Source organism: Pelophylax lessonae (genome assembly GCF_965119305.1).
Source record: "Pelophylax lessonae genome assembly, chromosome: 1".
NCBI lineage: Eukaryota > Metazoa > Chordata > Amphibia > Anura > Ranidae > Pelophylax > Pelophylax lessonae.
Window position 1 is genome coordinate 726,414,361 of NC_138768.1, and position 72,089 is coordinate 726,486,449.

A 72,089-nucleotide genomic window follows, 5' to 3' on the forward strand; every position below is an offset into this window, starting at 1 on the left:
ACTCTTGAAGATGGTGAATAAAGTGATAATTTTAAGTGAAGTCGGATGTAACCCAGCTGACCACTCAGCCTGATTAAAGAGAGTGTAGTGGTGACTGAATGAGAAAGGAAAAATAAAAAAGAAAAGATTATGTGAAAATGGTAAAAAGTAAGAGGATAATTTGAAGTAACCTGTAAAAGAATATTCCAACCAGAGAAGAGGTGTGACACGATGGCGCCCAAGCCCGCCGACCATCAAACGCCCAGCGTCACGAGGTGCATAGACATGTAGCCGCAGAGCGGAGGCAGACGCCATGCCACCCTGCTGGCTTCCTCTTATGCACCAGATGGAAAAGCAGCCGTCGGCGTACGGCGTCAAATGACGTCACACGTTGGCGCAGAGCGTGACGCCGATGTGCATCGGGACCGCCCACCCGATCCGCCGTGCTTGAAGGAGCATAGGGGGAAGGGGAGGGCACCCGTTACACATCGCAGCTCCCGAGGCAAGCAAAGGGGAGAGAGTCACCACCGCTAGCTTGGCCAAATTGCTAGCACTACAATTGCTGCCTTTTTATCTTGTAGACTCTGCTCCCTTTCCCAAAATCTGTGAAATGTGCTGTACCACAGTGGCAGGTTCCAAAAAGACATTTCTTTTCATGTAGGGCCATTCTGGCTCTCTACCGTCATGTGGAAGGTAGTGTTTTGGCCTCGTTGGACAGAGCAGTCGGCAGGAAGGTTCACATTACTGCTGACTCTTGGTCCAGCAGGCATGGACAGGGATGTTACATTTCCTTCACGGTGCACTGGGTAACTCCTCCTCCTCCTCTTCTTCTTCCTTCATGCCCTCTTCTGCTCATATGTCCTCCGAAGCAGCAGTTCTCCCTAAGCGTTCAAGGGGCTATGCAAGCAGTCAGGCTAAAAGATGCCATGCAGTGCTTCAGTTGGTCTGTCTAGGGGATAGGAGGCACACTGAGGCAGAGATTCTGTCAGCTCTGCAGGGCAGGTTTAGAGATGGTTTACGCCACGACAGCTTGAGCCAGGAATGGTTGTATGCAACAATGGCACAACCTTCTCTCCGCCCACTGACAGGGACACTTGACACATGTCCTGAATCTTGTGGTGCAGCATTTCTTGATCAGGTAACTGGGCTTCCAGGATCTTCTGAGGCAGACCAGAAAAGTCTGTGGCCATTTCCGGCATTCATACAATGCCAGTGCTTGCTTATCTAAAATTCAACAGAATTTCAACATGCCCACCAACCGCATCATTTGTGACATGCCCAACAGGTGGAACTCAACATTGGCAATGCTACAGCATCTGCACACACAGCAGAGGGCCATCAATGAGTACCTGTGTGAGTATGGCACAAGGACAGGCTCAGGGGAGCTTGGCTTTTTTTTGACACGCCAGTGGCTTTTGATAAAGGATGCATGCACCGTCCTGTCACCATTTGAGGAGGCCACAAGGATGGTGAGCTGGGACGATGCATGCATCAGTACACTATCTCTCTAGTCTACCTGCTGGAGCACGTGCTTTGTGGAATCATGGACAGGACACTTGAGGCAGAACGGCGGGAGGAAGAGGAGGACTTCCATTCCTCACAAGGCCCTCTTTATGCAGATATCATGTCTGCAGGGACACAAAACACACAGGAGGAAGAGGAAGAGGAGGAGGATGATTGTGGCAGCCTGGATGTAGGGAATATCATACAGAAGTCTTCAAGGGATGGTTTTCATTCCCCAGAAATGCCAGGAGTTGTACATGGTTGGGGAGAGATTGCTCCTGACAATGTCATCCTTAGTGACCCAGAGAACTCAGAAGCTCATGCCTCCTCAAACTTACGTTGCATGGGCTCCCTGATTCTGCAAAGCCTGCGAAAGGACTCAAGGATTCATGCTATCAAGGAGAGGGATAATTACTGGTTGGCAACCCTTCTTGATCCACGTTACAAGGGTAAAGTTGCAGATCTCATCCTGCCTTCGCAGAGGGAGCAGAGGATAAAAAAATCTTGAGGAGGCCTTGAAAAAAAATTTGTGTAACACCTTTCCAGACAGTGGGAGGTTAACATTCTCTGGAGGCATCAATCAGCCAAAGGAGGAGCGGTGGAAAGGGCGGCCGGCTAACCGATGCCTTTAAACAGTTCTTTAGTCCTCATCAGCACCCAGGGCTGTTAGGTTTAAGCAACCATCGGCAGCGTCTCCATCATATGATGTATGGTTATCTAGGGGCAAGAACAGACTTGGAGACTTTCCAAGTGAGCATCCACTGGGTTACTGGGTCTTGAGGATGGACCACTGGCCAAAACTTGCTCAATATGCAATGGAGCTACTGGCCTGTCCTGTTTCCAGCATGATTTCTGAACAGACATTCAGTGCTGCTGGAGGTTTTGTGACGGACAAAAGAGTGCGTCTATCCGCAGACTCTGTTGACCAGCTGACTTTTATCAAAATGAATCAGTCCTGGATCAACAGCAGCTATCAAGCCACTGATGCTGATGTAACTGATTACATTTGCTAGGGGTCTGTTATCCCTTGAAGACTGCATATGCTGCCTATTCTATTCCTCAACCTTGATTCTGCTAGCTTCCAACAATGTTTTTGGTTTTGGTCACCACCAACACCCAAGGCCTAATTTTTATGGACTTGTATGATTGGTGCATACAATTTAAATTTCTTATGTAATTTTTAACAGCATAACAGCAGGCCCTGTCCCTGTACCCTGCACCCAGCAAGAGTACCTGTGAGGGGTGACGGTGTTCAGGCACCACCAACACCAAAGGCCCAATTTTTTGCATCGGTAAGACACGTACATGCGGTTTCAAATTTGTATGCATTACTTACCAGCAGGTCCCGTTCCTGCGCTCAGCAGGAGTAACTGTGAAGTGTTACGGTGTTCAGGCACCACCAATACCAAAGGCAAAAATTTCAGTTTCAGTTCCTGCCGATACTAACTTTCCAGGTCCCCATCACTCCAGCAGGTTTGCATAGCCAACACCCAACCTTGGCCAGGTCAGATGAAAGTACAGAGCCCCCACTAGATCACTGATAAGAACACATACAACACTTTATCTTTACCAATTTCAAATTTGTATGCAATTATTACTAGCAGGGCCCATTCCTGCACCCAGCAAGAGTAACTGTGAGGGGTTTTGTTCAGGCACCACCAACACCCAAGGCCCAATTTTTATGCACCTCTATGACAAGTACATGCAATTTCAAATTTGTATGGAATTCTTACCAGCGGGTCCCGTTCCTGCGCCCAGCAAGAGTAACTGTGAGGGGTTATGGTGTTCATGCACCACCAACAGCCAAGGCCCAATTTTTCTGCACCTGTAAGACAAGTACATGCAACTTCAAATTTGTATGAAATTTTTACAAGCAGGTCCCATTCCTGCACTCAGCAAGAGTAACTGCGTGGGGTTGCGGTGTTCAGGCACCACCAACAACCAAGGCCCAATATTTCTGCACCTGTATGACAAGTACATGCGATTTAAAATTTGTATGGAATTTTTACCAGCAGGGCCCATTCCTGCACCCAGCAAGAGTAACTGAGAGGGGTTATGGTGTTCAGGCACCACCAACAACCAAGGCCCAATTTTTCTGCACCTGTAAGACAAGTACATGCGATTTCAAATTTGTATGGAATTCTTACCAGCAGGTCCCGTTCCTGCGCCCAGCAAGAGTAATTATGAGGGGTTACGGTGTTCAGGCACCACCAACACCAAAGGCAAAATTTCAGTTTCAGTTCCTGCCGATACTAACTTTCCAGGTCCCCATCACTCCAGCAGGTTTTCATAACCGACACCCAACCTCGGCTAGGTCAGTGTAACTGAGAGGGGTTACGGTGTTCAGGCACCACCAACAACCAAGGCCCAATTTTTCTGCACCTGTATGACAAGTACATGCGATTTCAAAATTGTATGGAATTTTTACCAACAGGGCCCATTCCTGCACCCAGCAAGAGTAACCGTGAGGGGTTACAGTGTTCAGGCACCACCAACAGGTGGCCCAATTTTTCTGCACCTGTATGACAAGTACATGCGATTTCAAATTTTGTATGTATATTTGTATATGACATGTATATGACATATGAAATGTCAGTATTGCTGCAGCAGGCTACATACATCGTACAGATGCGCTACTTTACAGGCACAATAAGGGGGCCCCCCAGGCATGAAATTTAAATAAATTTTTCATTTTTATAGTTTCACTTTAAGCCTCATTAAAATCAGTAAATCACTGCTCCTTTAAAAACGTTTGTTTTTTTAAAAGAAAAATTTGTATTGGTACATGTTCCCCAGGTCAGTACCCGGACCAGCATACACTTTTTTGGGCAATAACTTGCATTTAAGCTTTCAAAATGAGGACTTTTTTGACGTTCAAGTCCCATAGACTGAACCAAACAGGGGGGTGTTCGGCTCATCACTACTCCTAATGGCAGCATCCATAGAATCTATGGTTCTCTCAGATCACCATCCAATCACACTTGCCCTATGTCAGGATTCAGCAGCGGCTAGGAACCAGACACATGTAGCTACACAATGAAACTGAGACCAAACAATGTAGATAGCCTCAAAGTGAGATTTATTTACAGTGGAACATAAAAACAAGAAAACACATCAACCAGTAAATATAAATAACAAAAGCAAGCAAAAACCAACCCCAAAGACAAAAATAACTAAAGAACCTAAGAACTGACGATCTACAATTATTAACAATATAAGGGAAAAAAGTGTATATACCGCGCTAACCATAAAAAAGGAGAACTGCTAGCACTACCAACTGACACAATAAATTGGTAAAAAACAATAATAAAAAAGTGCAGCGCTAATGTGAAATAAACAAAATTAAATGTTCATATATATGGTGAAAGGGCCTTGAAAAGACTCATCCATTAAAAATTTCATAAGAAAAAAATGGAAACAGTCCCACAAAGTCCTAGTGCCAAAATGTGTAGTTGAGTTAGTCCAACAGAAACAATAACTTCAATATCCTGAGGATAAGTGTGAAGACAAAAATGATATATATAAAAAGGTCCAAGCAAATCTGTGATAATTTGAGGAAAATACGAATATCTTGGTTTTCGTTATGGTGGTAGATCAGAACGAGACTCTGTTCTCAGACCGAGGCTTGAAACTCACTCCGCCGCCATCTTGGATGGGAAGGAGGAAGTAATATTGATTTCACACATGGGAGAGGCGGTGTACACTCCTCTAATGGCACTATAAATACCAGTGATTCCTCTTTCACATTCTGGCTACATCCTTTGAGAATGTTTTATGAAACGAAACGTGTCAGCTTACATCATATTGGCCTGTTTTGATCTTTTATGCTGTTTGCTTATGGATGTCTGTAAGTACATGTCTTTTTATAAATAAAACTTATCAAAGCGTTTTTTTCATTATGTACCTCTATTTGGCTTACTTACATGGGCATTGAATGTGGAGTTCATCATTCCATATCCAACTGTACCTGTCTACACATCCCATATAAACAGCTACTCAGAGGAATCTGTCTGCTGTCTGCTGTATGGTTACACAGGTCTATTTCTGTTGGTAAGAGTATTTAGCATTTATTTTACCTTGGTGAGGGAATATCACTTATCGGGTTGATTTTCCCTTTCACGGATCTACAATCGGTTACATGTGGATGGTATTTAAAAAACTGTCTAGCCTATTTGCTATATAGTAGTATAGGCTCATACTATCTGGTAAGCATATATACAAGGTGTCTTTCCCACGGTGATGGTGTTGGGATTCTAAGGCGTAAAGATTTGTTGGAGGGTGTAACATCTCCTCTGGATAAATATTTCTGTTTGGCTATTATATCCTCACGTCATCTATCAACTCTGGTAATTGCATATGTTTTCACATATGACGGCTTGTTCTAATTATTGCACTTCATCTGGGTCAATAAATTTTTTGTGAATGGTCTCTACACTTTTACCTGGTGTTTGAGAGATTCACGCAAATATGTATGTGATACACTGTTGTTGGCGGTATCACACTATTATATTTTTTCTTTTTCTGTATACAACAACCCGGTCTGGATGAGGGATTCCTTATCTTTTGTCTCCAGAAGATTGCACATTCAAGATATAAGGCCTGAGGATACCCCTTTCAAAGTTATTCTACATCCATCTTTTGGCTCAATTGACTTGCATACTGTAGGGTATTGTAAGTCCACTCACTCTGGTAAGCGCATTTATCTACCACCATAACGAAAATCAAGATATTCGTATTTTCCTCAAATTATCACAGATTTGCTTGGACCTTTTTAATTATATATCATTTTTGTCTTCACATTTATCCTCAGGATATTGAAGTTAATTAGGCTCACCTGGGTCTATTTAACAAAGATTATTGTTTCTGTTGGACTAACTCAACTACACATTTTGGCACTAGGACTTTGTGGGACTGTTTCCATTTTTTTCTTCAGGAATTTTTTATGGATGAGTCTTTTCAAGGCCCTTTCATATATATGAACATTTAATTTTGTTTATTTCACATTAGCGCTGCACTTTTTTATTATTAACAATATAAGGGGCAAGGGTAACGCGGAAGCAAGGAAGCGGGCAAACAAGACTGGTTACTTAGGCAGAGGGGTACAGGAAAGATATGGCTAAGGATCAGGATCACAGGAACAAGGCTCTGGTAACAAGAAGGCAATTAAAATAGTGACACTCTTTGGAAAGGGAGGAGCAGCCTTAAATAGCCACCTGGCAACTCAACACAGGTGTAAGTAATCATAGCAGCCTGCTGGCTTTTGGGAGACACCTGCTGGTGGACACTGTAACTGCAGCAGTCAGCCCCAAGCAGCACAGTGCCACCAGCAGGTGAACTCAATCCTAACACCCTAACTCTTCCAGAGAACATCCCCCACACAAAAATCTGGCACCTGGACTCATCCCTAATGACTTAGGAGAACGATGGTAAAAATATACACACATCGATCTGTGAATTTTTTGCAAATAATGACACCCCTGAGGTAGCACCACTAACCCAATGGGAAGCACACAAGGGTACCGTTAGGGGGTAAGTTCCTGGCGCTGAAAGCAGCTCAGAAAAAAAGCTCAACAGGCTAGAATTTCAGATCTGCTTAGTAAAATAAAGATCTTGGAGTCAGCCCATAAACAGTCTCAGGCTTAACAGACTTATTAAGATCTTATACAGGCCAGACAATTACTCCTGGAGGAACTCGATTGCAAGGTTCACCGTAAATTTATCTTGTCCCAAAAACTTTTTTATGAATACGGTGACAAGTGCAGTAAGTTCTCAGTCTAATGTCTAATTGTTCCCACTCATGTCTTAATGTCTAATTGAACAACTATCAGTATGCTCGTCTACCCATGAGAACTGAATACTATTTGTTCTAGACTGTTAGCACTATATTTAATACTGGTATTGTGTCACTTTTTATTGTCTGGAGTGATTGTTTTTACTCACTCTCTTTTAAACATTTGGTTTAAAATAACATTTTTATATTTTACCACTTTTTACATTGCTACTTTCTCCCTTTCTTGAAGTGTATGCCTCGCTCAAAGCCCAGTGGGACTTTTTTGTACTATTGTTCCAATATTTCTTGGGGGGGGGGGGCGGCATGGCACTGCTTTAGCCTCTTTCTTCCACCTATACCTTTGTATCTATTATTCTTGGGTAGCAAATACCCTCTGTCCCCTATTCCCTTAGGTTGGATATAATTGGCTTTTTACATTTACATTGATTATGGCAGAATATCAAGGTGCAGCCTGGGATGACTTTATGACCAACCTACAAAAAGAGTTTGGCCAAAAGGAATCTGCCCAGTCTGAACTTACCTTTACCTTCTCCAACCTAACCAAATGGCTGGAGAAAAAATCTTAAATTTTTTAGCACATAAAAAAATTTGAGGAATATAAGAAGGAAGATTTGAATTTTTGGGCCTTAGGATTTGAGGTGGCATATACAGGATGCCTTGATTGGCATACAAAATGGTTGACTTAAACAAAATGCCTTTCGAGTTAATTAATCTCATTTTGTCTTTGATTTCTTTACATGTGTCACTGAGCTTGCAAAAGCTAAAAATATATATAAGCTGAGATGTTCCTACCTGCAACAATATTCCCCTATCTGACATAAGAGGAACTCTGTCTGGACAGCTGACCGATAAAAGTCCCTTGGGAAACTTCTTGATGAGCATCACCAGGAAAATTCATGATCACAGAAAATCACAATATAGATTAACCCTATGCTTACCATAATTAATTGTTAACCTTGATTGGACAAAAGATTTTAACAACAACCCATTTCTTGTACGTCAGATCTTAATGACAAACCCATTTTTATACGTCGTTTGAGTATATTTAAACTCCAACCCGCTCTAATAAAATCGGGTCACTATGATTCAGCCATCTTGAGTCTGTCTGATCTCATTATATACATAGTTATTTATATTGTCTGATTTGGTATCACTGACTAACAGGTAACAGGTATTTTGTACCTGAGGAAAAATTCCACAACAGCTTGGCGAGCCAGCCAGGAGAGGTGACGTCATCTGCGGATGGAGTGAGACACCTGGACGCTGGGGGACTGAAAAAAAACTGGCCAGGTAAGCCCATTGTCTGCTCACAATGTATTTCCCAGTCCTCTCAGTCGTCCAGGTAACTCTGTTTATTTTTGACGTAATACCCTCTTAAAGAACCTAAACCCGTAGTCGGTATATATATTGTTGCTACTAACACTTGTTGCGAAAGGTGAGGTTGGGTCAGCCCTCCCCGCTGTGGGTGTCTTGGACACGCAGAAACGTGACCCACGGTTATGGTAAAGCGGTCTCATTTTGGAGTGTCCATTTGAGGCGCAGCAAGCATTGAAACTATATGACTATTTAACCTGTCATTCCATATACGTCTAAAGTTTTCTGCCTCTATGCTCTAGTATATATACATATATATATGTATGTGGTAATAGTATGATTTCAAGTAAGAGAACCTGTCATAATTAATTGTCCAGTAATTGTTTTGGCTGTCCAAATACAAACTACAGATCCAGGTCAGGGGCCTGGGAAGTCTAAGGCAGTTTTCTATTACTGGGTAATAGTGAGATAATAGGTAGTTGGACTACCACAGATTCTGACCAGAGGGGTCAATGTCAAGGTCATTAGGACCACTGCCTTAGATTGTATGCTCTGGGGGCATAGTTTTTGGGCTACACAAATGTTCTGTAGTTGGACAGCTAATAATCCTAGTTGTAGGCGCTTTTGATACTAGATATGGCAGATTTTCTGTAAAATGTATGAATCAGATTTGGCAAGAACTAACTTGAAATCAGTTGCAGAAAAATGGAAGCAGGGGAGTATGAAGCTTAATGAGTTGGGGTGTGTTGAATTGTTTCATGAAAAAACACAGCAAATCTTGTGTTCATGGGTAGAAAGTAAGGATGATCATTGCCCTTTAAATTTCTTAAGAAACCACAGGTTTGCAGCCTATTGTGGTAAGAGAAGGATCTTTATATATATGACAGATTCCTTGCAGAATGTATGAAGAAGAATCTGTGTCTTTGGTATAAAAAGAGGAAGTAACCAAAGGGGTTCCTTCTCCGTGAGCTCGGAGAAAAAAAATGTTTCTCTATCTGATAAACGAATAGCATATGATATTTTGAGGTTATTTTCTATAAAATTATAACTAAAATGAAAAATAATATGTTGCCCGTGAAAAAAAGGTAATCTTGGTGCAAAATTTTGAAAATTGGCTGCTTGCCAAGGGGGTTCAAACGTAATTATCTTTGTTCCTATAATAGTTATAGAATTAATTTTTGGACATAAAGGGTTAACGCAATTAATGTGACCATTGAACCCTATTGGCACTGAGCCAAAAGTTTTAAATTAGATTAACTTTTTATCTGATTATAGTATTTAAGTGGTATTTTAAGGGCATCCTCTATAACCAAAGGGGAACCTCTGATCAGATTTTTGAAAATTGGGACAAAGTTTTTAGAGGATATTTGTTTGAAAGATAAAAGTACATTAATTCTTGTCATTATGGGTGTATAAAAAAGTGACCTACTACAAATTGTGTAAAGACAGGACATTAAAGCAAAGAATTGCAACCCCCCCCCCCCCCCCCAAGAAGATAGACAGTAAATAAGGGATTCAGCTAGCCTGTGTCAGCATGTCCCATCAGAAGCAGTCCAAAGGGTTACTGAATAACAGTAATAGGGGTGGGGCTGGGAGTGGCTTCCAGCTGGCTTCAAAGAAAAAGAAAAGTCATTGTACAGATGAAAAAAAAAAAACCACTAACACTAAGTTTCAGTGTTCAGTTTCAAAGGCCGTGCCCATTAGTCCAGTGTGTAGCAGTATTTACCGTCTCTGACAACCAGGCGGTCTGTCTCTTTAAATCAGGAAGAGATAGTCTGTCTGGGTGAACTGAAGGAGGGGTTACAGGTTGCTCCCGCCCTTTATCTCCCAAAGGTGGTAAAACCTTTCACTTAGTTGAATGGACACGCATCCGGGGTTCTTACACAAGAACACGGGGGCAAGCAGAGGCAACTAGCATATGTCTCTTGCCTGCTTGACCCAGTGATAAAAGGATCCTCAGCTGTGTGCGGGCCGCAGCAGCCTGCAAGGAGCTGCTGGATAAAACGGTGCAATGTGTTGAAGCCAGTTTACTTCCAGTACAGGAGCAGGCACTAGAGGGGGCGGAAAACATGTTTATTTAATACCCCTCATGACTGCTTTGAGCTGATGATGGCAGAGTCCGAATCTTTGAGCCCTGCCAAAAAGGCTCCTCTCTAAAGCCCTGATGAGACCCTTTATGTAGATGGATCATGTTTATACACAGAAGGGGTAAGCCTGTAACTGGGTATGCAGTAGTAACAGCAATGTTTAAATAAATAAATGAAAGAAATGCAGAGGCATTAAATCTAAAGTTCTAAGCACAAGCAGCTGATGGTTTTGGCAAAGGCCTGTGAATTTTAAAGAGTTAACATTTACATTGTCATGATTTTGGTCATATTTTTAAAAGCTTGTAACTTTTTGACCTCTGGTAAGCCAATAAAGCATGCAGATATAATAAAGACTGTTCTTAGTCTTCCAGTGTCCCACCAACATGGCCATTTATTTAAAAAAAAAAACAAGGCACATGCAAGAGAGGACACAGAAGAAGCTGCAGGAAATGCAAGGGCCGACAGAGCAGTGAAGAAGGCTGCACTCAAACAGGTCCCTATACGGGTACTGACACTCGCAGGAAAGTAACCAACTCCGGTAAGTATGGTAATCTTGATATTATTGCAGAAAAAGCCCCCTAACAGGAACATGAGAAGTGGCAGAAGAAAAGTGCAACACAGGATGTACCTGGTTGCTGGAGGATGGAGGAGCATTTCTATCTGATCTCAGGCCCTATACATGAGAGTGGCAGCCGCAGCTCATGGACCGTGTCATAACTCAAAGTCTCTAATGACCACCTTGGTAATGCAACACTGGTTAGCACCAGGTTTTCCTGAAGTAGCTGCAAAATATACTGCTTCTTGTCTTACCTGTAAGCACCCCACGAAAGCACCGCCTAAGCCAGACTGTCCTTTCCAGGGAACTCTAATAGATTACATTGATCTCCCACAGTCTGGTCCCTATGCACATGCTTTGGTTTGTATAGACATTTTTTCAGGATGGCCTGAGGCCTGGCCAGTCTCTAGGGGTACAGTACAAACCACAGAAAAAAGCTCTTGTCCGAGGTAATATGCAGGTATGGAATTCCAGAAACTATCGAAAGTGACAGGGGTACTCACTTTACAGCAAGAGTTCTACAAGAGGTCCTATCCGCACTAAATATTGAGAAAGCCTTTCACACTCCATATCACTCACAGAGTAGCGGGAAGGTACAAAAGGTTGTATGGTAAAAAAAAAAAAAAAAAACAAGTTGAGTAAAATAATAGCAGAAACAGGTAGATTGTTTTACATTTTTTCCTTTGTCAGGAACACTCCCAAGAGAGGTGTGGGTACCTGAAGCAGGTCTCTATTTACCACAGCAACTGCAAGCCACACACTCAGATCTCACTAGATGTGTTGCAGCGCTTCAAAAGCAATCGACAAAAATGTTTAACATTGTGTTTTCATTCCTACCAGATCCAAATGAGGATACTAAAAGTTATAAAGTAAGGCTTGGTGATTGGGTAGTAATCAGGAGACACGACAGAAGGAGTCTCGACTCTCGGTTTGACAGGCTACTAAGAGTGCAATTGGTTACACCAACATCCCTCAAGGTAGAAGGGATACATGGATTCACGCCAGTCATTGCAAAAAGGTGGTACAATGATTTTCTTCTAATTTTTGATATGTATGGGAATGTTGGGTATAATGAAGGGGCAGGACGATAAAGGGACAGACAACCTAAGGCCAAATGTAATGTTAAGTTTAAATACCAGGTAGCCAGGAAGTCAGGATACTCAGGGTACTAGATATGTTCACAATTACACCCAGAGTCCCAGACTATACCTGTGCTAGTAAACCCACTTACATTAGAGGATCTAAATCAGACAGAGTTTTCAAAATCCTATAGAAACATTACCAATGCATGAAAAGACATGTTAGTTCCCCTGAAAGTTGCAGGTCTAATCAAGAATCCTACAGTGTGTATAGCGTTCTATGGAAATAAAACTGATGTGGGGAGGGTGGACTGTTCACAAGCACTGATAAACATTTCCTGCCCATAGCTGACTGTGAACAGCCCATGAAATTAAACTTGCATGCATTACAGAAATGAAACTGTTAAACACAAAATATGAGCCATATTAAATGACAATATGGACATTTCTCACCTAGGAGAAGCCCTCAGGTTTCTGTTGTTCAGACAGCAACTGGGGTATTATGCAGAAAAGTTTATACCCATTTTCACCCCAGGGTGGTCACATTCGAGGTTGGGAATCTATTATGTCTGTGGCAATAAGGCCCATAGTTGACTTTCTCAGTGTATCACAGGAACATGTACTATAGCCTCTTTACTTCCAATGGTGTCCTTGCCTTCCTAATGAACACAGTCCTTTGGAGGTTTTGCCTTATCTCCTAAAATGATAAAAGTGGTGTATTCATATTGATGTTTATGATAATCTAGTTACTTGTTGAATTAAAATAATTATGTGTTTGGTTGATAAGGTTACCAAGGCCAAGGAGACAACCTATTTCAACTCTATACGGAAATAAGAAGTGATTTATGATGCTGAGTATGCTGTAATGAGACATCTGTCACCTCAACCCCCCATGTATGAGGAAGTACTTGCTGCCTTAGAACCTTACCAAGACTCAGACACCCCCCACTGAGGTTTGTCCTCTGGGCCAGTGTCCCAAGCGTAAGGGGCTGCTCCCTTGGAGGGATCTAATAAGTGGATAGGTAGTTAGCGTGATCAGTAAATTCTCAAGGGTGGGAAGATGAGGTGGCATATACAGGATGCCTTGATTGGCATACAAAATGGTTGACTTAAACAAAATGTCTTTCGAGTTAATTAATCTCATTTTGTCTTTGATTTCTTTACATGTGTCACTGAGCTTGCAAAAGCTAAAAAGTATATATACGCTGAGATGTTACTACCCGCAACAATATTCCCCTATCTGACATAAGAGGAACTCTGTCTGGACAGCTGACCGATAAAAGTCCCTTGGGAAACTTCTCGATGAGCATCACCAGGAAAATTCCCTGATGACAGAAAATCACAATATAGATTAACCCTATGCTTACCATAATTAATTGTTACCCTTGATTGGACAAAAGATTTTAACAACAACCCATTTCTTGTACGTCAGATCTTAATGACAAACCCATTTTTATACGTCATTTGAGTATATTTAAACTCCAACCCGCTGTAATAAAATCGGGTCACTATGATTCAGCCATCTTGAGTCTCTCTGATCTCATTATATACATAGCTATTTATATTGTCTGATTTGGTATCACTGACTAACAGGTAACAGGTATTTTGTACCTGAGGAAAAATTCCACAACAGATTCAAATCTTTCCCTCTTTTGAAGAGATCAACCCAGAATTTAAAAAGGCTTGGGAAAATAATCTTAGACTATGTTCTAACAATATGATGGACCTCCTTATGGAGGAATACCAAAAGCAACTTCTGCAAATAGACAAAAACATTGATAGGATATACCAAGTATTGGCACAGTTCAAATCCCATCCACTATACCTAGAGCTAAATGAAACATTAAAAATACACTTGGGACAGTAGAAAAGAGGGATATTAAAAAAGAAGGAACATAATTTTTTATGGGATAGACACGCATATTTGGAAGGCAAAGCATATAAATGGCAGCAAGGGTTTCAACAGGGGAGGGCTGGCAGCCTTAGGCCTGAGGGGCAAGTCCAGTCAAGTGGCCCATTGAACCACCAAATTGAAGGGTCGGGGGGACACATCCTCAGCTATGAGGGTTTTTAAGCTGGGACAGTGGGACCTGTAGTCCTTCACTGGTTGGGGGAGCGGGTGTGTGACACATCCTGAGCTCTGAGGGGTTCATGTTGGGACCTGTAGTCCTTCCCTTTTGGGGGGTCGCATCCCCAAAAGTGAAGGACTACAAGTCCCAGCATGAACCCCTGAGATCTAAGGATGTGACCCCTTAGATCTCCCGGGTTTTTGCTGTGACCTGTAGTCCTTCACTTTTTTTAGGGGGGGGTGGAGGTTGACACATCCTGAGCTATAAGGGGTTAATGCTGGGACCCGTAGTCATTCACTTTTAGGGGGTCACAGCCCCCTAAAAGTGGCTAAAATAGTAGCAATGATACACCACAGTGAAATGCAGAGTTTCAAATCAGTGCAAAACACAGTATGGGGCTAACAGTGGCAAAGAAAAAGAAATGTTCCTGTGTCTGTGGTGTCACCAAAAGAAAAAAAAAAGTCCCTGTGTCAGTGGTCTCACTGAAAAAAAAAGTCCCAGTGTCAGTGGTCTCACTGAAAAAAAAAAGTCCCTGTGTCAGTGGTTTTACTGGAAAAAAAAGTCCCGGTGTCAGTGGTTTTACTGGAAGAAAAAGTCCCGGTGTCAGTGGTTTTACTGGAAAAAAAAGTCCCGGTGTCAGTGGTCTCACTGAAAAAAATAATCACTGTGTCAGTGGTCTCATTGAAAAAAAAAATTCCCCATGTCAGTGGTCTCACTGCAAAAAAAAAAAATGCCACTGTGTCTGTGATGTCAGTGTGATTGGCATCTATTGCTGGCCTACAAGCACAGAATTTCAGCCATTTTCAGACTGAATGATTATTCATCGTTCAAATGCGAATTGTCCACTAACTGATAGAATAAACTTGTTTTTTTATGAATGTTTCCATGTTCGTAGTGATCATTTGATAACCATAAAAACATATAAGGTAGAATATTTTTTTGTTTCGATTAGAACATACACGTGTTAGTTGAAATGGTAAAAGTTTATGCTTTGGATCCATCGACATTAACCGGGCCCATGGTCGAAATTGACGGTAAAGTTGGGTTCACTAACGGCATGAATGTCAAAACCATTTTCGGCTGAAATTCTGTGTGTGTATGGCCAGCATAAGTCAGTGGGATGGAGGAGGAGGAGGGGAGCTGCGCTCTGAGGTTTACATGGAACTAAAGGGCTCTAGGGTGCTTTAAGGGAGAAAGGGGGGGGGGGGCTGGAAGAATGTGCAGCTATCATTGTTTGTGTTTGAGAGGCAGTGGGGGGCAAAGTCCTCACTCTCTGTTTTAATCTTAAAAATACTGACCCTCTGTGCTGCAGCCCTTTGCATTGCACGTGTTTGCATGGCAATTGTGGTCCAGGCCCATTCATGGTCTTATGCCATTTAAGTTTTGCCATGTGAACAGCTCTAAGAGATTGCAGCTGGGTGTTTGGGGGTGGTAAAACCATGGCTCAACCACTTGCTTTTACCTCTCCCCACCTGACTGTGTGAGTGAGTCCTAAGGCCTTGTTTACACTTGTGATTGGGTGGGAGGGGGTAAAAACAGGTGGTTGAGTCATGGTTTTACTGCCCCAACCTGTCGTATTCAATGGGCAGTATAGTCTGCTGAATTCAACTTCTTTCAGCACAGCCCCTGATCAGTGTATTCTGACAGAGCAGGGTTCTGCTGTCAGAATACTATGTCCTAGCGGGGATTCCACCATCCACCCCCTTTGCCTGTCAGTGGTAATATGATCTCAGCTTGTGCATGCACAGCTCACACCATCTTTACAGTCCACTCTGTGTGCCACTGTGATGGGACTCCCGTGTGCATGCATGGGAGTGGTGTCACCGTGGCCTGGCCATTTAAGTGGCTGAGCTTATAAAGTCTGAGCACAAATGGAAGTGCTAGGGAGCTATGTTTGTATGCAAGTTTGTCATAATATACTAGTATGCAGTGCACACCAGTGCATTATAAAGTCAACATGCAACATGAATTTTGTATTATTTTTATGGGGACTTAGCTACCACTTTAAAAGGCTACATAGAATGTACTAGGCTGCAGGGCAGTTGGAAGAATTGAAAAGCGGACAGGGATGGAAAAGGTTATTTGGACTCCTGTGGAATGCCTAGATCTGACACCTGAGCCTCCATGATGGGTGTAATGCTGCTTTATGTGAGAAGATAGCAGATAGACAAGAACAGCAGAAAGGATAAATAGAAGGGGGGCAGGGGGATTGGTGTAAGAATGTTTGATTTACTGCAGGACTGTATCAGTATTTGGGAAGGAGAAGAGCTGTGTAGAGGGAGGGTAAGTGAGGTGGAGGGGTTAAATGAATGATGTAGGAGGACTGATAAGTGAATGTAACTTACCAGGAAGGAATGCAGAGTGGCCCGGGAACGACATGAAGGAGGAGATGGGTTATTAACCTGCAGTGAGGCAGGAGATTCGGTGTTCGGCTGAAGCTCCCTAGGCACGGAGGAGGAGGAAGATTCTCCTCCGCTCTGAATGCTGGAGCCTCAGCCTCGCATTCCTTCTCAAGAACATGACGTCACTGGTTGTTAGACGCCAAGCGGCAGGCAATTCTAGCAACCAGTGCAGAAGATACAGGCCAGCAGTAGAACAACCAGGTCTCGGCCAGCCGGGTCCCTCTGCAATAAAACGGAGCTGCTGCTGCTGCAGTAGTGGCCTTTTCTGGGGGCGTCAGACCGGCCCGGGGGGGGGGGGGGGGAAATTGCCACCCTGCCCCCGGTCCAGTCTGCCCCTGGGTTACAACCTAAAAAGAATATACAACATCAAAGACATGTTAAATCACAGTCTTATGCTTCTGACAACTCATCTGTTTCTTCCAATTCTTCTCGTTCCACTTCTAAACAGACCAAATGGATCAGACGGTCCAAACGACGCCATCATGGTGAATGACTTTGAAGCAACACTTCCAGAATTCATGTTGCAGAATTTCCTAACTTTTCTTCTCTTCCTCTGGGCAATCTTGGGGAAGTTCCAAAAACAGTATCTCTCCTGCGCTCAAGTGGTATGCGGGAAGTTACTGTAAATGTTCTAAATGGTCTTTGTAGCACAAAAATAGGTGGTCTTGCTGCCCCCTCAGGACCAAGGGTATCCGAAAAACACTGAAAGACAACAACAGGAGAAGGGCACACTGACCTTGTGCATTACCACTAAAAAAGTTTATTACAATCCAAATAGGTAGCATACATTATACTCACAAACATAAGATGTATATATGCATGTAGAAATTGGGAACAAATCACCTCCAGACCACTTCTATACTGCTGGATGGGGTGATGGCGTCCACAATTACCTGGCTTACGCGTTTTGAGGGCGAACCCTCTTCCTCAGAGACAAAATCGTCACTGACCCACCATCAATTCCCAGACTGTTATATAGCCGGTCTGCACCACCCACATCCCTCCACCCCACCCCACTAAGGGGCAAAGGTCAGGAATGTATGTAAACAAATTGGTAATGAATACCGGCCACAAACAGCTGCGAGTGGTGATAGTAACAGTGATACAGGGATAGTACGGGAGAAGGAGATGCATGAAGTATAATAACAATGATGACAAAGAAAAAAGAAAATGACAAAAAAACATATATAATATATGATAAAAAATGATGAATGAATAAATAATAATATTATTAATAATGGATCTGATAATGCAAAGTAGTACTGGGGACCTAAAAATTGAGGGTATATACTTCACTACCCTCATAACATCTCATATTTTCTCATATATACTCCTTTCCTTCCCCTGTGTTCATGGTGACTCCCCTCCCTTTTTAGGGCGATTTGCGTGAGCAACCTGGGGGTGCATTTTAGCATACCTATATAGTAATTTTGTGGCATCTATTTGTTTACAATATTGCCTGTATTTAATACTGCCCTATATGGGCTTCACCATGGTTAATTAAACTGTTGCCACCTATTCGTCAGCTCCTTTTGACCGTCATACTTTATGAGACATGTTTTCAGCATCATATGACTGCCTAACTCCCCCAGAATGGCCTTTCTCTAAATATCACAGCTGATTCATACTCTCGATGACACACTCCAGTGTTGTAAGTATGGTTGACCTGTTCGTATATCTCACATGTGGATAGGATGTTTTGTTTTACTATACTTTACTCACGTATGTTGTACTAGACCTTTGTATTATATTTATAGAAGAAAAAATCCTGTGCTCTTCTTTTCCCCTGATAAAGAAATTATCCAAGATTTTGAAACATGTTGGGATGTCTAATTGAACAACTATCAGTATGCTTGTCTACCCATGAGAACTGAAAAATATTTGTTCTAGACTTTTAGCAGTATATTTCATACTGGTATTGTGTCACTTTTTATTGTCTGGAGTGATTGTTTTTACTCACTCTCTTGGTTCACTTTGGTTTAAAATAAAATTGTAATGTTTTACATCTTTTTTACATTGCTACCTACTTACTTCCTTGAAGTGCATGCCTCGCTCTAACCCCAGTGGGACTTTTTTGTGCTATTGTTCTAATATTTCTTTGGGGGGACGGCTTGACACTGCTTTAGCCTCTTTCTTCCATCTATACCTTTGTATGCAAGGTCAAGAATGTGGGATTTTGTATCATTTACTTTGTAGTATGAGATTCTTCCAAACTCTTTGAGTACAGAATGGATAATGGGTAAAGAGGAAGTTGGGATAGTAACCATAAGGATGACATCGTCTGCAAAAAGACCAATTATTTGCATGGAGTTGACAATATTAAAATCTGAAATATTTGGGTTTGATCTAATATGTTCTGCTAAGGGTTCCATTATGGGATTGAAGATCAGGGGGGACATTGGGCAGCCCTGTCTAGTGCCATTCATTATAAAAAAAGGGCCAAGAAAGCATTTCTTCAATGTAGACTTGGGCCTTAGGGTTAGTATATAATGCTATGATGACTGAAGAGATTCTGCCCACAAAACCAAATTTGTTCAGTACTGCACGCAGGTAGGCCCAATTGACCCTGTCGAACTCCTTCTTTGCATCTAACGAGAGGAGCAGAGAAGGCATGCACGTTCGTTCAGAGAAATTGATAATATTAACTAGATGCCTCATAGCATCGGAGGACTACCTCCCTTTTATGAATCCTGCTTGATCTCTGTGTATGAGGAAGGGGAGGTATTTCATTAAATGGGTTGCTAGATGTTTGGCTTGTAATTTGATGTCGCTGTTTAGTAGGGAAATCAGTCTAAAGTTTTGTGGCGACATGGGATCTTTCCCTGGCTTGGGTGGTGTGATTATGATTGCTTTTAACATTTCATTTGGGAAGGCTGAGGAAGAGGCTGCGTTGTAAATAATTGGCATAGTTGGGGTGTTAGTGTGTCATGAAATTGTTTATGGAATTCCCCAGTGAGCCAGTCGGGACCTGGAGATTTGCTGTTAGGTAAGGAATTATTAGCCTTAGTGATTTCTTCTATCTTGAACGGTGAGTTTAGTTCCTGTAGTTGTTCTAAGGAAAGAGAGGGAAGGTTAAGGTTCTTTAAGAACTCATCAATAGAGGTCTGGGATGGATGAATGGTTGAAGAATCTTTTTGTATGTTATAGAGCATATCATAATAGTTGCTGAGCGCGTCAGCTATATCTTGAGCGTTAGTAAGCTTGCCCTTGGTGATAGTATGCATGATGTAGGGGATTTTATATTTGATGCAGTGGCCTTGGATGTGTAGTGTCAGTGCTTTGCCTGCTTTGTTATTGGTCGCATAGTGTTTGGCTTTAATTCTGCAAACATTTTTATCAAATGTGTCCAGCAGAAGAGCTCTGAGCACATGGCATAGGACCATTATTTTGCAAAGTGTAGTTGGGTTGGGGCTGGTCATGTTTAAGGAGTTTGCATTCTAGGTCTTTGGTAATCTGGTCTATACGCTGCATCTGTGCTGTCCACAAAATAGCAGAGTCTGATATTGAACCCATTTTGGTTTTACAAAATTATTTTAGATGTTTTTGCAGGTTTTCTGCATATGGGGAGGATTTAATTACAAATGTATTTGCTCTCCATAGTTTATAGGGTGGAGGTGATTTTGGGTTGGGTTTGACAATACTGACTGGTGCATGGTCAGACCATGAAATAGGTGCAATATCAGACTCGTTAATTTTCTGTTTGTAACCATTTGTCTACCAAGAAATAATCTAAGCGGGAGTAGGAATTGTGTGAAGAAGACAAAAAAGTATATCCTTGTTCAGTAATATGGTATCTCCATACATCAAATGTGCATTGTTATGAATGAATTTTAAACGTTTGGGGTCCCATCTAGGATGCAAATTTGATTTATCCATAGATGAGTCAGGAGCAATTGAAGTCTCCGCAAATAGTTGGGTAGCCCTTTTGTATCTGGGGAATTTTCCTCATTACTTTATTGAGGAAGTGAACTTGGTGGGCGTTTGGGGCGTAGAGCGAGACTAAAGTGAATAGAGCCCTTTTGATGTTGCATATCAGAATTAACCACTTGCTGATTGCCCGCCGCAGTTTTACTATGGCAGGTTGGCTCGGGTGCGCAAACCGACGTAGTACTACGTCGGTCACACTCGTGGTGCTGGGGGGCGAGCGGGGATGCCGATGCATGGGGCCAGTGGCCGCGATTGCCACTGGCCACCCACGATCGCACCCCGCTGAGAGAGAAGAACGGTCAGCTGTTGTAAACACAGCTGACCGTTCTTCTCTTTGAAATGATCACAGAGCTCCTGTGATCCATCTATATAGGATCACAGGTCTCTAAGGTAATTTCACAAGCCCCTCCCCCCACAGTTAGTAAACACTCCCCTAGGCTCACATTTAACCCTTTGATCACCCACTAGGTTAACCCCTCCCTGGCAGTGTCATTATTACAGTAACAGTGCACATTTTTAGCACTGATTACTGTAGTAATGTCACTGGTCCCCCCAAAAGTGTCAAAAAGGTCAGTTAGGGGTCCTATCTGTCGGCCACAATTTTTCAGTCCCGCTAAAAATCGCAGATCGTGAAAATAAATAAATAAAAATGGCATAAATCTTTCCCCTAGTTTGTAGACACGATAACTTTTGTGCAAACCAATCAAAATACGCTTATTGCATTTTTTTTTACCAAAAATATGTAGCAGAATACAAATTGGCCTAAAAGGATGAAAAATTTTGATTTTTACATTTTTTTTTGGGGAGGGGGGGGGGATGTTATATAGCAGAATGTGAAAAATATTGTTTTTTTTAGAATTGTTGCTCTTTTTTTGTTTATAGCGCAAAAAAAAGAAGATCGCAGAGGTGGTCAAATACCACCAAAAAAAAGCTCTATTTGTGGGAAAAAAAGAACATCAATTTTATTTTGGTATAGTGTCGTACGACCGTGCAATTTTTTGTTAAAGTAGCACAGTGCCGAATCACAAAAAATGGCCTGGTCATTAAGGGGGCAAATCCTTCTGGCCCAGAACTGGTTAAATATTTGTCTGAAGGATCTGAGATGGATTCATGAAATAAATTAATTCCACGCTAGGATATGTGCAACAAGGCTGCAGCCTACCTCACATATCCCAGCATATGGGATATGAAAATGGAAAGAATGTAAGAAAGAGGGATAGACATGTATATGAAAACATGTCAAGTACACAAATCAATAAAATAATAAACGTTCCAGGATGGAACCAGATTTGTGGCTGTGTAGACTGGGGAGCTTGATACCTGCTTGTGTAATCCCTGTGATGGGAGCCCCCAGTGACCTGGCATATTGAGGGAGGAAAGGAGACATACCATTTTTCCGGTTATCTGTTGGTGTCTGTGACCCCTGCCGGGATTTTATCCTCTGGTGAGTGCATACCTGAGAGGGGGAGCACGAGTGGATTCACCTTTGCAGTTCACCACCAGAGACTTTTTGCACTGGTTTTGCACTTATCACTTTAAGATCCTATATGAACCTATGCATTTTTGGATTACTATATTTATTTATATTGTATTGCAGTCTTTTGCACTTTTTTTGCACTGAGAGCGATTTTTACCTCATTGGATTCATATGACACAGTGTGTAATATATTTATATGATAATTTGCCTATTTTAATTTTTTGCAACTGTTTTTTTTTTGCACTGAGCACTTTGTGTATCATTGGATTCATATGATACAGTGTACGATTATTATTGTATTACGTATGTTATATATTACTTAGGTTTTTATGTTTCCATGGGTTTAAGGAAATAGCACCTTTATTATTTTATTGATTTATATACTTGAAATGTTTCTACATAAGATGACAAAAATCCTCCCGGGAGACCCATCATAGCGGGTATTGAGAGCCTCACGAGCAACCTTGGCTGCTACATTGATTACCACCTGCAGGATTTGGTTCAGAATCTCCCCCCTTACGTCAAAGATTCTGGCCATATGTTGGATATATTATCCAACTACACTTGGCGGGAAGGATATTGATGGCTCTTATTGGATGTGACATCATTGTATACTTCAATCAAACATGGGTTCGGCCTACTAGCCATACAAAACTTCATATGTAGGGAACAACACTTTTATCACAAACAGGCCCAGTTTCTGTATGATGGTATTCAATATGCCCTCGCAATTATTTTCCCTTCATGGGGAAACATTACAGACACAGGGTACTGCCATGGGGGCCAGGTTTGCAACTAGTTATGCAAATCGTTTCATGGGCTATTGGGAACTACAATACATCTGGTCCCATAACCCTTTGGTGCGAACCTGGTCTTGTATGGCAGGTACAACAAAGATGTCCTAATAATATGGGATGGTACTGACGCTGAACTGATTTTTTTTTAATCACTGTCAGAATAATCCATATGGCATCAGCTTTACTCATGTCTTGGATAGTAATTCTCTAATCTTTTTAGATCTTGAGTTGAGATCAGAGGAGAAGATGGGTCCATTCTATCCAGGACGCATTTTAAACCCAGCGCGGGTCATTTCTATCTTCAGATAAAAAAAATGTATCTTTTGGACAATTCTGTTGACTTATGGTGTGAATACACAATTAGAATATCGCCCGATCATTCGACCACCGACTTTTGAAAAAGTATTTGTCGGTCGAAAACGTTGCCAACATACACGGCCCGAATATCGCCCGACCGGTGCCCGCCGACTATTGAAACAGTGTTCGTCGGTCGAAAACGTTGCCAACATCAACGATCCAAAAAAAAAACGTTACAGACCAATTAATTAGATACGTAATCCTCACGTTTCACATACATGGCATATGTCTATTTGACATTCCATGCTATATCTTGGCTGAGAGGACTTCTTTAGCTTTTTTCATTCGTGTTTACGAAACTTCTTGACATTGTACAATGCTTCCGGGTCAACAAACATTTCCGGAAAAATATTTTCGGACATGCGTGATGAGGTTAAACTGAACGACCTCAACATCAACGTATAGAATATCGTTCTTTCGCAAACGAGACGACAGAATTTTTCGGGTCTTTCAAACGGTATTTTTCGTTCACTATATCGATATCGCTCATTGATGGCTGGACATTAACAAGTAGAATATCGGCCGATCGCTCGCTGAACGGAAATTTTCGTCCGATATTCTTATCCTGTATTCCGCCCATTAGGCGCATCTGCACTTTAAAATGTGAGTATATGGAACAGAGTAGCACCTTGAAAAAGAAATTTAGGGACAAGGGTTACTCAGATATCCATATAGAAGAGACCTAAAACAAATATTTACTCTTATATGAGAGCCCGAGTATTTGCAATAACACTCACGCGGATCTTTCACAAACTCTGGGACATCCTAAAGAAAGATCCAATTTTGGGTAGTCAGATCACTGATAAGCCCTGTTTTATTTATAGAAAACCCCCGTGACTTGAGGAGCATAGTTGCTCCCAGCAGAGTACAGATTCCCAAATATTCCCACAATAGCCAACTGGACAAATGGTCTTCATTTTTTGACCAAAGGAAATTTTAAGTGCGCAGTCAGAAATTGTGGGACTTGCGGCTTTATGTGGCATCAAATACAGGAGATTCTAGGAATGGACGGCAAAATACATTGTATAAAACATTTCATTAACTGTGGGACCTCATTTTTTATATATGGAATTCTATGCCCTTGTTGCCTGTTATATGTCTGTCGGACATCACGCCTGCTGTGGGTTTGCATCAGCAAACACAAACGCACCATTATTCACGGGAGAGAGAAATATTCTGTTCCCTGACATTTTAAAGAAAAACACAATGAGGATCCCACAGGTTGAGAATTGAGGCCATTTATCATGTACCTGGTGGAGATTGGGCTGTAGAAGGGGCTTCTCTTGCACCTCCTGTCCAACACCCCTGGTAGAGATGACAGGTGGTGTGGGGCACAGAGTGGCACGGGGGCCGGTATAGCAGGTGGCACCAGCTGAGCCTTGATAGGTAACCAATGGCTGTGGTGCACCGGACAGACACCTGGAACTGCAACTCCGTGAATATGGATGAGAAGGCAGGAGCGTAGCCGGAACATAAGCCAAGGGGTTGTCAACAGCCGGGCAGTGCGGGTACAGGAACGTAAGACGGAAGTGGTGTCAGGATACAAGCCGAAGTCAGTACACAGTCGGGCAGCGAGGTACAAAGGCATGAGACAGGAGCAGGGTCAAAACACTAGCCAAGGTCACATGTAGGCAGGCAGGAATCCAGAGGAGAGCCGAGGACAAGCTGAGTCAAACAAGCAGGTCTGGGCACAGGTGAACAGGAACAAGCTGAAAGACCACTCAGCAATGTTCTTCTGTTATTGCTCAGCTTAAATAGGCCATTTGGATCCAATGCGCGGACACGCACCTTTCTTCTTGTGCACACACTATTGTGCACATGCATGCCTGCTAGTGCCTGTTTTGGTCTAGCTGAACTTCTCTTACATTGTCCCCCCCCCCCCAATGGGACCCTCCAGATGCCCATTTGTAAAATCTTTTCAGGATGAGCCTGGAAAAATGCTTGTGTCAGTCTTTTGGCATGAAAATTGGTTTCTAGCTCCCATGAATTTTCTTCTGGACCATAGCCTTTCCATTTAATCAAGTACTGGATAGTACTCCTTCTTTTCTTACAATCCACAATTGACTCAACTTCATGTTCCTCATTGCCATCGCCTATTGTAGATAGTGGTTAATCTGACTCACGACCCCCACTCAAGGAATGGGTCCAGTGTGGGGTCAATTAAAAAATAAAGCAGGTTAGTGCCATTGTCCCATATGACCCTTTCTGGCACAACATGGGCTAAGAACCTCTAGGTCTGCCCCTGCATAGCTGACAGAACCTCTGCTCCAGTGTGGCTTCTGTCTCCTGGGCATACTAGTTGCAACACTGTATGACATTTTTTGCTTGAATCATTAAATAGTTACTGATTGCCGGTGGTTCAGAGGATGGCACACCCAAAAAGGGCATTGAGGAAGATGAGATTGAGGCAACTGCACTTTCACCATTACCAACTGTAAGGATGAGGGGCAGCACAACCAATGTTGTGCCCCATTCTGCATCCTTCCTGGATACCTGTTAGTTTACCCAGTGGGCAGTAAAACGGAAAATTTATATCAATACTTACCGTAATTTTCCTTTCCTGATAGAACTCCATGGCAGCACACGTATGGGTAGGCTCCGCCTCCTCTCCTACCCTATAGGACCCCACTCCCATAAATTTTTGCTCCAAGCCAGGAGCCGTGTTCCATATATAGACTACTCCAGCAGATGGGAGGGAACTCCTGCTGCCATGGAGTTCTATCAGGAAAGGAAAATTACGGTAAGTATTGATATAAATTTTCCGTTTTCCTGACAGACTCCATGGCAGCACACGTATGGGAAATAACTAGCCATACACACCCGGGTGGGCAACTGCTGGTCAAACAGAAATAGGTTTAATTTGCACCGTCAACAGACAAAATCTTTAAACCAAAATCAACTGAGGATAAAGAAGCAGGTTCAACACAATAGTGTGACATGAAAGTGTTAATTGAGGACCATGAGGCCGCTCTGCAAATGACATCTGGTGCAACATGAAGGGAAGCCGCCCAAGACGTAGAAATCCCTCTGGTGGAATGAGCCGTCACCACTTCCGGAGGAGCCAGTCCCTTGGCTCTATATGCCCACTGGATGGTCTGAACTATCCAGCTAGAAATTGTTCTGGAAGAAGCCCTCTTGCCTCTGTTCTTTCCATAAAAGAGAACAAATAGATAGTCTGACTTGCGAAAGGAAGCTGTGAACTTCAAGTATGTTTGAAGGACTTCGCCCACATCCAACGGATGGGTACTCTGGTCATCTTGAGACTTGAATGTAGGTAAAACAATCTCTTGGTTGACATGAAAAACTGAATTTACCTTCGGATTGGACCCTAGCATAGGGACCAGGACAACCCGATCAGGAAAAAATGTCAGAAAAGGTTCTTTGCAACCTAGGTCACTAATTTCAGAGACACGTTTAGCCGATGTGATGGCTACTAAAAAGGCCGTCTTCATAGACAGATTCTTAAGGAAGAAGGAATCTCCATGTTCCAAAACTGTTGTTGAGAGAAACTCAAGGACTAGTGGAAGGTCCCATTTGGGGAACCTGGGTTTCCTGGGAGGTCTCATTCTTGACGCACCTCTGAAAAACTGCCGGACCAGAGGATGTTTTGCCCATGAGGTCCCCGTGAAGGCAGAGATTGCTGAGATCTGTACTCTAAGAGAGCCAACAGCCAGAGATAGGTCTAAGCCTGTCTGGAGGAACCCCAGAATGTGATGGATCTTAGGATTAGTGATGAAATCGGACTCATTAGACATGTAATCCTCAAACTTAGACCAGATCCTCTCGTAGACTTTGTTGGTGCCCGGTCTCCTGGCACTCATCATTGTGGACATTGCCGCACTTGGACAGCCAAGAGCTTTTAGTCTTTCCCTCTCAAGGACCATGTCATGAGATGTAACTGCGCTGGGCATGGATGCAGCACTGGACCCTGAGATAGAAGGTCCGACCTGAATGGCAGGGGAACAGGATCCCGAAAGCTCAGTTGGAGCAGCAGAGGAAACCAGGGCCTCCTTGGCCAAAACGGAAGAATTGCTATGATTTCTACCCTCTCTCTCCTGAGTCTCTGCAGGAACTTGAATATCACTGGGACCGGGGGAAAAGCATATGCTTTGTGGAACTTCCAGTGGTCCGTCAGAGCATCTACCCCGTAGGCTTGGGGATAACGCCATCTCGAGTAGAATTTCGTCAGTTTGGCATTGTTTGGAGAGGCAAACAGGTCTACTTCTGGAAGAATCCCCAGAGAGATGACCCACTTGAAGGTTTCTGGATGAAGAGACCATTCGTTGTTGTCTAGATTGGTTCTTGACAGAAAATCTGCCTGAACGTTCTGGACTCCTGGAAGATAAGCAGCTGATAGATTGGCAAGATTCCGTTGGGCCCATGCCATGATCGGTTTCACTTCTTCCAGAAGGGAGGAACTGCGGGTGCCCCCTTGCCTCTTGATATATGCGACTGCCGTCGTATTGTCTAGCCGTAGAAGGACCGAGGACCCTTTCACCAAGTGACGGAAAGCCATGATGGCACGAAAAGCTGCCCGAAGCTCCAGGACATTTGAGACCAACCCGAGGGTGGGAAAGTCCCACCTGCCCTGGGCCACCTCTGACAGGCAGTGCGCACCCCAGCCCGTCTGGCTGGCATCCGATGTCACAACGATCCAAGGAACGGGAACGATCGAATGACAATTCAGGAGATTTTCCCGTTGTAGCCACCAAGACAGACTCGCCCTCATAGAGGATGTTATCCGTACAGGAGTGTCTGGATTCCCAGAGCTCCATTGGCGGAGGAAACCGATTTGAAAGGGCCTCATCCTCCACTGTGCCCACTTGACCATGGGGGCCGTGGAGACCATGGTCCCTATTATTTTCAGACACTGTGATGCCCGAAGATAAGGAGTTGACATTGCCGGTTGTATTCTGCTGCGGATCACCGGAATCTTCTCCACTGGAAGAGAGATGGTGCCTCTGGAGGTGTTGAAGAGTGCCCCCAGGAAGATCAAGGATTTTGACGGATCCAGATGGCTTTTCTCCAGATTCAAGAGCCACCCGAATTCTTGAAGGGTGGAGATTACCTGAGATCTGTGTTGCAGAATCTGTGCTTGGTCTTGAGAAAGAAGAAGCAGATCGTCTAAGTAGTGAAACAGTCGGATCCCTTTCGATCTGATCAGAGCTACAATAGCCAGTAAGACCTTTGAAAAGACTCGAGGTGAGGTGGTAAGCCCGAAAGGGAGACAGGTAAACTGGAGATGCACTTGACCCACGGCAAAGCGAAGAAACTTTTGTAGTTCTGCTGCCACTGGGACATGGAAATAGGCATCTTTTAGATCTATGGAGATCATCCAATCTTCTGGTTGCACCACTTGGCGGATAGTGAAGAGTGTCTCCATCCTGAACCTCTCTTTCTTTATGAAAGAGTTCAGATGAGTCAGGTCTATGACCGGTCTCCAAGAACCGTTTTTCTTTAGCACCATGAATAGAGGTGAATAAAGGCCTTGAAACCTTTCTTCGGCCGGAACTGGGATGACAGCACCTTGAGAGATCAGGGAATCTACGTATGACAGAAGAATTGACTTCTTTTCTTCCACGCGAGGTAGAGCCGTAGGGATGAACCGCAGAATTGGAGTTTCTTCGAAAGACCAAACGTGACCATGAGACACAGTCTTGACGGTCCACTGGTCCGTAATCAAGGCTGCCCAAACGTGCGCAAACTGACGTAGACGAGCGCCTACTCGCAACGCTTGAGCAGGCCTGATATCAAAAAGACTTTGTGGTCTCCCGACCACTAGAAGGTGTTCCCTTGTTGAACTTCTTACCTGTAGGTTGAGATCTTTTCCAATTCTTTCTGAACTCACGTCCAGGCCTGTAAGATCGAGCTTCTCTGGATCGATCCGAACTTGGTTTGTGCTGAAATCTTCTGCGGTCAAACAAACGGCGATCCTGAGGGAGGAAACCTGAATTGCCACCAGTGGCACGGGTAATGGCACTGTCCAGCTTGTTGCCAAAAAGGGACGCACCCTCAAACGGAATCCTGCACCAGGCTTGTTTGGAAGCAGGATCGGCCAGCCAGGGACGTAACCATAAAGCACGTTTGGCCGTGACAGAAGAGAGCATGACCCGCGCCACCAGGCGAATGATATCAATGGAAGCCTCTCCCAAAAAGGCCGTTGCTAACCTTAGTTCATACACAGCCGAGCTTCTGGCTGCTTCTTCTGAGACACCTTTCAGTGTGGTCTCCACGTTATCTACCCAAGCCTCCATAGCTTTGGATGTGGCTGCAAGGGCTAGGGCTGGCTTGCAGGTCATACCAGCTAACAGATAGATCTTTTTGAGATCCGTATCAATTCGTCTATCCAGACCATCTTTAAATGAGACGGAATCTTCCAAAGGTAGGGTAACGTGTTTGACTAGCCTCATCAAGGCTGCGTCTATTGTAGGTGCAGAATCAAGATGCTTCACCTTGTCGGTCTTAAAAGGATATAACCTGGAAAATTTGGACGATAAGGAATTCTTTCTTTCAACTCCATGCCATTCGTCTGTAATGATTTCCCCCAGCTCATTCAGAAAAGGGAAATGATCCCGTTCTTTCTTGAGATGTTTAAAGTATTTCTTCTGTTTTGCTGGGGAGTCTGCTGGCTCTTCCCATTTTAACGCCTCTTTTACCGCTCTTACTAGCGGAGAGATCATGGCAAAATCAAAACCTGAACTTTGGTCTTCTAGGTCATCCTCACTTTCAGAGGAATCCGAGAAGCGACTCGGCTGGGAAGTGCCTGGCTCTACGTCTTCCCTCTGAGGGAGAACTGGAGTATCGGTTGTATGCCCAGACAGCCGGTTGGAATCCCAATCCCTTAAGGATTCTTGCACGATCCGTCTGACCAGGGTTTCCACTGGTGGATCTGGGACTTGTTTTTCCTTGATTGCCCGAGAATAGCAGGCATCACACAAGGATCTATCCTCAGGGACTACAGCCCTACAACCCCAGCAAGATTTGTGTGCGGGGCGGTCAGCATGTCGGGAAGACCGGCTTGGACACGGCTCCTGGCTTGGAGCAAAAATTTATGGGAGTGGGGTCCTATAGGGTAGGAGAGGAGGCGGAGCCTACCCATACGTGTGCTGCCATGGAGTCTGTCAGGAAAAGATATTTACTATCCTTACCCAAACTGCTGGACTACATGTCTGTGGTCAGATGGACCTGCCTTCTGACAGGGTGGTCCAGAAACTTGGAAATATTACCTTCCACATGGTGGTAGAGGGCAGGCATTGCATTGCTGGTAAAAAAATGATTGCCAGAAACCTGATACTGAGGCACAGCACAAGCCACAAATTCAAGAAAGGAGGCTATATCCACCAGCTACAAAGCTACAAAGGCAGGAACTAAAAAGCCAGACATTTGGCCAAGCTGACATTGGGCCACTGAGCATAGATGTGGCTGGAAAAATAGTTATTCTTCCGTTCAGCAGCTAGGGCAGAGAAACCTGACAGCTGTTTAATACAGTAACCTACTGGAAGAGCCATTAGGTAAACCTCTGACACCTCTTGAAAAACTTTTATTCTTATTGCCAAAGGTACTAAACTGCACCACAACAATATCTGGTGCACTGGTTCAGTAAATGCTAAAGGCAAATGAAGAGAGAAAATAAATACCCCTCAAAAATAAATAAAAAAAAAGGCGGTGGGGGGGGGGGGGTGGGTCCGCAGGGATGTGGACATGAAACAAGAAAGTAGTCTTAAAAAGAATAGTTGGGTCTTATGGAAGCACAGTGAATGCAGATGGGCTGAATATAGTGCTGTATATAGCGCTGTATAGCTGTAGTAGCACGCTACATTGCAAACTCTCCCTGCTGCCGAGACAAGTCTTTTATAGTATGTGGGCTACAACTTTTTTGAAAACCCTCATTGGCTGACTTCTGGTCAGATGCAAGACCTTTGCTAAGCATTATGAGACATTTGGCAGAACAAGTTCAAATTTAATCCAAATAATTAAACAGTCGAAGTTCCCTCTGAACTTAGATTCGGACCAAACTCTAAAGTCATCCCAATGGAGCATCTTCATTCCCAAGGCATTTATTTCAAGTGTTAATTAGAATTAAGTTACAATCCAAGTATAAAAAATCTTTTAACATCATGTAGATGTACAAATGAGAAGGTTGCAAACTCAGACGTCAATGCTTTCCTTTTTTTCCTGGGATTTCCCCAAAGGATTCTCCATAGTAAATCTAGATTCACAATCAAAGAGAACTTATATTAAACTACTGCTTCAATTTATGATGGAATTATGAATATTTTCTAGCATAATATAAAAAATGTCTTCTCCAATTTTCCTATTATACAATTGATGTCTCAAAACATTATTTAGCATCATTGTTGTATTCCCTCTGTCACAGCATGTTCTTTATCATAGTTATGGATGGAGAATGTTTGCATTGGCTCTTTCCTCCACTCTCCTGGGAAGTCAGTCTATTATTGTTTCAGTATGGAATATGCTCAATATGCAAACTGATCTGAAGCAATTAAATAGTGGAGAATAACAGCCTAGGTTTGGTGAAATCCCTCTAAAACAGTAACACAAACCCTTACACATTTGAAAGCACAATTGAAACTAAATGTAGAAGTGGTGATTTAAATGGAAGGTAAGTAAAACATGCAATTGTAAATGTAAATTAAGTATTTAAAGTGGTTCAAAAGCCTAAAAATGTTTTACATTAATGCATTACATGCAATAAACGCTTGTCGACAGCCCGCCACAGATTTATGCGGCAGGCTTGCTCGACTGCACAAACTGACGTAGGGGTAAGTCGGCTCGCGGGAGCGGTCCTGGGGGTAAGCGAGCCGCCGGAGGCACGCACCCATCCCCACAAGGCAGCAGCGATGCTGATGCACAGGACGGGTGGCACTGATTGCTGCCGGGCACCCGAGATCGCTCCCTGCTGAGAGAGAAGGACGGTCAGCTGTTGTAAACACAGCCAACTGTTGTTCTCTTTGAAATGATCACAGAGCGCCTGCGATCCTTCTATATAGAAACACATGTCTGTGTGATCATTTCACAAGTCCCCCCCCACAGTTAGAAAACACTCCCCTAGACTCACATTTAACCCTTTGATCACCCCTAGGTTAACCCCTTCCCTGCTAGTGTCATTATTACAGTAGCAGTGCATATTTTTAGCACTGATTACTGTAGTAATGTCACTGGTCCCCCCAAAAGTGTCAAAAATGTCAGTTAGGGGTCCGATTTGTCTGCCGCAATGTCGCAGCCCACTAAAAATCGCAGATCGCCACCATTACTAGTAGAAAAAAATACATAAATAAAAATGACATAAATCTTTCCCCTAGCTTGTAGATAACGTTTGTGCAAACCAATCAAAATATGCTTATTGCAATTTTTTTTAACAGAAATATGTAGCAGAATACAAAATTGGCCTAAAAGGATGAAAAATTTTGATTTTTAAATAATTTTTTGATTTGGAGAATGTTATATAGCAGAATGTGAAAAATATTGTTTTTTTTTTTTCAGAATTGTTGCTCTTTTTGTTTGTTTATAGCGCAAAAAATAAAAATCACACAAGTGATCAAATACCACCAAATGAAAGCTCTATTTGGGGAGAGAAACAACATCAATTTTTTTTGGATACAGCATCGCATGGCTGCGCAATTGTCCGTTAAATTAACGCAGTGCCGAATTGCAAACAATGGCCTGGTCATTAAGGGGGCAAATCCTTCCGGTCCAGAACTGGTTAAAGTGGTTCTAATGGCAGAAGGTTTTTTTTTTATTCTATGCATTAAGATAAAAAAAAACCCAGCCCCCTAATGCTTACCTGAGCCCTGTTTTGATCTAGCAATGTTGCATGAGAATCTTATCTTTGGCTGAGACAGCAGCAGGGGCAATGTCAATCAAAGTCAGTGAGCCAAAAAGGAGAAAGAGGGGACGGAGCAAGCTGCGGCTCCATGTCTGAATGGACACACAGAGCAGCAGCTTGGCTGGGGTGTCCCCAGGGAGGGGCCAGAGTGCCAAGGAGGGACCCGAGAAGTGGAGGATCTGGGTAGCTCTGTACAAAACCAACTGCACAGAGCAGGTAAGTATAATACGTTTGTCTCCCTGTTCTCACAAGGTTTGCTGAGAGCAGCGGGAGCCATTGGCTCCCGTTGCTTTAAGTCAAATCCTGTGATGAGGAAGTGGAGAGCGGTGCCAAACCCAGCTGTCTGTGTCAATGGACACAGGCAGCGTGGATTGGGATCAAGCATGCAGCTGTGACAAGAGATAAAATGGCTTCCTATGGTGGCACACCAAGAAGAAGAGAAGCCAGGAACACTGGCGGGGGACATGAGAAGAAGAGGGTCAGGGCCACTCTGTGCAACTCCATTGCACAGAGCAGGTAAGTATAAACCTCTTTGTTATTTAAGAAAATAGCATATAAGACTTTACAATAACTTAAGGTCCAACATCAATATAAACTCTTGAGTCCCAGAAAGTCATAGAAAGACCTTTGCTGTAATGTGGCACAGCAGACTCTCTGCAGTAATAAATATGAATTAGTGTTGCACCTTAACCCTGATAAAGTCATCTGGGTAGCTCTGTACAAAACCAACTGCACAGAGCAGGTAAGTATAACAGGTTTGTTATTTTTCTAAACAAAAAAAACAAGACTTTAAAGTGGAGTTCCACTGGCTTTTGTGTTTGTTAAAAGTCAGCAGCTACAAAAAGTGTAGCTGCTGACTTTTATTAAACATATAGTCATCTGTCCCATGGTCCAGCGATGCGGCCGGCGGGAGCCTCGGCTCTCTTTTTTCCCAGTGGCACCGGAATCTCTAGTGTGGGCACCCGGCTGTGACAGCTTGCAGCTTCACAGCCCGGTGTGCACTGCGCATGCACGAGTCACTCTGCACATCCTGACTGCCCAGGCAATCTTCTGGGACCTGTGACGTCTCCCAGAAGATAGGAGGGAGGGAGGGAGTGGGAGAGGAGAACTCCCACCTGGGCCGCCTAGGCAGCCCAAGTGGAAGTGGGAGCGAGTATCTGTCAAAACTAGGTACCAAACCCCCCCCCCCCCCCAAAAAAATGACATGCCAAATGTGGCATGTCAGGGGGTCAAGGCCACTTAAAGCGGAAGTTCCACTTTTGAGTGGAACTCCACTTTAATGTCACTTTAAGGTATAAACTGTTTAGGTTAAAGTCTTGCACCCTTACCCCCTCCCCAATATTTACTTGAGCCCAATCCCAATCCATCACTGTGCACAAGAGCAGTGGATCTCTCTTCTTCTCCCTGTTCTCACAAGCTTTGCTGAGAGCAGCGGAAGCCATTGGTTCCCGCTGCTGTCAGTCAAATCCAGTGATGAGGAAGTGGAGGGCAGTGCCAAGCACAGCTGACTGTGTCAATGGACACAGGCAGTGTGGATTGGGATCAAGCATGCAGCTGTGACAAGATATAAAATGGCTTCCTATAGTGGCACACCAACAAGAAGAGAAGCCAGGAACACTGGCAGGGGACCTGAGAAGAGGAGGGTTAGGGCCACTCTGTGCAACTACATTGCACAGAGCAGGTAAGTATAAACCTCCTTGTTATTTAAGAAAATAACATATAAGACTTTACAATAACTTTAAGATCCAGATGGGAGAGGGTGGTCTTCTCCAAGGAAGATTTTGCACCTTATCTACAATATGTGCTCTTTTGGCACAGATTCATTGATGACTTGTTCCTGGCATGGACTGGTACAGAGGATATACTGGATGAATTTCTAGCCAGGCTTAATGAGAATGAGTGGAACCTACGGTTCACCTATTCTCATAGCAAGTCTCATATCCCTTTTCGGGATCTTATGATTTTGAAATCCTCTGATGGATATCTTCTTACTGACTTATATCGCAAACCGTCAGCCGGTAATACTCTCCATGCAACCAGCTCACATCGGAAACCTCTCATTCATAGCATTCCCTATGCGCAGTTTTTGCGCTTGCGCCGTAACTGTTCCCGCGCTGAGGACTACTATGTCCAGGCAGATCTTCTGCGTGAACTCCTCCTACAGAGAGGCTACACACGCACTAATTTGAGAAAAGCTTTTAACAAAGCCCATGAAAGGGACAGACGCTCTCTGTTATACCCTTCTCCAAAACCTTTTCCACCCCACACTGTTAAACTGATTACCAAATTCTCGGCCCATCATCAGACACTTCGGACAGTTATCTCACGCCACTGGCATATGCTTACAGAACACCAAGTTTTACAGAAATATGTGAGGGATACCCCTGAGCTTGTGTTTCGCAGAGCTATCGTTTGATACATAGTCACTACGACATTGGTGGACTATGGGCGTCCGTGGCACCTTCCCGTGTGGTGGGTGTCCCCGCTGCCCATGAATGCTGGCGGCACCACTTACCGTCTACCTGGTGGAGACCTTTGTTCACCACGTGTCCATACCACTTGTGACACAAGAGGAGTCATTTATCTTATGATTTGTGACTGTAATGCCTACTATGTAGGCAAGACAAGACGAGAATTACGCCAGTGGATCAGGGGAACACCTTTACTGTTCAAATAGTGGCAAACTAACGGCCGTAGGAAGACACATTGGACTACACCACAGATTCAAACCAGAGCTGGTAAAGTTTTTTGCTCTTGATGTTATTCCAGAGGATCCCAGGGGCGGAAACTGGGATAAAAATCTGCTACAGTGTGAAACTCGCTAAATTGAGAGGCTCAATGTAGTGATTCCCCCTGGCATCAATGAGGTTAACAGTTACAAACCCTTTTTGTGAATATATATTCCCCTTCCCCATTCCTTTCCCCTTCTTCTTCCTCTTTTTCTTTTTCTTTGTCTCCCCCTCCCTTCCCCTCCTCTTGTCCCATGTTGTCCTTTCTAACATCCTTCTATATGATGGAGCATTTGATATGTGTTTTTATGGCTATATATATTTTTTAGTATAGCACAATATTGTGTTGCTTTTTGATACCCTATTTTCTTAATTTTGTGATTGTCATTATATATGTTGAAAGAAAGGGGTGCGCTGATTGAGTGAAAGGCTGCAACCAGATGATATATGGTGTAAATGTTAAAAGGTGATGGTGCGCTTTTCTAAATTGGTGAGAAAATCATATATTAAACAATATATAAAAAAAAAAAAATTATATAGGATGAAAACCCAAATATCACAGTGTAGAGTGAATAAAGTGTTAAATCAATCAATGAAGTCTTAAAAAACTTTCAACGTGACTCCAACAAATAAACCACTAAAATGAAAGTCCATTAAATAATGTGGTCCAAAGTTGTGGGAATGGTGAAAAAGAATCCAAATATAAATCAAAGTGATGATAAGGTGTTCCCTCCACCTGGTGAAATGCCTCCTTACCCGGCGGAAAGAAGGTAAGTGCCTGATAATAATGATTCACATGTGGATAAAACAAGTGTCCTAATTCCACCTGCACACGTGCACGGTCACCCGGGTGATAAGTATATACAAGCCTCTTACCAGATGTAAGAGACAATCAAGCCTCTAAATATCTTGGGCATGAGGATGCTTCCTTAACACAATGGATGGATAGGATCGTTCCCACTTTCTTCCTTCTGTATAAGCCACCGTATGTCTCCTATTCCTTAGGGTGAGTAGAGTGTACTCCCCACGATGTTCCAATGCACATGAAAGAACAGATGGGGCTAATAGTGCATTACCTTTGTAAACAATTTATTGTATATAGACTTGCACTTACAGTTTAGTAGAACGGTTACGGGCAGATTATCAAAAAATTACAGGCTGAGGATCTCTGGGTGCATCGGGTCCGGCTGCAGCACGGACCGCCGATGACGCAATGACGGCACGCCTCCCTCCAGACGCGTTTCCTCCAATAGGGCTTCGACTTGAGATGGGAGATAGGCGCGCGCCGTCATTTCCGCCAATTTATGCAGGTTAGTGTTATCTTCCTCTTCCGGTGTCTGCAGAGAAGGTCCCGAGCGCCGGAAGTGTCTCTTTTTTTTCACAGATAGTGTTTAAACTATAAGAGTCACTTATATTGTCACTTTTACAGTGTTCTTCAAGAGATAATTGTAATTTACGTGATATTTAGCGCTCGGACTTCTATTATACTGCATCCATTAACTTCTTAAAAAGGAATTTGACACCGGAGAAGGATATTAACTACTTCCTGTTTACAAATCGTTTAAACCCTCTACATAACTTACAAATCAATGAATTTATATAAGAATTTAACCTCCTAGTATACATAACTCAAACTGGTCACAAATATTCAGTGAATTATATTACAGTCCAAATACCAGTGTATTGGAATGGAAATAAATGTATATTACTGAATAGTGTGCCTAAAAAAATAAAACCTTTATTAAAATGTATGCTAAAAATTTAAAATATTAAAATTTAATAAAATTTCATTAAAATCATTTTATTTAATTAATTTCTTAAAATCATATAATTTGAGATTAATGTAGGGGTGGGTGTGAATATTTCAGGGCTTCGGGAAATTATTATTAGCTATTGTTGATGTGGGCATTAATATCCCATTCTATGTTATGTCCTCTGGGTTGGAAACATTTTAATTCAAAAATCCAAAAAGTTTCCCTTTTCAAAATCGTCCTTTTTAGATTGCTCCCCCTCCAATGTGGGGTGTATTTTTCTATAACAGTGATTTTCATTTTTTTAGGATTTTTGCGGTGGCATTGGGCATAATGTTTTGAAACACTATGTCCTGGAAAGGCTTTATAAATGTTGGTCAAATGTTCTCCTATCCTGATGCTGGCTGTACGAATGGTTCTTCCTACATACTGTTTGTTACATTCACACTGTAACAAATAGATGACTCCTTTAGTGTGACAAGATATAAAGTCTTTAATCGGATATTCTTTACCAGTCTCACAGGATGAAAATTTCTTTGTTCTGACCGTATTGGCTTCTTTGCATATCCTGCATTTGCCACATGGGTAAAATCCATTCATGTCTGGAAAGATTTTTGTTATTATTGGTTTCTCCACAGGATTTTGGGCTACTAAGTTTTTAATGTTTGCCGCTTTTTTGAAGATGATTTTCGGTTTTTGGGGTATCACGGGTCCTAGGACCTTATCATTCTGTAGTACCCCCCAATATTTTCGAAATACATGATTGAGCCATTTATAACCTGAAGAAAACTTCGTAACAAAAGCGAATTCATGGTGAAACCGAGTTTCTTCTGGTTTTATTTTCTTGACTGGTTCTGTCAATGCAGTTTGTTCAATGAGGCTCATTTTCTGAATTTCCTCATCCATCTCCTGTGGATTGTACCCTTTTTCCACGAATCTTTCTTTTAGTATCAGTGCTTGTTCCTGAAAGTCTGTTTTTTCTGTGCAATTCCTTCTTATTCTTCTGAATTGCCCTTTAGGGACTGCCTTGAGCCATGTAGGATGGTGGCAACTATCTAGGGCAATGAAGCCATTCTTGTCAGTCGGTTTGAAATAAGAACGGGTGGCAAACTTGTTACCTTTTCTAAAAATGGTCAGATCTAAAAAGTTGATGGAACTTTTACTATATTGATAAGAGAAAAAAAAAAAAAAAAAAGAATAAAGGTCCCATCAACACACAGGGCATATTTAATTTGAGTGGCATCGAATTAACGAAGTCCGAAGAACACACTTTGAGTAAAGGACTCAAATATGCCCCAAAACAAACCATGAATAAGTTTGAAACTTTTGTGGACATCCACAAATTCGTGAGGAAATTAAATGTCAAGAGACATTTCCTCTCGAAAGCAGGGGAGAGAAATTACGTCTCATATCAACCAACTTCTTCAATACCTTCGGGATTAAGAAATGCTTCACTATTCAACCCTCCAGGTTTACACAGTCAACAAGTGACTATTTTTCGGGACCTGGTGATCAAAGAATTAGAGGCAAAAGAAGTGGAAAAGAAATCACAACATGATTTAAATAAAGGCGTAAAAGAATTGTGTGAAAATAAAGAGCTGATAGTAAGACCTGCAGATAAGGGGGGAGGTATTGTCCTGTTACACAAGAAAGATTACATAAGAGAAATGGACAACCTTTTATCTGACAAACAAACTTATGAGGTACTGAAGAAAGATCCCACCGTGAAGTTTAAGAAGAAACTTGAAAAACTCGTTGAGGAAGGTCATAATAAAGGCATCTTGAATAAAAAGGAGAAAGAATTCCTGGTCCCTTTGTGCCCAAGAATTCCCACCATATACTATCTCCCTAAAATTCATAAAAGCCTTACCCAACCCCCGGGGAGACCTATAGTAAGTGGGATCGATTCAGTAACTTCAAGAATCGGCAAATATGTGGACTTTTTTCTTCAGCCACTTGTACAAGAAACTCCCGCTTACCTGAAGGATACATCCCAGTGTATCAAAGAAATCACAGAATTAGAAATAACAGGAGATGTACTGCTAGTTACAGCAGATGTAACATCTCTTTACACTGTGATTCCACATGAAATAGGTTACGAAGCGGTGAGGACATTTTTAGATGCAAATCATGAAATTCCTTTTAAACAAAAAATTTTTATTCTTGACCTACTTGTCTTCGGGATGGAACACAATTATTTTTACTATAATCATGAGTTTTATCTACAAAAAACGGGTGTTGCAATGGGGGCCAAGTTTGCTCCAAGCTTGGCTAACTTGTTTATGGCCTTATGGGAAGATCGCAATATTTTTTCAGAAAAAGTGAAGGAACTAGTGATATGGAGAAGATATATCGACGACACATTGTTAGTGTGGCGGGGGGATGAAGAATCTCTCATAAAGTTCATGAAGAACCTCAACTGTAACAGCTGGGGAATTCAATTCTCTTATCAATATAGTAAAAGTTCCATCAACTTTTTAGATCTGACCATTTTTAGAAAAGGTAACAAGTTTGCCACCCGTTCTTATTTCAAACCGACTGACAAGAATGGCTTCATTGCCCTAGATAGTTGCCACCATCCTACATGGCTCAAGGCAGTCCCTAAAGGGCAATTCAGAAGAATAAGAAGGAATTGCACAGAAAAAACAGACTTTCAGGAACAAGCACTGATACTAAAAGAAAGATTCGTGGAAAAAGGGTACAATCCACAGGAGATGGATGAGGAAATTCAGAAAATGAGCCTCATTGAACAAACTGCATTGACAGAACCAGTCAAGAAAATAAAACCAGAAGAAACTCGGTTTCACCATGAATTCGCTTTTGTTACGAAGTTTTCTTCAGGTTATAAATGGCTCAATCATGTATTTCGAAAATATTGGGGGGTACTACAGAATGATAAGGTCCTAGGACCCGTGATACCCCAAAAACCGAAAATCATCTTCAAAAAAGCGGCAAACATTAAAAACTTAGTAGCCCAAAATCCTGTGGAGAAACCAATAATAACAAAAATCTTTCCAGACATGAATGGATTTTACCCATGTGGCAAATGCAGGATATGCAAAGAAGCCAATACGGTCAGAACAAAGAAATTTTCATCCTGTGAGACTGGTAAAGAATATCCGATTAAAGACTTTATATCTTGTCACACTAAAGGAGTCATCTATTTGTTACAGTGTGAATGTAACAAACAGTATGTAGGAAGAACCATTCGTACAGCAAGCATCAGGATAGGAGAACATTTGACCAACATTTATAAAGCCTTTCCAGGACATAGTGTTTCAAAACATTATGCCCAATGCCACCGCAAAAATCCTAAAAAAATGAAAATCACTGTTATAGAAAAATACACCCCACATTGGAGGGGGAGCAATCTAAAAAGGACGATTTCGAAAAGGGAAACTTTTTGGATTTTTGAATTAAAATGTTTCCAACCCAGAGGACATAACATAGAATGGGATATTAATGCCCACATCAACAATAGCTAATAATAATTTCCCGAAGCCCTGAAATATTCACACCCACCCCTACATTAATCTCAAATTATATGATTTTAAGAAATTAATTAAATAAAATGATTTTAATGAAATTTTATTAAATTTTAATATTTTAAATTTTTAGCATACATTTTAATAAAGGTTTTATTTTTTTAGGCACACTATTCAGTAATATACATTTATTTCCATTCCAATACACTGGTATTTGGACTGTAATATAATTCACTGAATATTTGTGACCAGTTTGAGTTATGTATACTAGGAGGTTAAATTCTTATATAAATTCATTGATTTGTAAGTTATGTAGAGGGTTTAAACGATTTGTAAACAGGAAGTAGTTAATATCCTTCTCCGGTGTCAAATTCCTTTTTAAGAAGTTAATGGATGCAGTATAATAGAAGTCCGAGCGCTAAATATCACGTAAATTACAATTATCTCTTGAAGAACACTGTAAAAGTGACAATATAAGTGACTCTTATAGTTTAAACACTATCTGTGAAAAAAAAGAGACACTTCCGGCGCTCGGGACCTTCTCTGCAGACACCGGAAGAGGAAGATAACACTAACCTGCATAAATTGGCGGAAATGACGGCGCGCGCCTATCTCCCATCTCAAGTCGAAGCCCTATTGGAGGAAACGCGTCAGGAGGGAGGCGTGCCGTCATTGCGTCATCGGCGGTCCGTGCTGCAGCCGGACCCGATGCACCCAGAGATCCTCAGCCTGTAATTTTTTGATAATCTGCCCGTAACCGTTCTACTAAACTGTAAGTGCAAGTCTATATACAATAAATTGTTTACAAAGGTAATGCACTATTAGCCCCATCTGTTCTTTCATGTGCATTGGAACATCGTGGGGAGTACACTCTACTCACCCTAAGGAATAGGAGACATACGGTGGCTTATACAGAAGGAAGAAAGTGGGAACGATCCTATCCATCCATTGTGTTAAGGAAGCATCCTCATGCCCAAGATATTTAGAGGCTTGATTGTCTCTTACATCTGGTAAGAGGCTTGTATATACTTATCACCCGGGTGACCGTGCACGTGTGCAGGTGGAATTAGGACACTTGTTTTATCCACATGTGAATCATTATTATCAGGCACTTACCTTCTTTCCGCCGGGTAAGGAGGCATTTCACCAGGTGGAGGGAACACCTTATCATCACTTTGATTTATATTTGGATTCTTTTTCACCATTCCCACAACTTTGGACCACATTATTTAATGGACTTTCATTTTAGTGGTTTATTTGTTGGAGTCACGTTGAAAGTTTTTTAAGACTTCATTGATTGATTTAACACTTTATTCACTCTACACTGTGATATTTGGGTTTTCATCCTATATAATTTTTTTTTTTTATATATTGTTTAATATATGATTTTCTCACCAATTTAGAAAAGCGCACCATCACCTTTTAACAATTGTCATTATATATGCCTCGCTGCTACATCCGCATATGTATTAAACAATGTTCATATTGTAATATTATACATTATTTGTATATTAAACGGGCATGTTTATAGTTCTGATTTAATCATCATTTTGTTGTTCATTTTTGTGCCTTTTCCTATGCAGGGCCATCGTGGATCCTCCCTGGGGGGCATGGGTATTCCTCTTCCAGCGGACATGTGACTCTTAGGTTGACGGCGTCACTTAGATGCCTGGTCATTCTCGCAGTGTTTTGCTACACAGCGATACTGCGCATGCGCGATCATTCGTGCATGCGCGTCCTCTGTGGTATCACATGGCTATTTTTCCTTGGTGGTTTGCCTCCCTTTTTCCCTTCCTCCTTCCTCTTCCCTGTCTTTCTCATTTTCCTCCCCTTCTTCCTCCCTTTTCCTTCTTTCTTTCCCTCCCCCCCCCTTTCTCCCTTCCTTATCCTTTACTTTCCCCACCCCCCCCCAGCCACGTGGTCCTCAGAGTGGGATCCCCCTTGTTTTCACCCTACATTTATGTATTGTTATGGATGTTTTTTGTCTGTTTTTACTTTTTCCCCTCCTTTTTCCTGGGGTGGTCTCTTCCTTCCCCTACCCTGGGGTGGTTCCTTGGTGATACCTGTTTATCAATAGTATTCTTTAATATGTATTCTCTAATTGGCTTAATACAGTGTCTCCCATGTCTGCCGGTGAGAGGCATTTTGGTGGTCAGGCCCTCTGTCTGTGATCCACTGTGGTCTTGAGCATTAGGTAAGGCAACTCCTCCCATATCTCCATGTACTTACTTTGTTATATTATATTGTTTGGATACTAAACTCATTGTTTGTTATAACTAGAATAAGCATAGTGTGTACAATATCCTCCTGAAGAAGTGGTTTCCACCACGAAACATGTCGAGGTACACACTCCTGAAAGTTTGTTGTCCCTTTCCCCATTTGCCCCCCCCCCATTCCCCCCCCCCATTTCCCCATTATACAACATCAATATAAACTCTCAAGTTCCAGGTCTCATAGAAAGACCTTTGCTGTAATGTGGCACAGCAGACTCTCTGCAGTAATAAATATGAATTAGTGTTGCCCCTTACCCCTGATAAAGTCATGTGGGCGTGATGTAACTTGTAGGCCATCCCAGACTGGAAGTGATGTGTTGGAGATCTTTTTATGCTGAGTATATGATACCAAAGATGTTTTTACTGCTTTTTTTAAAGTAAGAGTTACTCCTTTAATAAAATTATTTTTACTGACAATCCTACACTATTGGAGGTCACTTTGTTTTTACCCTAACATATGGATAAGCGCATGTGAAGTAGTCATAAGGGGACCAACACCAGAGGATATCCAAATCCACTGAAAAGGACTACAAGGTGGTGAACATCGATGGAGGAAGATTTCTATATGTAATCAAATGTGTGATTGATTATTTATTTAGGTGAGAATACTGGAAGAACTGAGGTGTCACGATCGGGTGGAAGTACACCAATTGTTTATTTGTTGTCCCACTGAAGCTGCCTGCACTGAAGAAAGAAAAACTAGACACCTTATTTATCATTTGACATGGACGATTATTGCACTTTTTAGCACATGTGCACTTTACTTTAAGTCCCGGTTCACACTAGGGCGACCTGTGAGGCGACCTGGTCGCCTCACAGGTCGCCGCAGGTCGCCTCCCATAGGGAAGCTGCGGACCCGTTCTAATAGGAGCGACACAAGTCGCTCCGACCTAGAAAAAGGGTCCGGAGCTTCTTTGGGGCGACCAGGAGGCGACCGCCATAGACTTTAATGTTATGAAGTCCGTGGCGGCCGCTCCGAGGTCGCGGTGCGAAGTAGCGTCGCCCCTATGTGAACGGGGCCTTATTGAACTGTTCTAATGCACTGATGTGAATTGATTTAATTTGATGATTTGATATATTTTCATCACGGATCCTTTGAGGTTATTTGTTTTACAGTATTTGTTTATTTTTTCTGGTATGCGCAACACTTATTTATATTTATTATTTCATTTCTGGTGGGAACACAGTACACTGTTTGCAGCAACCACACTTGGCAAATATACAATATATAGTATGAGTTTCTTATTATACACATCAGTTCCTAAACTGTGGATTTGTTCTACATAGAGGTAGCACAGAGGTATTATTTCTTATTTACTGTTTATTAGACTCTCTGCAGTAGTCACCCCTATCTTCCATTCCTATGTCACATTTGGAGCACTTCAATCAGCAAAGTTCACTCTGCCTGCTGATTGGAGAATTATACAGTAACTGGAACTCAGCAGGGGGTGTGTTTGACTACTGCAGAGAGAACATTGCTTCCGCAGAGAAAGCAGAGGTCCCATGCAGCATGCTGTCTAGGGGTTTAAGAGCTCATATTAATGTTGGAGCTTAAAGCATTTGTAAAGGTTTTCATTTTAAAATTACAAACGTGTTATACTTACCTGCTCCATGGTTTTGCCCATATTGGCCCCAATCCTCATCTTCTTGGATTGGCTGCTGACGTACCCAGCTCCTCCTCTTTTTTGTGTCTCCCCATGGCAAGCTGCTTACTATAGGGGCACACTTGCAGGCTCGAGCTCAGGCTGGGCTGTGTTCATCTATTGAAACACACAGTCTAGCACAGCCCCACCCCCATACTCCCTGCCCACAGGATTTGATGGACAGCAGCAGGAGATAATTTCTGTTGCCTCTGTGCCCCCCCATAGCAAGTTGCTTACTATAGGGGCACACTTGCAGGCTCGAGCTCAAGCTGGGCTGTATTCATCTATTGAAACACACAGTGCAGCGCAGCCCACTCCCATACACCCTGCCCACAGAATTTGATGGACAGCAGCAGTAGATGATTTCTGTTGCCTCTGTGAGCAGAGAGAGAGCAGAGAGCTGATGTAGATGGGCACAGTGCTGAAACGAGATTGGGCTTAGGTAAGTATACAGGGGTGTGAGAGGGAAATACAAACTTTACCTTGCAGAAAATGCATTAACATAAACAAAGTCCAGGCTTTAGAACCACTTTAAATATCTTACCCAGGTTAGACATTTTTAAATGTATTTTTAATTAATACTCATTTTAGATCATTTATTTTACATGTAACTTCTGTTGGTCTGTAAAGAAAATGAGCCTGTCTGCTCATTTAGGTATATAGCAGCAATAATTATTGATGTTTCTGCATAATTTAAAGAATCTCTATTCAAACAGCTAACTTCGTTCCATCTCAGTCGTATGCTGGTTTAATATGTGCTGTAAATATTAATTTTGTGTTGCAAGCTGAGCGTTAAAAGAACAATTCAGCAATAATCTTCAAGTGCTATTTTATGATGCTTTAAAAGTATATATATTTTTAACACCCTGTGTAATATAGTAATAACAAACTCTGATAAATCTAATTACAATCTTTCATTTTAATTGTTATTCATCATTTTAGATTAATTTGAAAACTCATGGAGGAATTTACAGCTCAGAAAAATTAGGATTCTGTTAGGATTCTATAATAAAAAAAAAAAATCCCGCTGACTTCCCCCAAAAGCCAAACTTTACTATCTATTACTTGATTGTCTCATATTGACTCAAGACATATCCTGCTGCTTTGCAGTTTTCTGTCGGTGCAGAAGCCATATGCTAGAACTGTCGGAAGCAGAGCAACAGTAGAATAGATGAGTGAGTTACCTAATCTGTCACATCAAACCTCAAGGAGTAAAAATCGTGATGGGAGGAAAGCAAATAATTGCTTGCAAGCAAATCCCACACACTGTTAGTAATTGCTGTTGCAGATTTCATATATACTAAATATTTTGAATAGGGATATAGTTCATTGTATACTAAATATGCCATTGTGGTTCAATATCAAAAATATGAATTGCTGTTACAGAAAAAAAATAAAAACTATGTTGGGTTTGTAGTATGTCACCTCCTTAAACTGTCACAGAGGTTCCATTAGCTTCCACCCAAAATAAAATGTATATACCTGCTTTTTATAATAGGTTCTACAAATAATAGAATTTGAAATGCATCTCTGGTTTAAAACAATGCAGTGGGTTCTACATATTTTAAAGGAAATGTATTTTCCCATGCATGGCAAATAAACAGTCTTTTTATTAATGTTCCACTTACCCAGAGCACATACTCAACTTACTTTTACTCACCCATTGCTCTGTTCAACCACCGGGAGCGAGGAAAGGAAGCTCTTTGTAAGCTCCAGGATACTTCGGGGTGCGGAGGGGGGGGGGGGGTTGGTGTCAGGACAAGTCTAATCTGGAGAGCACACTGAGTTCCCAGCATTGCTAGAAAACTGACCACAATGTGTTCTCCTGTCTAGTGTGGTCAGTCTTTAACCACTTTAAGACTGGAAGGATTTACCCCCTTCCTGACCAGGCCCTATTTTGTGATTCGACACTGTGTTACTTTAACAGACAATTGCGCGGTCCTGTGATGCTGTACTTAAATAAAATTGATGTCCTCTTTTTCCCACAAATAGAGCTTTCTTTTGATGGTATTTGATCACCTGTGCAAATTTTTATTTTTTGCGCTATAAACAAAAAAACGAGCGACAATATTGAAAAAAAAAAAAACAATATTTGGGATTTTTTTTACCAAAAATATTTTTTAGAATACATATTAACCTAAATTGATTAAGAAATTCAATTTTTTTTCCTTTTTTTATTTTTAATTGGGTGTGTTTTATAGCAGAAAGTAAAAAATATTGTTTTTTTCTTTTCAAAATTGTCACCAAAACTATGTAGCAGAATACATATTGGCCTAAACTGATGAAGAAGTTAGATTTTTAAAAAATTTTTGTATTGGTTATGTTTTATAGCGAAAAGTAAAAATTATTTTTTTTTGTTGATCAAATACCGCCAACAGAAAGCTCTATTTGTGGGAAAAAAGGACATCAATTTTATTTGGGTACAGCGTGGCATGACCGCTCAATTGTCAGTTAAAATAACGCAGTGCCGTATCGCAAAAAATGGCCTGGTCATTAGGGGATAAAACCTTCCGGGGCTGAAGTGGTTAAAAAAAGACTTGTCAAATATTTTGGTGTTTTTATTTCTAGGTGATGTAGTTTTTTCTGATTGAATAGGGATACTATGGTAATATCTTGGGCCCTTAAATATTAAAGGGGGATTCAAGATTCCAAAAAGCTCCTAACCTGCAGGCCCCCACAACCACTGTCCAGAGTTGTAGGGAGGAGGCCCTTGTCCCTCCCTCCTCCAAGGGCACTCCCCAATTTTGAGGGCCTGTAGCTTGGTATGGTGCATCTGTCCCTGTGACAGGCATAGCCTCAGGCCCTGGCCACCTTCACCATCTTGTGACAGATGGCTGGTCAAGCTTATACCAGTGTCACTGATAAGCAACAATGACGCTCTCAGCCTCACCATGCACAATGATTTTCCAGCTCATGGTACCACAATCTAAGTGCCAGCTGACTGAGAGAAATCTTTGCTGGGTATAGTTAACTGCACCATTTATACCCCAAATCAATTGCTGCCACCAGATATTTTTATCATAAAATATCAAATGTTTACACTAAGAATTAGCAATAATAATTATGACTTAACCACTTTCATACTGCTGAACGTCATATGATGTCCTGGGCTTTCAGTGGAGATATCTGAATAATGCCTGTAGCTACAGGCATCATTCAGATATCTTATTTTCTGCAGGCAATTCCCTGCAAAAACAATCATAGCAGCAGTTCAGCCATCCCCTCCCACTGACCCTCCCACCTCCCCTTCCGCCACCCTCCAGTGCGATGGCAGAAGTTTACCATAGAACGCTATGATCTCTATAAATCGGAGGCCGGGCGCTATGGTATGGCATCACGCCTGGCTCTGGCAGTTGTAAACACTAGAAAACCTGAGATCGTATTTTTGTTTTTAAATTGCTGGCTTTCCAGCCTAGAGGAGAGATGGGTCTTATAGATCCCAGATCTCTCCATAGAGAGGACCTGACATGCCCTATTCCTATTACAAGGGATGTTTACATTCCTTGTAATAGGGATAAAAGTGATCAAAAAAAATTTTAAAGGGAAATTGTAAAAATGAAAAGAATTTAAAAAATAAACAATAAAAAAAATGAAAGCACCCCTGTACTCTCGTACTCGCACACAGAAGCGAATGCATACATAGGTTGCTTCCTGCATATGTAAACAACGTTCAAACCACACATGTAAGGTATTACCGTTAATGTAAGAGCGAGAGCAATAATTCTAGCACAAGACCCCCCTCTGTAACTCTAAACTGGTAACCTGTAAAAATGTTAAAGCGTAGCCTACAGAGATTTTTAAGTACCAAAGTTTGGCGCCATTTTAAAGCATGACATATTAGGTATCTATTTACTCGACGTAACATCATCTTTCACATTATACAAAAAAATTGGGCTAACTTTTTTTTTTTTAATCATACATTTGTTTTTCAAAAAAAATTGTGTTTGAAAAATTGCTGCACAAATACCAGCAATCAACTAATGACATAAAAAATTGCAATGATCTCCATTTTATTCCCTAGGGTCTATGCTAAAAAAATGTATATATTGTTTGGGAGTTCTGAGTGTTTTTCTAGCAAAAAGAAAATAATTTTTAGATGTAGATGAGGAATTCCGGCATTCGCCCAGTATGGAAGCGGTTAAGATAAACATCTGTACCATACACTGCCACCACAGACAGGTATATCCAGAGATTTACCATATAGTAGCATTCTTCAAAGAGACAGGGATGCTTTAAGTTCTGCATTAGTGCACTAGAGACGGCATTAATGATTTTGGAAATGTTGTTAAATAAAAAGTAATTTGAAAACTGTGCAAACAAAATATTTAGAGAAAAAAGGCATTACAAAAGAAAAAAAAAAAGTTGATAATGCAACAGAGAAATAAAAAAGGTTTAAGAAAGAAAATTAACAAGGTCCAGTTCTAAGGGTTTGGCGAATACCAATCAATGAGCAAGATGGATCAGTGGTTCACATAAGTCTTTGATGATAAAAAGAGAGCTCCAGACTGTTGATACAGCCCCTCTTTTCTGTTTCTTCAGGAGGGTGTGAACTGAAATGATCTGACCAATGAGAAGGTCTAAGGAGTGGCCAATGGGATGTCCCTGTGTTTATTACCATCTAGCAGCCACATCCTAAAATACAGTTTTATACAGATATCACTATCCTTAAATACTTACAGGTTGCATTCTGGTAACCTGTATATTATTGTCCAGCATAGAATTTCAGTCCCAGAGATGCTAAACATGATATTCCTCAGATAGGTTTGTCACCCTGGAGGTGGGAGATAGCTATCTCACCTTTTGTATGCAATAGCCTAGTCATGTGTGATCTTGATCAGTTTAGTATTTTCTTCCACATTCAAATATATAATCCATAGAGAAATAACTTTATCATGTCTGATTTTATGAATTATGTGTAGATGTCAAGATGCCTGTGGTTGATGCCCTGGTTCAGCTACACACCTGGGACTACGTAGGTCCTGCCATCTGTCCTGACAGACCAGCTGACAGCTATCCAGTTCCTCTGCATTGCAAACCACTTCCAGTGGATCTACCTAAATGGCACCCGTGCTTCTTTGAGTTTAGCACTCCCTGTAACCACCTTCAGGGGTGCTTGGCACTTAGGGAAGCCCTCTCATCAAATCGGCCTCAGACCAGGTACTTGACACTAGATTTTGAAACTGTGAATTGGAGAAGGGGTCTTTTTCTGGTCAAATAGGTTACCTGTCAGCAGAGATCAGGCCTAAATGCTTTTACAATATCTATTACCCCTGGGTAAGACATGTTTTTGCACGCCATGTACTCCTAATGGTTTAAATTACCCTGCAGAAAATGCTTGACAAAACTAAAATAATGTTTATAGTTTTATGATGGGTCAATTAGAATTCCTTCAGTTGAAAATGATAACCTTCTAGATGTTTTTTGTTAGCAGGCATGGGGATAATAAACAAACCCTGACATACTGCAACATTCTGTCCTATTAAGACATCAATTAGATATTCACAGCTTTCGCTTAGCCCTGTTTGATAGTTATCCACTAAGAGTTCTTTTGATAGTTATACACTAAAAGTTCTTTTGAAGTGGCCAGGCCCTTAGCAATCTGTTTACTCATGCTAAATGACTATGAAAATGCACTCTTGGGATTACAGCTAGTTCTGAAAGGGAGGCCACAGCTGTTCTGTCTCTTTTTTTAAAAAATGTCATGGCTGACCAATGAATCCTGGACAGCATGGCTGCCTTGGCCCTCTCACACAGTCCCCCCTTTTCTGGCCAGCCAGGCTGTATGCTTGGGTTTTTTTTTTTTGTGGGAGGTAACCCCTTAGGCTCCGTTCACATTATAGCGTATGGATCACGGGCAGAACCGCCACGGTTCCGCCCGCGATCCAGAGATTATTGCAAATCGCGGGACGCCTGTGCGTTGCCCGTTGATTTGCAATAGACCCCCAAACGCTGAGCGATGTTGCCGCGATTTCCGCCTGCCGAATCGCGGTAACATCGCGCAAAAAAAATTGCAGGACGCAATACAATCCAAAGAAGCTCTTGTACTTTTTTGGTCGTAATGCGTCCCGCGATTTTTTTTGCGCGATGTTACCGCGATTCGGCAGGCGGAAATCGCGGCAACATCGCTCAGCGTTTGGGGGTCTATTGCAAATCAACGGGCAACGCACAGGCGTCCCGCGATTTGCAATAATCTCCGGATCGCGGGCGGAACCGCGGCGGTTCTGCCCGTGATCCATACGCTATAATGTGAACGGAGCCTTAAAAACCATACCAGACTCAGAGGGTCTGGTATGTATTTTGGGGGGATTCTATTCATTAGTTAAAATTGTTGTTGTAAGATGTGCTACAGCAAAAGTTAAATTGTCAGCAAAAAAAAAAAAACTCATTGCTGGCTTCTTTATGGATCTGACATGTCTTTTGGGGATCTTTGGGATCTGTGCACAGTTTTTTTCTTTTAATAGAGGGGCATGTCATTTGCCGGTCTTTAACATTCTCTTTTCCTCTGTAAATGTCAGTGCTTTAAACAAAAATAAAAATCACTTCTTCCATTGAAATTGAATTTTTTTAAAAATGTTTTGCATTGCCACATGTTTTCCAGGGCAGTGACCATAATCCTCTTGCAACTTTTGACATTCCCTTGCCTATTAGCTCATAGAATTGGCATTTTTATTTTGAGAGATTTGGCTACTATAAGAGTTCGGATTCAACATATGAACATCTTTGAGGTTCGCCAAACCTTGCTCGCACTGAACCCAGGGCAGTTTGGCTTATCGCTACCTTTCACTTCATAATGGAGGATGAACTTGTTGGTGGTTGTTTTCTGATTGGGCCAAGCCAGTGCAGACAGTGCAAATGTGGTACTTACCCATGCATATTGTAATAATTTTCTTGAATTTTGTAGTTTCCGAACTATTGTTTGCTTGAACCACACTGACACCAGCTGTGTCTGCAGTCTAAAAAGCCATAAACAATTAAACAATCCAAGGATGCATATCTATTTATTAGTGTGAAATGATTTCCACCTATTAGACTGATTTAACATTCAACTTTCAACATCCTACTGGTCATATAGTAGATAGTTAGAAATTATGCTGTAGTATTGGATAGAGTAGGGAAGACTTCATGTGAGTTTTTCTTTTTTCCGTGACCTTATTGGGATGTTTTCCTCACTCTCTGTCCCTGCGAGATCTATACAAGATATAAGGGTACAATAATCAATGGGGCAGGAAAGCTTGAACAGCAATAAAAACATTGTCAGTTGCAGCTCTTTTTACTCTATTAAAACTGTTTTTACTTTCTTCCATATGCATGTTAGAGACTTTCCACAGCAGATTTTCCTGACAAAAAGTGAGAGGAAATCTCCACAACAGAAATAAAAGAGATACAGAAATAAAAACCTAGCATACAAAAAAGCCAGCACTCCACAAATGTTCTTCCTGAATGACAGTTTACTGAAATCCTATAACAGTGACAGAGATTAATACATACAGTTATGTGGGGCTTTGTACTGTTTACAAACAGTATACTAATCACCAGAATCAGAAACAAGTGTGATCAGCCAAGCTGCCCATTCCGTGGGTCAAAACCAGTGTTATGGTAACACATAAAATGTGTACACACAAGGTTTGTATTCATGGGACTGTAGACAACAAATGGAGCACAAAATAGGAAACAAAAACAAAATGGTGGAGGTAAAATGGCCACTGCCTCTTTATTATTGGTATACAATTTAATACATAACAAGCCAATAATAAATAAAGCTGTTATAATAAATCATAACAAGCTCACCCATAACAGACCAGTGAAGAAAACAACCCAGCCACTACGGCTCGGGTTGCCAGAAATCAAACCATTTTTATTAACTGTTCCACTTAGTGTCAGATTTGTCCACTGCAATGTCCCAGTCCTAATAAAAATCGCTGATCGCCGTCATTACTAATAAAAAAATTAAAAAATAAAAAGTCCAAAAATCTATCCCGTAGTTTGTAAACGCTATAACTTTTGTGCAAACCAATTAATATACGCTTTTTGGGATTTTTTTTTTTACCAAAAATATGTAGCAGAATAGAAATTGGCCTAAACTGATAAAAAATTGGATTTTTTTTTTTTATTTTTTATTGGGAATGTTTTATAGCAGATAGTAGAAAATATTGATGTTTTTTCAAAATTGACGCTCTTTTTTTGTTTATAGCGCAAAAACGAAAAATAGCAGAGGTGATTAAATACCACCAAAAGAAAGCTCTATTTGTGGTAAAAAAAAGGACATCAATTCTATTTGGTTACAGTGTTGCACGACCACGCAATTATCAGTTAAACGCAGTGCCGAATCACAAAAAGTGGCCTGGTCATTAAGGGGGTAAAACCTTCTGGGGCTGAAGTGGTTAAGGCATGTTATGACTCTTTAACAATCAGCTATTCACTGATTGTTAAGGATGTCAGTGGGTGCCCGCTCCTCAAAGCGGAGTTTCAGCCACCTGTGGTAAAAATAATAGTCAGCCGCTACAAAAAGTGTAGCTGCTGACTTTTAATAAAACAGCCATTCACCTGTCCCAGGATCAATCGGTAAACTCACTCCAGGCGATCTCACCTGCTGTCTTCGATCCCCGACACAGGCATCTTTACAATAGGCATACGACTGTGACAGCTTGCGGCTTCACAGCCAGGTGCCCACTGCACGTGCACAAATCATGCTGCACATCGTGAATGGTGAATGCAGTCTTCCCAGAAGACTTCAGGGGGAGGGAGGAAGGAAAATTTCTGTTGCGGCGCTCAGAACAGGAGTGGGAAGCGGGGGTACCTATCAAAATCAAGTAACCGCCCCCCCCCCTCCTCCAAAAAAAAGTGCCAATTGTGCAGGAGGAGCGGGAGATGATTCCTTAAAGCGGAACTTCCCTTTCCCCAGCAAAAACGTACCCTGGATGTATTTTTTGTGTATTTTGTTGTGGTTCCCATTGAGTTCAATAGAAGGTGCATCTTTGGTGTCTTTTAAAAAATGCACCACAGATGCAGCATGCAGGACTTTTCAAACCACAGTGCAAATGCAGTACAGCGATGTGAAAAGTCTAATTTTAAAGGGAAATAGTTTTGATGCACTTTTGTCCCACTGGAAAGGAGCGTTTCAGTGCGGCAAAAGCGCATCAGCGTCAAAGGGTACTAAAGCTGGGTACACATGCATAACAATTTTGCTGGTGTAGCGTGAATTCCGATCTATTTGTAGCCCTCCTGATTTGACAGAAGCTGATCATTACATTTGCACAGTTGCCAACATTTAAAAAAAATTTCCAGGGACACTTTGCAGCACAGCTATCAATTGCCACACCCACTTCCCTGACACTCCACCCACTCTGCATAATTAATCTTGCCTACTTATCAGATTATAGAGTCTACTCAATATAGAGAGAATTACAGAAAATTAACCACTTTACCACCGGAGGATTTTGCTGTCTTACGTTCAGGCCCCTTTTTGTGATTCGGCACTGTGCGACTTTACCTGACAATTGCGCAGTCATGAAATGCCGTACCCAAACAAAATTTACATACTTTTTTTCCCACAAACAGAGCTTTCTTTTGGTGGTATTTGATCACCTGTGCGATTTTTACTTTTTGCGCTATAAACAAAAAAAGAGTGACAATTTTGAAAAAATAACAATATTTTTCACATTTTTTTATATGAAATTCACCCCCCAACAAAAATGTAAAAATCTAAATTTTTTATCATTTTAGGCCAATTTGTTTTCTGCCACATATTTTTGGTAAAAAAAAAATCGCAATAAGCGTATTTTAACGAGTAATGACGGCGATCTGCGATTTTTTTTGCGGGACTGCGATATTGCGGCGTACAAATCGGACCCTTGACTGACATTTTTGACACTTTTGGGGGTACCAGTGACATAACTACAGTAATCAGTGCTATACATATGCAGTGTTACTGTGAAAATGACACTGTCTACGTCGCTGGACGGGAACGAGCCACTTTGCCGCATTACAGTCAACGTGACTGGTCGGCAAGTGGTTAAAAAGGGAATTTCAAACTTAAGGCCACAGTAGCAGAGTTGGAATAATTCTCCCCTTCAGCTGCACTACTTCTGTGTAACATTTATGGACAGCCCGATTGACAGGCGCTTCCAGGGACAATATAAATTATCTGGGACAGGCTCCTATTTGCAGGGACTGTCCCAGGTGTGACAGGAAGTCAGGTAAATCTGTGGATGTAGTCACAGACAGGAGATACATTTCCACCTGGTTTAGAAAATTCACCAATTACTATAGGGTGTCGGCTGCAAAGGTAGCCAGAACTGTCTAAGGATGGTGAACAGACTTCAGCTGTTCAGAATGAGGAAATTAAGGCCTCTATAATTGGTCAAGAGGAAGTCTATTGATTGCTGCCTCCTGACGCTGTGCGAAGCTGGGGAGAGGAGGACAGTCAGATGTGTGCCTCCCGACGCTGTGTGAGCATGGGAGAAGACCTCCTGGAGCGATGTGTGCTGAGGAGGGTAAAAAGTGTGAAGACTACTCAAGGTGAGGTCTTGGACTATTTCTATGTGGAAAGAAATAAATGCACTGTTTGCTATGTGAAGAGACAAGCAAAGGAATGGTTGCTATGTGAAGAGACAAACAAAGGAATGTGTTCTATGTGAAGAGAAAAGGGACTTGTTCAATGGACATTTGTTGTGTGAAGAGAAAAAACATGGACTATTGAGTGTCTGCTGTAGGATCAGCAAAGTTTGCCCAACAGTAGGTTGGAGACAGACTTCCGTAGGTAGGTTCCTGTATGTGAGAGGTAGCCACCCACAGTGGCAAGGATTTATTTTGTGTTTTATTTTGGATGTTTTTGACGCTTGCACCTGTGTGAAGAAAATTGCATGAATAAACCAAACTGTTGTTTGCAACCACTTCTCGGCTGTCTCCTTGTGTAACGAATCCCCCCAAGGGGTCATCCACGCCCGCCACCGAGCTAATCAACCCCACACAGGAAAAAAGGGACAGTTGGCAAGTATGCATTTGCTTCTGTTGAACGGTCCTACTGGAAAACTTCCTTCATTCAGTGGCTGCAAGCCAATTGACTAGAGCGCAGATCTGTGTATTCTGACAGCAGAGTCCTACTGTTGGAATAAAAAAGCACAACCCTACCTCACTTGAGTGGTTGCAAGAATCTGTTATTGGTTTATTTTTTTTTTTTTTTTCAGCTCACAGGTTGAAAGAAAAAAAAAACTAACTGTGTTTTCAGGCTGAATAATAATGTAACATATATTGTTGATTATACCATCTTAATAGCAAAAAGTAATATATGTCCGTTCATAGACAGTTGGTCTGAATTTCAGGAACCCAAAATCGAAAAAAAAATGTCCTAACATATATTTGGACACCCAAACCTAAATGATTATCAAACATTTATGAACTGAATTATGCGATTTTGTTAATACTTGAATTGCTCCAGGATAGCTGTGATGTAATCATAGATCAGAGCACTTCATAACCCCAAAGTTCAGGCACCTTCACTTCAACACTGCCAGCAAGCTGGAGGAGCCTGGCTAGCAATACCTGTCCTTCTGCAAGGATAATCCTTCCCAATGATGTTAGTGACTGTCAGCCAAGCTGAGCAATAGAGATTCTGTAAAACAAAACCTCTATCAGATCCCTTAGACAATGCACCAACAGTTTTCTGTACAGTAGCTTTGATTAGGCAAGCTTAAATTATTCAAGTTAAATCAAAGCAGGTTTTTATGGGGAAATTTAACACAAAAAGAACAGATGTTAATGTTATCCTAATAATTAGAAAGGGAAGATAAAATTCTAATTACAATTATTATTATAGCAGAAAGTTCATATGGAAGTGCCAGCAATTTGAAGTTCTTCCTAATAGCTTGCTCATTCATGAAAGAAAATATTTTAATAGTATCAATTAAAAGTAGGCATAGATCAAATACACTGGCCTATTTATAAATAGATACTTTTTAAAAACTTTTTTTATGTTTCTACAAATATAAGATACTTTTGATTTTAGAAATTTTAAAAACACATTTGATTCTATAACTGGTCTATTAATGAATTCATTTTTCTATGTTCTCACTAACATTTGTTACAGACATTTGTTCTGTATATATACTTATCTCCTGTGTGACAGATATCCTCACCTATAGCAAATTAAAAAAAAACAAGATTGCACTCCACAGAAGTCCCACTGGTAATTTTATTGTGCATAGCTGGTTGTAGACACAATCCCTTCCTTTAGACCACGTCCATCTGACATGTTTCTCAACTCTTAGGGCTTAGTGATCACCTGCTATGAAGAACAGATTCAAACAACATTCAAATTAGATGTTCATATATGGAATATTGTATAAAATAAAGCATCACATTTTCTTTAGCTAAAAAAAATGAACAGCCTGTTAACCAGTTGCCACCACCCTATAGCAGTTTTAGTGCTAGAGGGTGGCTGTGCTGCACAGGGTCTCACACACACACATATATATATATATATATATATATATATATATATATATATATATATATATATATATATATATATATGTGTGTGTGTGATCCTGTACTTCCAGGTATCGGGTGCGAGTGTGCACCCGCAGTGGCTCGCTCCCGCTTTGATTTTACACAGCCGGAGCCGATCAGCAAATCCAGCAGACTTGATGTTCGCCGTATTAATGTCACTGGTACCCAACAAAGTGTCAAAAGTGTCAGTTAGGGGTTTATAAACTAAAGCTAAAGAGGGAAAAAAGAGTCACAATTTTGCAGAGAAACCATTGGCTTCTAACAGCTTCTAAGCTAGTTGAAATAAACTTTAGCAATAGAACCTGGAAGCTGATTGGTTTCTCTGCAGAATTGTGACTAATTCAGCCCCCTCTAGCTTTGGTAAATAAATCCCTTAGTGTCCAATTTGTCCGCCGCAATATTGCAGTCCCGCTATAAGTGGCTGATCGCCCGCCATTACTAGTAAAAATAAATAAATAAATAAATAAAAATTCCATAAACATATTCCCATAGTTTGTAGACACTATAACTTTTGCGCAAACCAATCAATATATGCTTATTGGGATTTTTTTTAAACCAAAACTATGTAGCAGAATACATAATGGTGAAGAAATTTGATTTTTATTTTTTTATTTTTTTTATTGGTTATGTTTTATAGCAAAAATTAAAAAATATATATATATTTTTTTTCAAATAGATCGTTTTTTGTTTATAGCGCAAAAAATAAAAAACCTAAGTGATCAAATACCACCATAAGAAAGCTCTATTTATGGGGGGAAAAAAAGGACAGAAATTGTATTTGGGTACAGTGTCGCATGACAGCGCAATTGTCAGTTAAAGTAAAGTAGTGCCGTATCGCAAAAATTGCCTGGTCCTGAAGGGGGGGTAAATCTTCCAGAGCTGAAGTGGTTAAAAGATAAAGTAACACAATCCACTTTGCTGCAAAATCCACTTTTAATTCAGAGATTTCCCTCACAGTCATTTTTCTGTCATTGTATATTCTCAGTCTACAGCCACCATCATTCAACCCACTTTCTTAGCCTGAATTGGAAAATGACAGAAGTAGCAGAACACGGTGACAAGCTCATCTCCCTTCTTTTTAGTCCATTTGTCATGCTTCTTGTTAAGGCATAAACTGATTGACTCATTTTACAGCTTCTTCCGCTCAGGTTCCACCCCTGCTGTACAGTGAGTGCAAGAGGCTGATACCAGGTCAAATTCTGGAACCTACATTGCTTGCATTTAAAAAGTAATAATTTAATTAATTCAATTGATTAATACATTCATTTTATGTTTCTAAAGAATTAGATAAATGTCATTATGACAAGGTCATTTCGCCCTTTTTTATTTTTTTTATTTGTTTTTACTACATTGCTTTTATCAGGGGAGTACAGGCACCCAGGGGTGGCACAGCCTCTTTGTGGAAGACCCGTGATTACTCCCCATTCCTCTGGCAAAAGAAATCAAGAACATCCCTGCACAGTGATCAAGGGAGTGCTTATAACTGAGCACTTCTTGATTCAGCTGCAGTCAAAAAGAGAGCAGTGAACTTGAGTCATGTTTACCATTCTTGACCACTCTCCAAGCCTTGGATGAGAGCGACAAGGGGAAGAAGGTTCCTTCTTATTCCTAGTTATGTAAACCAGTACAGCAGCTGTGGAAAGCAGCTAGGGGTGTATGGAAGAATGTGGATATTGTTGCCTGTTGTTAGTTGCTGATCACATCTATTCATGAATAAGGACATTCACAGACACAGTTTGCATGTGGGTTCATAGATGCTGAGGTGATTGTGGTCTTACACCCTAAGTAAATACAACCCCATAAGGTCTACTGACCTGGTGTGCTGAAAGAAGTACAGCTCCATTGTGAATATCACATTAAGGGCAGTAAAAGGGTTAAGGAGAGCAGAAAAAGGAGGAGTTTGAGGTAGAAAATTATTAACACGCCATGAGACAAAATACATATTCATATCATATTATTGTACAACATGGTACACGGTATATGTACAGTAAACTCAGGCACAAAATCATATTTACGCTTTAACATTTAAATATAATTTCAAATGCTATTGCTAATATTTGTATTAACCCTTTAGCTTACATATCACTTGTTGATTTTACCATGAAGGTACTTTCTGATATAGAATGACAATGTTAAAGCAAGTGCCAATTGTTTATACAATCACATAGTGCTTTCACAAACTTAGGCTTCTTTCACACGGCCGTTCCGCTGCTTTAGTCCACTGCGGGACTTTTTTTTTTTTCACAGAGCGGATGACATTTGTGTCATATGCTCCGTGTGCCCGCATATCATCCCATCCATTTGCGGATGATATGCGGACATAATGTAAGTGTATGGCATTGCGGATGTCAGCGGATGACACCGCTGACATCCGATTTTCCTTCCTTTCCGTTTTTTACACGGATGAAAAAATAGGGTTCTGTTCCGTTCCAAAAAACGGAACAGAACTGAAAGGAGGAAAATCGGATGTCAGCGGATGGTATTCCGCTGACATCCGCAGTGCCATTCACTTACATTATGTCCGCAAATCATCCGCAAAAAAATAGGATGATTTGCGGACACACGGAGCGGCCGTGTGAAAGGACCCTAAAGGTTTTATATCTTCGTTAAGGATTTTTCTTAGGGGGAGTGGACGAGTGAGATATATTTTCGACAAAGAAATACATAGGCTAAAAATGTCAAAAGCATTCTTGGAAATGTCTTTGTTTTTTTCATATGCGTTGCCTTTCCAATGCTCTTTGCTGCAGTGACCAGTTACAGGTGAGGGCAGTACCCACTTGTTAGTAGTATGAAATATATTGGCCAGGCAATGCACTGACACATTTGCTGCCTTAGTACTATGGGCTGGGTGTTTAGTGTACCCCTGTGCCTTTCCATTGTTGGAGACTCACAGAAAATAGAGTTAGGTCCACAGATAATGGGGTGCCTTGCTGGGGCTCTGTGGCTTATGCATGTATTTGCAAATGTGTGCAACTAAACCCCTGTTCTTAACGCATACTGTTGGACAGGTCAATTCAGTTGGTTGTAGGCTGGTCGGTAAGTTAAGTTTGGAATTGTCTTTGTGTTTTTTATATGCTTTGCCTTTCCAATGTTCCTTGCTGCAGTGACCAGTTACAGGTCAGGGCAGTACCCACTTGTCTGCTGTGCCATGTAATTGTATGAGAAAGTATCCTCTTTGTATTGCTTCCTTTTTGTGAAATCCCTGCCAGTCTCTCTGTATTCCTATTAAAAGCTGACCATGCTAAGCAGGAGAGCATATCATGGTCAGTTCTCTAGCTGTGCTCTCCTCCAATGACCAGGCTTGTCCTGATATGCCCCCACTGCACATCCATTCACTGGAAAGCTCAGTGTGCTGCTGCTTCTCCTTCTCCGAGTTCTTATGCAGCTAAGGATAGAGAACAGACGGAACAGAGGGCATGTGAGCACTTATAAAAAAGGGGAAAAGGTATTTTACAATGTAGGTTTAAATCTATACAAAAATGTTTTGCCTTTCATTTCTTTTTTAGACTCAATGATTTGTTTTACAAGGTGATTGTTTACAATCACTTTAACCTAGGAGTATGACATTATGTCAGTATCTCTCCTAACAGGAGGGCATCTACCACAGTGTTAACTGGCTCCTGCACCTTGCAGCCAGGTCTCTCCAATTCCCTCAATACGGCACTATTAGGTAGTGTGTGTGTGTGTGTGTGTGTGTGTGGCGAAGGTATGTGGTTTTATCTCTAGTGTAAATATAATTTTGTGTTTTCAATAAAGCTTTGTATAAGTGTAACGCTCCGGCGTTTGTTTAGTGAAATGGATATGCAGCTGCAGAATTTCCACTCAGTAGTCATACAGAGATGTGTTGAATCACCATATCCAACTCTCCAGACTCATCATTGTGGCCCAGCCTGCCTCAGCATGCAAATATACAGGCACTCAGTTAAGATGTTCCTGGAGTGATAGGTTGTATACGATAGTATAGAGGTGATGTGCTGAAAGGACAGGCGTGAGTAGTGATAGCAATGATAGGCACTCAATAGTAATGTTCAGGAGTGTTAGCAGATGGTGATAGATAGTATGCGGATAGGTTAGCAATCATGTACAATTAACAGGTGGTAGGGGACAGCAGATGAAGTGTACAGGAATTGCTAACTCAGTGCAAGGATATAGATGGTAGTAGACTCAAGAGCTAGCAATCTATGTAACAGTGCAGATGATAGAAATAGTAATGCATAGATAGCAACAGTCTTTAGTATACAAGAGTAGATAGTGCAAGTTGATAGGAAAGAATCCCCTGCGGGGTACTTATCACTAGTTGGTTTTAGAGAGATGAGGGGTCCGGTAATGAGGAGAAGGATCGGTAGCGAGATACAGGATCCGTAGCGAGATACAGGAAATAGCTGGAGGCTTCGGCAGCGTCAGACAAGGCTGTGTAACAAGCGGTTTGTACGAACACCTTGTGAGTGAAAACCGGCGGTTGAAATAGCCGCTCAGAGCGGCGCCTAGTGATGACGTCACGAGATTTAAAGGGACAGGTAGCTATATGCGGAAGAATTGGGCTGGAAGGGTACCGAAGGTACCAGAATCTTACAGTACCCCCCCCCTTAAGGCTGGCTCCGGAAGGCCTATAGCACTGGTCTCTCTGGGTATTTGGAGTGGAACCTTCGTATAAGCCTGGGAGCGTAAACGTCAGAAGTATCCAACCAGGTGTCGTCTTGGGGTCCATAGTTTTTCCATCTTATGAGATATTGGAGTTTCCCTCTGTGGATACGAGAATCCAAAATCTCCTTAATCTCAAATTCTTCTCCGCCTTCAACTTGTACTGGAGGTGGAAGCGAGATGGTAGGTCTTATTCCTTGGTTGGGAACATGTGGTTTCAGTAGCGACACGTGAAAGATGTAAGGTGTATTTTAAGATCTGCCGGTAAGGTGAGTTGAACTGCAGCTCTCCCAATGAGCTTCTCAATTGGGAAAGGTCCTAGAAACAAAGGCCCAAGCTTTTTACTGGGGATCTTTAACCTTAAGTTTTTCGTAGATAGCCAAACGAGATCCCCAATAGCATATTGAGGAGAAGGTCTTCTATGGAGGTCGTAGTACCTTTTTTGTTGGCTATGGGCATGTGAGATGGTGGTGTTAAGTAAACCCAGAGAGTCTTTTATTTGGGTAAGATAGTCAGAGGCTACTGGGTTACTTGATGGCAGGATGTGTGGTGGAAGAAGTGTGGGATGAAACCCATAGTTTAGGTAGAATGGACTTTGCTTAGTAGTACTGTGGGTTGCGTTATTGTAAGCAAATTCTGCCAGAGGGAGGAGGTCCACCCAATCATCCTGTAGGTATGAGGTGTAGCAACGCAAATATTGTTCAATGCACTGGTTGACTCTTTCAGTTTGTCCATTGGTCTGAGGGTGGTAGGGAGAAGTAAGTTTTCGCTCAATTCGTAGTATATGACATAGAGCTTGCCAAAACTTGGAGATGAACTGTGAACCTCGGTCAGATAAAAGAGTCTTTGGAATTCCACGTAGCTTGAACACATGTTTCACTAGTAATTCCGCTGTTTCCTTAGATGAAGGTAGTCTGCGAATAGAAATGAAATGTGCCATCTTTGTCAGATGGTCCACTGACACTAGAATGGTAGTAATTCCTTTGGAAGGTGGTAATTCTACTATAAAGTCTAAGGACACAACTTCCCATGGAACTTTGGGTATTGGTAGACTGCAAAGTAGACCAGATGGTTTTGTAGTGTCAATTTTGGACCTTGCACAGATGTCACATGAGGAAGCAAATTTTTGTACAGACGTCTTCATATCAGGCCACCAAAATTGCCTGGTGAGCAAATTGAATGTCTTAGTCATACCCATATGTCCTGCCATAGGTACGTCATGTGATAATTCCAAGATCTTGGTACGCATACCAGGAGGTATGTAGAGTTTGTCGTTAAAGTAGAGGATGCCTTCTGCATCAGCACTTAGTTGTGGTGGTGGTGAATCCAGTCCTATACTGTGCAGAATCTCTTCCTTCAAGGAACGAACAACACCAATAATACGGTCATGGGGTATTATAGGAAGTGAAGGGATTTCGGCGCAGTTATCTTCGGTTAGCCGTGATAGCGCATCCGCTTTTTTGTTTTTGTCTGCAGGCGTGTAGGTCACTAGGAAGTTGAATCTTAGGAAGAATAATGACCAACGTACCTGCCAGTGGGAAAGAGTCTTGTTGGTCTGAAGGTATTGGAGATTCTTATGATCTGTATATATGAGTATTGGCAATCGAGTACCTTCAAGTAAATGTCGCCAATTTTCTAGTGCCAATTTTATGGCAAGCAACTCTTTTTCACCCACTGGGTAATTCACCTCTGGGCTACTTAGTGATTTAGAGAAAAAAGCAACTGGGTGGAGTGGTGAAGTATTCGTTGGTCGTTGGGAAAGAACTGCTCCTACAGCCATATTTGATGCATCTACCTCCAGGATGTATTGAAGGGATGGGTCTGGATGGCGTAGTATGGGAGCAGAAGTGAAGATTGATTTTAACAAGCGGAAAGCTTTATTTGCTTCTTCAGACCATTTGAATGGTTTCTTTACACTTGTAAGTTGTGTGAGTGGTCTCACAATAGAAGAGAAGTTCTTGATGAACTTCCTATAGAAGTTTGAAAATCCAAGGAATCGTTGTAATGCCTTACGAGTTGTTGGTACAGGCCAATCCAGTATACATGATATCTTGCTCATATCCATCTTGATACCGTTCTTAGATATGATGTATCCTAGGAATAGTACTTCTTCCTTGTGAAATAGGCATTTTTTTAATTTTACGTATAAGTTGTGTGCGAGTAATCTGGATAGCACAAGTCTTACATGTCTTACATGTTCGGACAAGGACTGAGAATAAATGAGTATATCATCCAGATATACCACAACACAAACATCAAGTAAGTCTCTGAAGATGTCATTTATGAATCGTTGAAATGCTGCGGGAGCATTACACAACCCAAAAGGCATCACTAGATATTCGAATAATCCGTATCTGGTTCTGAATGCCGTCTTCCACTCATCCCCATTACGGATTTGGATAAGGTTGTATGCCCCTTTTAGGTCCAATTTTGAAAAGTAGGTAGCTCCACGCACTTGCTCAATAAGTTCGGGAATGAGAGGTAAAGGATAGCGATCCTTTATCGTAATGGTATTTAATTGCCTATAGTCAATATTAGGCCTGAGACTTAAATCCTTATTGCGGACAAAGAAAAGTCCTGCAGCTGTGGAAGAAGTAGAGGGTCTAATAAACCCTTTCGCTAAATTTTCATCCAAGTATTCCTTGAGATGAGAAAGTTCATCCTGAGAAAGAGGATAAACATGACCGAAAGGTAGTTTACTATTAGGGAGTAGATCAATAGAACAATCGTAGTCCCTATGGGGAGGCAATACATGAGCATTTTTCTCAAGGAAGACTTCTGATAAATCCTGATAACATGGTGGTGGTGAAATTTCATCTGACACCATGGACAGGATTTTTTTATATGATTGAAGGTTACACGTGGTCTCGCAGTAGTGAGAGGGGAAGGTTAAAGTCCGTGTTTTCCAATCAATGATTGGTTGATGTATGTGTAACCAGGGAAGTCCCAAAATAATGGGAAAATGGGGTGAAGGTAATACATCAAAAGTGGTGGTCTCAGCATGAGACTCGTTAGCAGTAGCAAGGAGTGCTTGTGTCTGATTGGTAATTGGACCAGAAGATAACGGAATACCGTTAATAAAACTAACAGAGACAGGTTTAGATTTTGAAATAATAGATATTTTATTTAAAGCAACAAAACTAGTGTCAATGTAGTTCCCACAAGATCCTGTGTCGATCATAGCCTTGGTGGTGATCCTATTATGGTCCCACTGTAAGGTCAAATGAATAAAAAGATAGGGATTAGAAAAAGAAGTCGTTAATCCCCCCAGCAAGACATGTGAACACTCACCCCTTTTTTTGCGGACAAGGGGACAGACGCTTATCAAATGATCCGGGGAGGCGCAGTACATGCAGAGATTTTCAGATCTTCTCCTGGCTCGTTCAGTAGACGATAATGGTGGGCGTATGGTTCCTACCTCCATAGGAGTAGGGTCAACGGGCGAAACCCGAGAAGGATTGGATAATGGTATTCCCATTTTGTCAGCCTTTCTTTCTCGCAGTCGCCTGTCAATATTGATGCTGAGTTGTATTAAGGCATCCAAAGTGCCAGGTAAATCCGCTCGGGCGAGCTCGTCTTTAATGGCTTCTGATAACCCGAGTCTGAACTGGGTTTGCAAAGATGCATCATTCCACCCTGAATCAAGGGTCCATCTTTTGAACTCTGCTACGAAGTCTTCAACAGGTCTCCTTCCTTGTTTTAAAGCCCTCAATTGGCTGTCAGCAGTACTCTGCCTATTTGGGTCTTCATATAGGCTAGCGAGTTCTGCTAAAAATAAAGGATAGGAGTTAAGAAGAGGGTCATTTTTCTCAAAGAGAGAGTCTGCCCAAGCCCGTGGATCACCTGACAAATATGAGATAGTGGTGCAGACTTTAATTTGGTCTGTAGTGTAAGTACGAGGTTTTAGATTAAAAAGCAATTGACATGCGTTTTTAAATTCACTAAATTTTTTTTGATCACCTGTAAACACTAGAGGAGGGTTTATTTTGGGCTCACGAGGTTGAGCAGCAGTAAGCTGTGAAATACGAGCTACCTGCTGTCTCAAAGTCTGATTTTAATTTTTCACTTCGGTAAGGGAAAAGATTAGTGCATCTACCTTTTGTGTTAGTTGTAACACATGAGTGGCTAATTCTGCTGAATCCATTTTTTTTTTCCTGGTTCGTACAATCTGTAACGCTCCGGCGTTTGTTTAGTGAAATGGATATGCAGCTGCAGAATTTCCACTCAGTAGTCGTGCAGAGATGTGTTGAATCACCATATCCAACTCTCCAGACTCATCATTGTGGCCCAGCCTGCCTCAGCATGCAAATATACAGGCACTCAGTTAAGATGTTCCTGGAGTGATAGGTTGTATACGATAGTATAGAGGTGATGTGCTGAAAGGACAGGCGTGAGTAGTGATAGCAATGATAGGCACTCAATAGTAATGTTCAGGAGTGTTAGCAGATGGTGATAGATAGTATGCAGATAGGTTAGCAATCATGTACAATTAACAGGTGGTAGGGGACAGCAGATGAAGTGTACAGGAATTGCTAACTCAGTGCAAGGATATAGATGGTAGTAGACTCAAGAGCTAGCAATCTATGTAACAGTGCAGATGATAGAAATAGTAATGCATAGATAACAACAGTCTTTAGTATACAAGAGTAGATAGTGCAAGTTGATAGGAAGGAATCCCCTGCGGGGTACTTATCACTAGTTGGTTTTAGAGAGATGAGGGGTCCGGTAATGAGGAGAAGGATCGGTAGCGAGATACAGGATCCGTAGCGAGATACAGGAAATAGCTGGAGGCTTCGGCAGCGTAAGACAGGGCTGTGTAACAAGCGGTTTGTACGAACACCTTGTGAGTGAAAACCGGCGGTTGAAATAGCCGCTCAGAGCGGCGCCTAGTGATGACGTCACGAGATTTAAAGGGACAGGTAGCTATATGCGGAAGAATTGGGCTGGAAGGGTACCGAAGGTACCAGAATCTTACAATAAGATGATTGGTCCATTGTATGACGCTCTTTATGGGTTTCTTTAACCCTATCTAATTTGGATGTTTTAGGGGGTTATTTGGAACCACACTAACTATATTTAGTGAGACAGCAACAACTGGTTGATGGGAATTATCATATTGCCGTTCTGTATTTATCTAGGAGTGTTCTTAGCTGTTTTTTCTTAGATTTTTTCTTAATGCTTCCAACAAGGTCCTGCACCTTTTTGGGCAGTTCTAAAGGCCCCTTTCAGTGAGTGAAGCACATGTTACTTGCAAAATTATCAAGATTCTGCATGTGAAAGTAAGCAGAATACCTATTTCTTACACTGTTAGTTACTACGTATATTCTCCTTGCAGTGATTGAAAAAGGCAGGAGCACATGAGCCATATTATTCCAATTACTTTAATAATATGGGCCAGGGGGAAATCTGTGAGTCAAAGTGGGGACCACTAAAGCCATAGTTAAACCACCTGGCATTCTCACCTCACTTCATTGAAATAGAAGCTTTGCGTCTTTTATTATATACAAACAATATAACTTTAAATAATTATTTACATATTACCCTTTACAGACTCACATTTCAGTGTTGCGTGCTACTTCCATCTCTATTTCTAAATGCTTACAGCTACTTTTAAAAAAATCAATTTTCTCATTTTCCTGCAGGGATAATTTTTTTCCTTTAAATGAACGCATTGATAGGAAATGCAACAGCAGTCAATGGTTCTTTTATAAGCATTCTACATAAAAACAGATGTGATAGTAACAGTAAACTCTAAATTGATTGAAATCACATTTAATGGCCTGCACAAAAGCGGTAATGGCCTATAGTTAGACTTCTGGCCATTAGGTACCAAATCAGGTGATTGCTTCATTAATGAGTATGTTGTCAAGTAATACCATTTAATACACATTATACATGCCCCTATTGCTCAGCACGAGCAGATGGTTCCAAATTATACCAACAACCTCAGTTATGCATCTTTTCCCTCTACAAATTTGTGCTGTCCACAAAGTTGTGTTTTAAAAAATGTTATTTTAAAAGGCCATTTTAACTAGGCATTTTTTTTTTTTTTTTTTTTTGAGTCTACAGCTCTTGCTTAGGTGCAGCAATGAATAATCACGGCAGCCAATTCTCAGCCACAACAGCTCCTTTATAATACATTCATATATTATTATCGATGATATGCTTATCTTGGTTTGGCAAAGAAACAAATAGGACAAAGATAAGGATTTAAAAGGTCAGTAAGGAAATATTCACAGATGGTTTAGGAACTGCTTTTAATGCATTCTGAAAAAGATATTCACTAGAGTAAAGCTCTGGCCTTCTCTGCAGCTCTAACTACTATTGATAATATGCTGTCCATGTTTGGCTGTCTTACAAAATAGCCTTCCATATCAGCTCTAAGTATTTAGAATATGAATGCCATCATTGTGGATTGAAAGTGAATTCTCAGAGTCAACAGTTGGTGCACCCCAAAGCAACACATTTCAATGATGACCAGACTGTGAATGTACTTCTTCACAATCTTTATTTATTTTTTCCTAAAATGATCGAGGTATCACTATATATGCCTTTATCTCATAATATGTATATGTAGCAAGCAAGATGACGTGTTATCTCCTAATGACTAGGTAAGAAATTTAGCGGCCTTCACCAAGGACTTCTTCACACTGTATTGGTCTTTCCTGCTTAGTAACTCTCAGGCCCCACATCTCAGCTTTGTGCCAATGGCAGCAGGAGGTATTCTGGTGTAAGGGACCATTTAAGCTTTGCTGTTCTTGTGAATTGCATTACCCATGTGCAATAGTGTGCATTGTATAATGCAATACATTAGGGCAGCATTGCATTATTTACATTGTTATATACAGTGCCTTGCAAAAGTTTTCAGCCCCCTTGAACTTTGCGACCTTTTGCCACATTTCAGGTTTCAAACATAAAGATATAAAACTGTAATTTTTTGTGAAGAATCAACAACAAGTGGGACACAATAATGAAGCGGAACGAAATTTATTGGATATTTCAAACTTTTTTAACAAATAAAAAAGTGAAAAATTGGGGTGCAAAATTATTCAGCCCCCTTAAGTTAATACTTTGTAGCGCCACCTTTTGCTGCGATTACAGCTGTAAGTCGCTTGGGGTATGTCTCTATCAGTTTTGCACATCAAGAGTCTGAAATTTTTACCCATTCCTCCTTGCAAAACAGCTCGAGCTCAGTGAGGTTGGATGGAGAGCGTTTGTGAACAGCAGTTTTCAGTTCTTTCCACAGATTCTCGATTGGATTCAGGTCTGGTCTTTGACTTGGCCATTCTAACACCTGGATATGTTTATTTGTGAACCATTCCATTGTAGATTTTGCTTTATGTTTTGGATCATTGTCTTGTTGGAAAACAAATCTCCGTCCCAGTCTCAGGCCTTTTGCAGACTCCATCAGGTTTTCTTCCAGAATGGTCCTGTATTTGGCTCCATCCATCTTCCCATCAATTTTAACCATCTTCCCTGTCCCTGCTGAAGAAAAGCAGGCCCAAACCATGATGCTGCCACCACCATGTTTGGCAGTGGGGATGGTGTGTTCAGGGTGATGAGCTGTGTTGCTTTTACGCCAAACATAACGTTTTGCATTGTTGCCAAAAAGTTTGATTTTGGTTTCATCTGACCAGAGCACCTTCTTCCACATGTTTGGTGTGTCTCCCAGGTGGCTTGTGGCAAACTTTAAACAACACTTTTTATAGATATCTTTAAGAAATGGCTTTCTTCTTGCCACTCTTCCATAAAGGCCAGATTTGTGCAGTATACGACTGATCGTTGTCCTATGGACAGAGTCTCCCACCTAAGCTGTAGATCTCTGCAGTTCATCCGGAGTGATAATGGGCCTCTTGGCTGCATCTCTGATCAGTCTTCTCCTTGTATGAGCTGAAAGCTTAGAGGGACGGTCAGGTCTTCGTGGATTTGCAGTGGTCTGATACTCCTTCCATTTCAATATTATCGCTTGCACAGTGCTCCTTGGGATGTTTAAAGCTTGGGAAATCTTTTTGTATCCAAATCCGGCTTTAAACTTCTCCACAACAGTATCTCGGACCTGCCTGGTATGTTCCTTGTTCTTCATGATGCTCTCTGCGCTTTAAACTGACCTCTGAGACTATCACAGTGCAGGTGCATTTATACGGAGTCTTGATTACACACAGGTGGATTCTATTTATCATCATTAGTCATTTAGGTCAACATTGGATCATTCAGAGATCCTCACTGAACTTCTGGAGAGAGTTTGCTGCACTGAAAGTAAAGGGGCTGAATAATTTTGCACGCCCAATTTTTCAGTTTTTTATTTGTTAAAAAAGTTTGAAATATCCAATAAATTTCGTTCCGCTTCATTATTGTGTCCCACTTGTTGTTGATTCTTCACAAAAAATTACAGTTTTATATCTTTATGTTTGAAGCCTGAAATGTGGCAAAAGGTCGCAAAGTTCAAGGGGGCCGAACACTTTCACAAGGCACTGTAGTTACATAGTTAGTAAGGTGGAACAAAAACACCAGTCCATCCAGTTAAACGTGTGTGTGTGTGTTTGTGTGTGTGCGTGTGTGCCTATATCACTACTATTTTCATTATCCCTGTTCTTTGCTAAGAAACACATCTAAAAGTTTGTTCAATATATCTACACTCCTGCTGACACTACCAACTGTGAAAGGAATTTCCACATCCTTACCACTCTAACAGTAAAGAACCCTTACCCCTCTAGGATTGAACCTCTTTTCATCCAACATCATTATGTGGCTGCATGTGTTCTTTAGAGACCTAAGAATAAATAATTTTCTCCCAATGTTAGAGCCCCCATTTAAGGATTTGTATACAGTTATCATATCCCTTAGTTTATTATACATGGCTACCGGTAGGGGCTGGTCTCCTGTGTAATGCTCAATTGGTTTCCGGGAGCTGGGCAGAGTGTTTTTTGCTATTTAAGTAGGTCCGTGACACGCTATGCGATCCCCGCTGATGAAGTCCCGCCCATTCTGGATGTAACGCGTACGGGGGATGTCACGTGACCCGCGGCCATCTTTAGAACTCTATCTGCTTGGACACGGATATGCACGCACGCTTGCAGGCTCTGCATTACCGCTGTTTATGATCAGATAAAACGTGAGTGTATTACCTAATTTGAATAAAGAATATGTTGAGTACATACAGAGAGCATTCGATTGTTTTCTCTCTTATATACACCACGGGGATACTTCTTAGAGGATCCATCTATGCTTATTGAGGTCTCCAGGTATTAAGGAGGGTCTGAAGCTTATACACCTGGCATACTGTGATTCAAGGAGAGAAGGAGTGGAGGTGGTTTACACTGAATCCTGTGGATATTACATGCTGTTTGACCCTGTAGGGTCACAAGGATAAGGTGAGAGGCAGAGAGTGATAGGTGGCGGGATCTTTTGAGCACCTGTTCTGATTGTCACAGAATTGATATCTGCTCTAGGACCATTGACCACTGGGACAGTCATCTCTTCCTTTTCTTCACTGGCACCTGAGTTCTTGGGACTTTCTTTCTTGAACATGCTAATATATAATTGATGATGCAACATTAGGATTGCGCTGCACTATTGCATAACACGTTATCATATCCCCTCTAATCATCTCTTCTCCAGGAAAAATAAGTATAATTTTTGTAGTTGTTCCTCATAACTGAGGTCCCCGTATTAACTTTGTTGCCCTTCTCTGGATTCTCCCTAGTCCCAGCACATCCCTCCCGAGGATGGGTAACCAGAACTGGACAGCATACTCAAGGTGTGACCTAACCAGAGTTTTGTAACATGGTAGAATTATAGCTATTATAAATATAATTAAACTATAATTTCCCTTTCATTGCATGCTAATAGTCTACTAGCTTTGTTTGCTGTAGCTT